This window comes from Peromyscus eremicus, chromosome 7 (assembly GCF_949786415.1).
Source record: "Peromyscus eremicus chromosome 7, PerEre_H2_v1, whole genome shotgun sequence".
In the NCBI taxonomy this organism is placed as follows: Eukaryota; Metazoa; Chordata; class Mammalia; order Rodentia; family Cricetidae; genus Peromyscus; species Peromyscus eremicus.
In genome coordinates this window covers 73,679,797-73,751,885 of record NC_081422.1, presented here as the reverse complement: position 1 = coordinate 73,751,885, position 72,089 = coordinate 73,679,797, and the positions used below count along the sequence as shown (strand labels likewise).

Below are 72,089 nucleotides of genomic sequence, written 5' to 3'. Positions count from 1 at the left end.
AGCAACTAATTGAACTCAGTGGGTCACAACTGATACAGACAAACCCAAAAGGCACGAGAGTAGGAGGGACAGTTGTTGGCGAGAAGGAGCTTGGCATGAGTGTGTGGGGGGTGACAGAGGGTGATTTTGGGTGACAATGACCAAAATACATTTTTTTCATGCATAAAATTATAAAAGAAATAGAAAATAAAATTTAATTTTTATTAACAGGAATTTGTAATTTTGTAATTTTGTCTGGGATGCCCAAGCATAGAGTTTGTTTTTAAAGGTGTATTTTGTAGTATAAGACGCACCATTTATGCAAAAAACATCATGGGTTGAATTAGTGAAAGATTCTCTGCTATTTTGATCACAGTATTCTCAGAGCAGAGCTTTTCAGGGTTGGCACTATTGGTATTTTAGGCTGAATGATACTTTGCTGTGGGAGACTGCCCTGTGCATGATGTTTGACATCACCTGGTGTGCTAGATTCTAGTAGCGCTTAATCCGTCTATGGCATGCATCTCAGCTCTGTGGGGGAAGAAAATAGTTCTTAATGGAGAACAAGTAGTTGTAATAATACATAACTAATTAGCTCTACTGTCATGGAAAAACATGGACATTAAAGTCTTTCTTACCTAGCCATTAGTAAATGGCCATCAGCAACCACATCTGGTACTAACATATTTCCATGTTCATGTTTGCTCACAGTCTATGTAAGTGATTATCTATCTTTTTACTTGGTGTTTCCTTGCAGTTGGAAAAACCTCACAGGTATTTCTTTGCAAAATTTATGAGATATTATTCATTGATTAAGTAAAATTTTTGGCCTCCTACAGTATTGCTAGTAAAATTCTGCACATTAGTTACATCAATACATAAGACACAGAAACCCTACTCTTATAAAACATGTGCGTGTGTGTGTGTGTGTGTGTGTGTGTGTGTGTGTGTGTGTACACAAGCAATTCTGTGCTGGATGTGGGATGAGCAAACAATAAAAACTTTTGAAATATGTATCTTAAGGTACGACAAATTGATGAGTTGCTTGAAGAAAACTAAACACAGAGTAAAGAGAAAATGGGTGCTGTTGCAAACTGCTGGAGACATTGGGCTGTTTGAGGAGATGACATCGCGGGACCACATAGAGGCTGAACTATATTAGCTCTTAGTAAATGACCATTTAAACAGAGGAAAGAACATTGTTTTGGACTGGATTATGGCCTCTCAAGTTCAGGTGAGTGTGCTTGGGTACAAGGTCTTGAAGGGGGTCATTAAGGCAAAGTAAATGAATGTAGATGGTCCCTAATCAAATATGATGACTGTTCTTAATTTTTTAAAGTACACCTGTTACAGACATAGGAGCAGACGACAACTTGAAGATATAAAAAAGCAGCCATCTGCAAACCAAAGAGTCTTTAGAAGAAAGCAAAACTTCAAATCCCTTGATCTTATAATTCTAACCTCACAAACTCATAAATACATTCTTGCTCAGAATTATTCTGTAGTATGTAGATATGATAGCCCCAGAAACTAATAGAAGCATATTTACTGGAAGGATAGTGAGGTAATTTGATGAAGAGAAGGGCCAAAAAGGAGTAGGGGAGAGTGATGGGAATACTGACTGGAAAAAAGAACTGGGGGCAGAGTCTGTGGTGATAGGGAGGCTAGACTTTGCTCTTGGTGTACTGTAAGCAGGTTTTCTGAGCAGCAGTTTGCCATAAATGACTTGTAGTTTAAGAGTGCAATGTAGTTGTGATGCAAAAACTTGGCTTTGGAGAGCTGGAACAAGAGCCACCTGGTGAGCAGTGCATGCAAGAGCCCATGTGATGGTACAGTGATCCAAACCAGACTGATACGGTAGAACAAGTGAGACCTGGCAATCCCAAATTCTGAGGGTAGGGCCAATGGAGTTGGTTGGTGGATTGAAAATACTGTATGAAGCAAGCACATAAAATCCAAGGTTTTCTATCTAATCAAAATAATTAATGGTACTTCTATTTTCTGAACTTTGGAAATTTGAAGAATGAACACTAAATTTCTGGTGCTGTGTATTTTTTAAAATGTTTTGTGCACAACAAGATATCTGTCTTTCATTTAAAACATTATAAATACAATAGTTATATGAAGATGGAATGAATGTAGAAAGTTATAATAACAAGGAAATATTGAATTATTCTCCTATTCACGAGTTATGTATTGTTTAGTTAATGGTTCATCTCTTAATGCCCCTTTTTTTCCTGCATACATTTATCCTTGTCTTAACAAACTCAGAAACTGATTGAATTCTATGATAATGAAAAAATTGGAATTCTCAAAATTCATAGAACTTAATAAAATGCATTATCTTTTTTTCTCCGTTTCAGTTTTAAAGGAGCTTGCTGGACTGACATGCATGAGGTCTGATAGTGGGTGGTCAAACCACCTCTCAGAAGGAGAAAGGTGGCACTCCCACATGGCAGCAGCTGCTGTTATTCTGGGCTTCAGAGTTTGGGTCTTTGTTTTCAACTGGATTTGGTTTTTATGAAGATGAATTTCGTTCAATTGATTCAAAGGTTATTTGTCTAAAATTTTATAACTAGATCTTTTGTTTGAGCTTGGTGAAAAGTATTATATACTCTCCAGTGGAGTGATTTTTAATTTGATTAATTTTTATTATAGATATTTGGTCTTTTTATGCAGTGATCTCTTTTTCCATCTGACTTTTTTATGTAATTAAATGAAATGAGGAGGAGATTCAAGAAACCAAATTTACTTGCTAAATTCACCAACTCTTCAAATGAGAAATCCAGAAATGAACAGATTCCACATAAAACATGCATCAGGAAGGGCAAAACATATTTAAATTCTTCATCTGAAATACTTTAACAGATTAAATATTTTAACACTTAAAGACACTATAAAAATGAGATGAAGTGAAATTCTCTGTGTGATTTTTATAATATTCTACTACATGGAAAACACTGCGCTATGTTATGTATGATTCTGTCTTGTTCTTTTTTGGTCCTTCTTTTCATGTAAGAAATACATTCTGAAATGAATGAGCTATATGATGTTTCCAAAGAGACTGAGCAAAGTTAGATGACTACAGAAATCCAGGAGGTACAAAGCATGGATGACATGATCAACACTGGCACCTTGAGAAAGGCATGGCATACTTATGCTGGTATTAAGATGCCTTTTTTTGGCATTGATATCTCACTGAACCCTATATCAACATGGATGGTCATTATAGTTTCTGAACAAGATAAGGAAAGCAGGCTTTTTTTACTCCACACCTTCTGCTGTGCATATGAACACTGAGCTAGTGTGTCCTAGAGATTTCATAATGACGTGTGCTTCTATATGTCAAGCAAAATTTATGATCATATTCTTTTACTGTATAATTAAATGCTAACACTCATTGTGGCTCCATAATCTTTATATCTTCAGATCTTAGCACCGAGTTTCCTTCTGAGTACAATTGCAGTAGCTATGATTGATGGATTTTATCATTCCAGAAGAACACACACACACACATGCTACTAAATGTAATAAGAATGACAACTATATATGTCATCAATGGCTTTCAGGATAGACTTATTAAATGGGTACTGAGTTAATTTTATTTGGTTTTTAATTTTTCATTGTATGTATCCATTGCACATTGTGCTGTGCTACACAAGGACATTTTTATATAAGCATATACTATACATTGAGTATAACTCCCTCATACACTTCTTACCTTCCATTCCTCATGGTCATGTATTAGATATATTTTTAGTATTTTGAAGACCCTTTAACTGACTTCCACTGTGGTGGGACTAGTTGACATTCCCACCAGCAGTGCAGAATAGTTCCTTTGTTCATGTCTTCTCTAGAATTTGTTCTTTTTCCTTTCTCAATGACTACAGTTCTGACCACGATAAGGTGAAATGTCTGCATTTGAAATTTGCATGTCTCTGATAGTGGGCTTGAATATTTCTTTCATGTTTTTTTTGCCATTTGTATTTCATCTTTTGAGAACCATCTGCTATTTTCATGAATCCATTTGATTTTGTTATTACTGAGTTTTAAATATTCTAGATATCAATCCTCTGTTACTTATAACTAGCAGATATCTCTCTAACAGAATGTGGTTCAGATAGTCCAATAATGGCTGTCTCAAGACAGAAAGGCCTAGAATCCAGTTGTTTTTTGGTCTACAAGGCTCCATGTCTCCATGGTTACTGTCTGGTGCCAGGGTTCTGGAGACTCCTGGGGAGCTGCTGTTTTTTTTTAATCTGTTCTTTCCTTCTTTTTTGACATGAATGAATATTTTTTAAAGCTAACTAAATGGTGAAAAGTATGTATATTAAAATTTTGTGGCTCTGATATTTTTTCCATTTTCTTATTGAAAATAGATTATTCTCTCAACACCCCAACCATATTTTCCTTTCTCTCCACTCATCCTAGCTCCCCCTTCCCCTCTACCCCAGATCCACTCCCCTTCCATATCCCTTCAGAAAAGAGTAGGTCTCCAAGAGACTATTATGGTGATATTTTATTTGTACTGAAATGTGATTTTATTTGTATGTTAATAAATAAAGTTGCCTGGGAGTCAGAGCTATTAGCAAGCCATAGTGAAAGCTGGGCTTTGGTGGTGCATGCCTTTAATCCCAGAACTTGGTAGGCAGAGCTAGGTAGATCTCTGAACGTTCAAAGATACAGCCAGCATGGAGACACATGCCTTTATTCTCAATACCAACCACAGAAGACCTGGAGGTCTGTACAGAAAGGCAGTGACAAGGCAGTCATGTGGTTGGGTTTACAACCAATGAGAAGGCAGAACAGAAAGTCTTTATAAAGACAGACACACAGGAAGTAGGTCTCTTTTGGAGAGGTAGGACCACCACGAGAGGAAGGATAAGGTTTTTAGCTCTTAGCTCTGACCTCTTGGCATTCTTCTTTGCATTGGTTCTGTGTTTTTTATTGAATAAGATGGTTACTTCTACAGACTATAACCAATCATGACAAAACAAGATAAGACAAAAGCCCTCAGGTTGAGGCTGGACAAGGCAACCCAATAGGACAAAAAAGAGTCCCAAGAGCAAGCAAAACAGTTAGAGACACACACACTCTCACTATTAGGAGCCCCACAAAAAGACCAAGCTGACAGCTATAACACATATGTAGAGGACCTCGTACAGACCCATGCAGGCTCCATAGTTGCTGCTTCAGTCTCTATGAGCCCATATGAGCAAGCTTTACTTAGACGATTCAGTGGGCCATGTTCTCCTGGTGTTCTCCATCCCCTCTAATTTCTACAGTCTTTCCTCCCCTTCTTCCAAGGGGTTTCCTGGGCTCTGAGGGGAGAGACCATATGGAGACCTCAATTTAGACTCTCTCTCCACATAATGTCTGTCTGTGGGTCTCTGCACCCACTTCCATCTGCTGCTGGAGGAAGCCTCTCTAATGATGACTAGGCAGGACATCAATCTATGAGTATAGCAGAATATCATTAGGAATCATTCATTGATTTTTTTTATTGTTGTTGCCAGTCATGTTTGGTTCTACCCTGGATCTCTGGGCTATCTAGTCTCCAGTTTCTGGCCATCCAGGCAGTGTAGGGCATGGGTTCCCTCTCTTGGCATGGGCTTCAAGTTAAACCCTGCAAGTTAGTATTGCCAACCTGACAGACTTTAGAGTAACCTGAGACAAACTTCTGGACACTTCTTTAAGAAATTATCTGGATTAAGCTTAGTCACTCCCACAAGTTCTGCACCACCATTGCCCAGCACATCTTTTTAGAAGGACAGATTGTAGGTGGAGAGTTTTGAGGCTGGGTTGGTGTCCAGGTTTCTCTTTCTGCAGCCTGCAAAGAACTTTCCATGCCCCAAAAGACTAGAATGTAGAGGTGATGGCTCCAGCTTGCACCCAGTTGCTGGATTTCAATCTACACTGAAATCTTGAAGAAGTTGAACTTAATCCTAGTCATAGCAACAGGATAGACAAACTTGCCAGCAGGCAAAAAGCAAAGTTTCCTTCTACCATGTCCTACTAGGCTGCCACCAGAAGTGGTGTCCCAGATTGTAGTGGGTAGCCATTCCAGCTTTGTTCTGGAAGTTCCAACCCCCATTGAGACTTCGGCAACTGTCACACCTACAAGGCGGAGCCAAGGGAGGTGCCTGGGGACCTGAGATCTGGATCGGCAGACACTCACTCAGTTCCAGGACCCTGGATGGTGGAGGTGGACAAAACAGAGCTCCAGAGAACACCGCTGGACTGTGATACACCTTCCCCAGACCCCGCGACCTACCTATCCCTTAATTTGTAAGTTACGCCATTAAATAAATCTCCTTTTAACTACGTGGAATGGCCTTAATAATTTCACCAATACCAGATTTAAGGTGGGTCTTCCCGTTTCAAATAGTCTTACTAAGAAAATCCCTCCCGAGAGTGCCTGGCATCTTGGGTTTTAGGCATCACAAAGGGTCTCTCATCAAATAATGTAAGCAAGATAATCCCTCACAGACATATTTGAAGGCTAATCTTAATCTAGATAGTCCCTTACAGGTATGTTCCAGAGGGTTGTCTCAGGTTGTTCTAGAGTCTGTCAGGTTGGCAATCAACACTAACCATTACATAATCCTTGAGACCATTTATGCACACTTGGAGCTGGGAAATCAATTTATGATTTATCCTTTCCCTTTGTTACTTTGGCCAAAGATGCTAGAAGCAACCTTAGCATCATTACAATCCCTAGTTCTCTGGAAGTGTTCAAAAGTATTTTACATAGAATCCCCAGATTTTTCCGCCCCTCATAAGTAGTGACTGAGGTCTCTCAAATACGTTTATTTTGCATAGTTTTCTGAACAATTCACACAGTGAACTACTAGCATTGTCTAGATTACCAAGCGTTTTGACCAATATAGTACTATATAATCCATATAGGCCTTACAGATGTGATGAGCACTGGTAATATTGCAGATTGTCTTGGTTAGTGCAAAGGAATAGGAGAAGGATGGAGAAGGTAAGGCTGGTTAAGCAACCCGAGAAGTGCCACAGTAAGACCACCTGGGATCACTTTTGTGTGTTGCCTAGCATCAGGACAGTTTCTCTGAGACCTCTCTTCTGTTATTAGCTTGATAATTCTTACATCCTTCTTGTATGCTGTTGAGAACAATCTTATAATATGTGCTCCTTTGTCAGCCAGTTTTTCGCCACCTGGAAGGATGACACTGAGAGCCACACTGCACTGTGAACTAATCACGACGGTAAGTTTTTCCACAAAGTTGACAGGGAAAGTATTCTGAGCCACTATAGCATGCTAGACCGCAGCTTCTGGGTTTTATGGGAGGAAAGCCGGCAGCAGCTGCCTAAGATCACACTGTGTGTGGGGGGCACGGGTTGCCAGCTGGTGGTCTTTTCCGCTACATCAGCACTCCCAGAATGGGCTCTGAGGAACACTGAGGAATTAACTGGAGCTCTCTGAACAAAGGGTTCCAGGGAGAAAAACAATCTTGGAAGTACTGGATGTTTAAACCCTTTTCTTTAAGGTCCAAAATTCAACTAACACCTTAAGACAGAAGAGTTGCAATTAGAGTACAGATAACTGGATAAATCAACTTATTTACAGTGGAGGTTTTCTTTGTTCACTTTACTAGGGAATTGTCCTTCAATACCAGTGGGATGATGTCATTACCCTTCATCTCCATTTCCCAAAATTAAGGTGGTACAGCAGGCTTTGCTGAAGGCGGCTGAGTTGAAGAGGATCCAGAATCCTCCTGAGAAGACAGGGCCTCTGCCGTAGGGTTTTAGGACTGCAAGTGGACAAGTGAGTAGTTAAGTCCTCCACGCTATTTTATTGAGTGTCACCAGACAGATGAGGCATCCACAAGGCTGAAATAAGAACTAAATGTAACTCCATTTCAGATTCATTGAGAGCAGTAAGGCTAGCAGTCAAGAGCTTGGTTTTTGCTGTCTTCTAATCTCCTTCTTGTCTCGGTGTGCCATTTAGCATCTGCAACCTTAGAAGGTTATTTTAGCTCAGAGAACTTCCAATTCCTATTTTGTAAAACCAGTTTAATTATCTCTAAATCTCAGAATTTCTGTAAGGACAAAAAGCTGTAGTGAAGGATTTTTAGTATGCTACAGATGCTGTTCACTGTTCACAGAATTGTTGGCATGTGGTATGTCTTATGTCCACTGTTACGTGTGTTGTATGATAGTTTTCATTTACTGAGAACATGTGATGGTCATGAATGGGTGCTTTAGCATATCCACACACATATGCAACATACACACACATACATATGAGCTTCATGTTCTGTACAATAGCTATAATGGCATTTAGTGAAAGTCCATTAGTTCTGGGTAGTCTACTAAAGCTTTTAATGGAATATTGAATCTTTATAATGATCATGAGAAGTTCATGCTATTAGTGTGTGCTGGTTGTTTTTTTTGCCAACTTTGAACAAATTTAAACATATCTGGGAAGAAGGAATCTTAATTTAGAAAATACCTCCTTGGGATTGACCTGTAGGAAAGTCTGTGGAGTACTATCTCGCTTAATGATTGATGTAAGAGGACCCAGTCCATTGTGGGTGGTTCCATCTTTGAGCAGGTCTTGGATGGTGTAAGAAAGCAGGCTAAGGAAGCCATGGGAAGCACCTAGTAACTAGTACTCCTCCATAGCCTCTGTGTCAGTTCTTGCCTCTAGGTTCCATCCTTGAGTTCCTGTCCAATTGCCCCGGATGATGGACTACAAACTGTAATGAAATAAACCCCTTCCTCCTTAAGTTGAGTTTGGTAATGGTGTTTTATCACAGCAAGAAGAAACTAACTAAGACATAGTGTTTTCATCTGATGGAGGAGAGAACCAAGTCACAGAAAGATGAAGTCACTTATGTGAGTTGGACAACTAATTCGTTACTGTATCAGTCTTGAACCTAGCAAAATATTCCCCTTTCTCTTCTTCAGTTACAATAAATGATAATTTCATTCTGATTTTTTCTTTTGGTTATTTTGAAACAGGATCTAATTATGTAGTTCTGCTTCCCTGGAACTCACTATGTAACACTGGCCATGAACTTATAGAGATCAACATGCCTCTGCCTCCTGAGTGCTGGGATTAAAGGTGTGTGCCATTATGCCCAGCTTCATTCTGAATTTTAGATAGATGATCATACAGATAATTTCTGAGAATTCTTTCAATATTTATAGAACAATGTGAAAATCAGTTTTCAGTTTTAAAATAAAAGCCATATGTAATTATGAAACATAATTTTAATGTGATATACTGGCTTTTAGTTGCTTTTGTCCACAGTTTTCTGTAAGTGTAGTAAGTGCTGTGTTCTTATTTAAGAATGAATAAATCATAATGGGTTTAGGATTTATAATTACCATTGATACCTGTATAATATTTCATTAGGACAACATGATTCAGCCAGTTGTTTCTCTATGGTCAGAATTTGATCTTTTCTAACCTTGTGTCTGTTCTTTATATATAATCTAGTAATGTTAATCAAAGTTCATTCCTTCCAGGTATAAACAAACCCAAACAAAACAATATCATCGAAATTGTTTGTTGATTTTGAGCTAATTGTTTCTTTAGTGAACCGTGCTTTAGGATTCTTGTTACAGATATTACTGTCTTTTGGAAAAGCTGCTTATGTCTTGAACTTTTACATCCTGGCTGGTCTTGTAAATGTGACCTGCTCACACAGGCATCCCCACAGGATACTTATCACTAGACACACTAAGAAACATAGGAGGGACCAACTAACCAAGGTGAAAGTACTACAGAAATGCAGAGGAGACCAGCCAAACATGGCCAGATGAGTGCAGGGGAAAAAACATATTTTCTATTATCATCGCTTCTTGAAGTACGTTGTGCAGTGTCAGACACTCTTATTAGAATGAACTTCTGCAGCTGGTTGTATGTTTTCTGTTGTCTTTCTCTTCCATTTGTACTTTTAAGTCCTATTTAGTCTACTGTAATTAATAAGAGAATATTCCTCTTCTATTTCATTCAAAAGATGAAAACTATTCCTTAGAATTTGTGGATCCAGAATATAAATAAATAAATAAATAAATAAATAAATAAACAAACATACATATATCCATATATTTAAATCTGTAATTAAACTACTTGAACTAAAATAACAATTTTCATCCTCCTAACTGCCATCATCACTTCAGGTTTGGGTAGATTGTGAGATATTTATGCTCATTGCGATCACTGAAATTTTTTGGAGGTTTGGGGTACATACAGAAATGGCATGGCGGCAGTTCATTTTGACATCTAGCTTTTAGCCACAGAGCAGGAGAGAGTTATCTATTTTGGAGTCATATTCATATTAGGAATAACAGCTCACGAGGTGTAAGAACTTCTAGTTCTTTCTTCCAAAGGGAGACATACCTTGGATTTGGAGTTAAAGTGTATCTAAACCCTTTACATCTGTGTAGATGTTTTAGCTTTTCACACTGTACTGGAAGATTAATGTTTATATGTCTTTCCTGGAGGGCCAAGCCCTGCTCATTTGCACAAACCTTATATTTTTTTAACATGGAAAAAGCAAGCAATAACTCACCCAACACTCCTTCAAAAAGACCAAGTTACAGAACACATTTTCTCAAACCTTTGGCTTTATGACATATTTACATTAGGAATCCACTGTTTTCCTTGAGCCTTTGAGTCTTTATTTTAAGATGCATATTGTTCTAAAGTGGCAAGTCTTCTGCAAAAGGATGGAATTTTACAGGATGTGTTACGGACCAGATGCGGGTAGAGGAAAGCATATGTTTTCGCACTTGAAGTTGTTAGGAAAAAATGGTATTTGGGCCCAAATTGGCATTAGAAGGCAGGAAAGTCTTGGTTGGTTGAAAAAAAAACCTACTCTGTTGAGCCACAAAGATGGAGCTCTTTTGAGTGATACTAATTTTATTATACTTTACATTTTTAAGTAAACTTATAGGAAAATATGGGAAAGGAAAGGGTTTTGAGACCCTTGTTGGATTTTCATAGACATTTTATCTTGGGTTGTGGTGCAATATTGAGTCCAGTTGAATGAACTATAGCTAGAATCCATGCTCGAAATCACCAGCATCCTCCATCACTTGAAACTAATTGGCAGCAAATAACCATTTGTGCTGCCCTCTAAAATCATCCCCTTTCTTACATTTCTTATGTTAATTTCATCAGCATTTTCTCATCCCTCAGATACGAAATATGTATGCCAACTTTGATTATTTTTGCTTTACCTTCAACAAATCACTAATTTCGGTTGCTTTTTGTTGCGTTTTCTCCAGTTTTTCCCAGAAGCCTATCCCCTTTGCCTTTTCTTCCTTAGGCATGACGCAAAGGCAACACTTGCAAAAGCTAGTTTGAGGTTTTAGTTACACATCCTGGGATTAAGTTTCAACTCTGTTATTTACCAGGTTGGGCAAGTAAAATAGGATTGGTACAACCACCTTATGAAATTGGTGTAATTATGAAAGATACTATACAGAAAATGGAATACTTGGTAAAAATCAGGCCCTGCATGTGAAATTTAGGATTATTAACCATTTTTTTTTCTTGCTGACCCTCCTCTCCTCTAAGTTCAAGACAAACAGGTAATTCTAATTAAACAACTTCCAGCAAGATCCTTCCAGCCACTGGATTCCCTGATGCTCACTGGCACTTCAAAGTCTGGTTCTAAGTGATCCAGTTAGCAATTGCTTCCTCTGTGGGCTTAAAGGCTCAAACAACCAGAGTTTTCTTCCTCCCTCTGTTCTCCACCTGTTTGCCTCATTCCCTCCCTCCCTCCCTCCCTTCCTTTCTTTTTCTGGTACTCAGCCAACTTCCTCATTTTCTCACCTCTTCATTCTTGTTTACTTAAAATATCCACACAGTATTTTGTTTTTGTTTTTGTTTTTTGTTTTTTGTTTTTTTTTGTTTTGTTTGGTTTTTCGAGATAGGGTTTCTCTGTGTAGCTTTTGCGCCTTTCCTGGAACTCACTTGGTAGCCCAGGCTGGCCTCGAACTCACAGAGATCCGCCTGGCTCTGCCTCCCGAGTGCTGGAATTAAAGGCGTGCACCACCACCGCCCGGCTAAAATATCCACACAGTATTTTTAATTATATTCTTCCCTTATCCCAACTACTCCCACCTCCTTACCCACGTGACTTCATGCTTTCTCTCAGAAACAGCAGAAACCCTCACAAAACCGAAGTCAAAACAAACTAGAAACAAAACAAGTAAGACATAAACATAAAAGAAAACAATATAAAAGCTGCATAAAAGTCAACAATATAAAAGCTGCACAAAAGTTGTAGAATTTGTGTATGCTGACCAACTACTTTTATGTGTGGGTTGTGCCCTGGAGTGTGGTTGATATCTCTAGTGACAGTCTATTGTAGAAAAATGATTTTCCATTTTCCACTGTCGGTATCCTATTCAGAAAGTCCTTGGCTCTAATAATGAGTTCAGGTCTAGTGACTACTTTCTCTTCTACCACATTTTGGCTATCTGGTATTATATTGAAGTCCTTGATCAATTTGGAGTTGAGTTTTGTGTAGAATGATACAGATTCACTTTTACTCTTGCATCTTGCACAATTTTCTGAAGATGCAGTCTTTTTTTTTTTATCACTATGTATTTTTGGCCTTTTTCTGACAAAATATCAGGTGTCCAAAGTTATGTGAATTTATGTCTGGGTTTTCAGTTCTATCCCATTGACCAATATGTCTGTTTTTCTGCCATGACATCCTGTTTTTATTATCCTATCTCTATAGTACAACTTGAAATCAGGGATGGCAATATCTTTAGTATTTTTTTTTTAAATTTTCAGGGATGTTATCTATTCTGGTGTCTTCAGGATTACTATTGCTGTGATGAAACACCATGAGCAAAAGCAAGTTGGGGAGGTGTCTTAGTTAGAGTTTCTATTGCTGTGAAGAGACACCATGACCATGGCAACACTTATAAAGGAAAACATTTGATTGGATCAGGCTTAGAGTTTTAGAATTTTAGTCCATTATTGTCATGGTGGAAAACATGGTGGCATGCAGGCAGAAATGGTGCTGGAGAAGGAGCTGAGAGATGTACATTTTGATCTGCTGGCCAGGCAGCAGAAGGAGACTGTGTGCCACAAGGGGCATAGCTTGAGCATATAAGACCTTAAAGCTTGCTTCCAACATGGCCACACCTCTTAATAGTGCCACTCCCTATGGGCCAAGCATTCACACACCCGAGTCTATGGGAGCCATTTCTATTCAAACCATCACAGGAGGAACGTATTTATTTGGCTTCCACTTCCACTTCATAGTTCATCATTGAAGAGAGGCAGGATAAGGAACTCAAACAGAACAGAAACCTGGAGGCAGGAGCTGATGCAAAGGCCATGGAGAAGTGCTGCCTACTGGCTTGCTCCTCATGGCTTGTGGAGCCTTCTTTCTTATATAACCCAGGACCACCTGCTTAAGTGTGTTACCACACACAGTGGGCTGGGCCCTCCCCACATCAGTCACAGACAGGGTGATGGTGGTACATGCCTTTAATTTCAACACTCAGGAGGTAGAGGCAGGTGAATCTCTGTGAGTTCAAGGCCAGCCTGGTCTACAAAAAGAATTCCAGGAAGACCAGGGCTGTTACACAGAGAAATCCTATCTTGAAAATCCATAAAAGAAGCAGAAGAAGGAAAAGGAGACAGAGACGGAAATGGAGATGGAGATTGAGGAGGAGGAGGAGGAGGAAGTGGAGAAAGAGGAGAAGGAGGGGAAGGAGGAGGAGGAGGAAGAGGAGGAGGAGGAGGAGAAGGAAGAAAGTGGCAGAGGCCCTACAGGCCTGCCTGCAGCCCAATCTTACGGAAGCATTTTCTCAACTGAGATTGCCTTTTCTCTGACGACTCTCACTGTGTCTAGTTGACATAAAACTAGCCAGCACACCTGGTTGTCTTTTGTTGTTGTTGTTGTATGTGTATATGTGTTCATGTCCTTATGAAGTTGATTTTTTTTTAAATTTCTGTGAAGAATTCTGTTGGAAGCGTGATGGGAATTACATTGAATCTGTAGATTGTTTTTGGTACGATGGCCATTTTCACAGCATTAGTCCTACTGAACCATGAGCAAGGGAGATCTTTCCTTCTTCTAGTGTCTCCGATTTTTTAAATCAGTGTCTTAAAGTTTTTATTAGACAAGTCTTTTACTTGCTTAGTTAGAGTTATCTGAAGATATTGTTGAGAATTGTGTGAAAGCTACTGTTTCCCTAATTTCTTTCTCAGAATGTCTATTGTTTGTATATAAGAAGGCTGCTGATTTTTGTATTAGGTGAACATATTGTTGAGATTGAATGGGTGTAGCTCCCTGGCATATATAGAAGATACCATCTCACAGCAGGTGGCCTGGTCTTCTGGCTCTTACAATCTGTCTGCCCCTCTTCTGTGAAGTTCCCCAAGCCTTAGGTGCAGGGGTTGTGCTATAAAAGTGTTGGTTGTGGATGGGCATGGTGTGTTCAGTTGTTCTTGGCAATTTGGCCTTTTGTGTATTTCTGTGATGGGCTCTGTCTACTGCCAAAAGAAGACACATTGGTAAGGGGTAAGCTCTACACTTGTATGTGGGTAGAAGGATAAATATTTAGAATATTTATCTGGCAATTATACTGATTTAAGAATATGTAGTAGAAAGTTCTCCTCTAGGGTCTATGACCTGACCAGATACAAGTTGTTGGCTAGGTTTATAGTATTAGGCATGGATTCTTTCCTTTTGAGTGAACCTTAAGTCCAATTAAGTGATTGTTGGCTGTCTCCAAGATACAAGTGCCACTTTTGCACTCTTAGGGATATGTTGCCATGGTGGTCATTGTTGTGATTCAAAGGCTTTACTAGTGGGAAGGACTTTTACTTGTTTTTCTCATTTGGTAGCTGGCATAGTACTGTTGGATGCTATGAGATCCAGTCCTTAGGGAAGATTCTTCCAGGTCAGTACTAGCTCCATTTTTCTAAGTCCTATGTCTGAAGCATGTAGTGTCTTCAGCCACAGGGTTCTGAAAGGCAACAAGAGAAGACAGAATTCCTAAAACACGTAGCATTTGCCAAACACTTATAAACCTTGCTCTGTGATAATCCCTATTACATATAGTCTACGTTAATGCTCATATAACCTGATGGTCACAGCTCTGTTTCAGACGAGCAACTAGAGGCTCAGCAGAGAAAACAGTTCTTCCGAGTCCAGCCCTTTGCTAAATGGGAGAGACCACTTTGTTTTTGGTTACTGGTGCATTCCTTGGATTACAAATGACAGCTCAAGTTTCTTATTCTACCTTTCTCACAGATGTGGATCCAACTGATAAGCTCAAAAGACTTCAAGGCTTCTTACTGACTCCTTGGTTGAGCTATGCTAGTGCCAGTGGTCTGGAACATGCATCGAGAGTCTTTGCCTTATCAGGTCCTGGCTGGATTTAGAAAAGGATGAGAAGCCATTAGAAGTGAAAGTCTGGCAGTGAGAAGACTGAAGAACAGTGGGGAATGCCCAGAAAATAAGATGAACTATTCTCTCTTTACCCAAACGTTTGATATCACAGAATAGACCATGAGAATGAATAACCTTATTTTTATGTAATATCAAAAGAAAAACTTAGGCATGGTAGTGCATACTTTTAATCCCATCACTTGGGAGGCAGAGACAATCAGATTTCCATGAGTTTGAAGTTAGCCTGATCTACATAAAAAATTCAGACTAGCCAAGGCTACACAGTATGACCTTGTGTCAAAAAAAAAGAAAGAAAACAAAATCATACACACACACACACACACACACACACACACACACACACACTACAGGAGTTCCTGAAGAGTGGGAATTTTCAGAATTTTTGGAAATCAGCTTGGAAATTAATATCTTAATGCTTATTCATTGTTATATGATTTTTCCAAGGCTAATTTTTAAGTGTCTAGTTTTCCAAATTGTCAGGCAGACATATTATCAACGTGTTCAGTAACATTAGTACTAACAAAATTAAACAAACGCTCATTTGAGTCTTTTGTTAATGTAAAATTAAAGCATGAGGAGGCCCAGGAGTATGTTAAATATTACATTTCCCCTTGGTTTATATAGATTGAAGCTGGAAAAGAAACAGACACACAAGTTTAGAAACCAAATGCTGTGTTTGACATTTTGATAGATGATCATCTTTCCTTCTAGCTGTAGTGGTCAACACCTCTGATGTGTTCAGTAATGTATATATGAGCAGAGGTGCCATCTTCATTTGGTAACCAGATTCTTATCTCTAATTAGAAAGTTGAGTAAACACAGAAAATTTGAAGAATGTTTATCTGCATCTTTTCTTTTTTCCTTGATTTATCAGGCTACCACATGACAGAAGTAGAATGTGGTTAGTTATGTATTGTTTTGTGTTTTTAATATAATTTTAGGTGCACTTTAAATAAGTTATAATTAAAAATAGAATTATAAAAATTACACTATGTATTCAGTTGTATGTCCTATGAACAGTCATGTAATTTTGTTCAAGTCGTTCCTGAATAAATTATTTTCATAGACTCATTTTAACTTATAGTATACATGTTTATGAATGGATGGATCTCTTTTATCTGATTTTTTTTTTTAAACTTCAAATTTGATCATGCTTTTTGAATTATGTGTTTGTCATGTTTGGCAGTTGTTCCATGTTTGGCCATTCCTAAGCTTCTGTAATTCCTTTGAGGGTTCTGGAAGGTCACTGTGTGGCCTGACCTCCTGCTAGGTGAACTGCTTTTTTCTTTTTCCAGATGTTTTCTTGTTCAAAGTTTTATTGCCAAAGTCTGTATACAAGTCATAAATGAGAAGCATCAAATATTGTTCAATGGTGAAAGTAGGACACTTTCAAACTGGAAGGACATGCTAGGAAGGTGCACCTGGGTCCTGCCAGTGTTTCTCCTGGCACGCCTGCCCTGGGAGGCTCTATGCCCTTAGCCATCTGTGGTTCCATAAACAAACTGCAGTGGTTTCTTCTCCTGATTCAAATCCTAGCAGCTGGATTCCTTTTTAGTTCCTTTGATGTCGTGACACCAGTAGCAGCATGCTCATGAATCTTTGTGGGTCTTTCTACTCTTAGGGGTTGTATCGGGATGTTAAGTAAGTGGTCCACAGGAGTTTCCCATGTGGGGATTCTGCAAGGCATGTGCTGAAGAACATCCACAGGGTCTCCTGAGAAAAGAAAATCATGTTTGATGCCCTCTGCCCAACTTCAAATTTTCCTGTTTCTTCTCTTTTATAAAATAGGCAATCTCCTCTTTACATAATCTTTCTCATTTGTTGAGGAATGTCCTTCTTGTTACAACACTCCAGTACCTACCAATGCTACCCTTTCAACTTTAAGTTAGATTAATTTCAGAGTGTTTCATGAATAAATGTTATTTTATTGGGGATTTGTAGATGTAGACTTGCCTAGTGAACATCTAAATGTGTATAGTTACTGCACATATGTGTATATTTTTATGTTAAAACTATGTAAATAATTATGTCATATATTGGTATATAATTGTGACATATATAATATTCTTAGAACATAATACAACATTTTTGCTCCTGCTTAAACATCTAATGTCTATAAATTTGCTTTGCAATAAACCATCAGTTTTTGACATTATTAATTATTTTCAGAATATAGTGCAATTGATATTTATAATTTACTAATATTTCCTTGGAAAAAGAGTTCTGTATCAAAGCTCAACTTTTGTTTAAAGCAAGGGCAAATGCCAAAGGCTAGGGAGATTGCTCAGCAGGTAAAGTGCCTCTCAGCAAGCATGAGGACCTGAACTCTGTTTGCAGCATACGTGCGAAAAGTCAGGCACCTGCAATGCCAGCACTGAACATGTGGAGACAAGGGGATCCTTGGGGCTTGCTTGCCAGTCAGCTCAGCCAAACTGGTAAGCTCCAGGTTCAGTGAAAGACTGTATCTCAAGAAGAATAAATAAATAAATAAATAAATAAATAAATAAATAGTAACTGTTGAAAAAAAAAACAAGTTTTCGCCGGGCGGTGGTGGCACACGCCTTTAATCCCAGCACTCGGGAGGCAGAGCCAGGCGGATCTCTGTGAGTTCGAGGCCAGCCTGGGCTACCAAGTGAGCTCCAGGAAAGGCGCAAAGCTACACAGAGAAACCCTGTCTCGAATAACCAAAAAAAACCAAACAAACAAACAAAAAAAAAACAAACAAGAAAAAAAAACAAGTTTTACAAAAGTAAGAAGAAACTAAATAGTTGTCTTTCAGAGATATTTATAAACAACTGGAAACCTGATAGTTGACACTGAAGCTGAAGACCAAGAAGAAATATGGGGATAGTATCAAAAAAATCATCACATGATTCTCCAGAACTGAAAAATTGAGAGAAAATTTAAGTCTTTGAAAATAAACATTTTACTATTATATTAAACACAATTTAGCAGAACTTTTAAGTAAGTCATGGACACCCCTGTTTTCACTGACAATTGTCATCAACTTTGCAAGGTGACCTAGCACTGAGGCTGCTGTCAGCCTTCACCTCTTCCTGTTAGGTGCTTTTTCCTCATGTAGGACTATGTCATCACACTCTGGAAAATAGTTTTCTGGGTTTAAAGAGTAAGATAAACTACTTTCCTGGAGGAAACAAGCATCTGAAATCCCAATTATTAATGAATTTTATAAACACTGTTCAGTAACTAATATTTCACCTCAGGAGGTCATTTCCATCAGCTAAAAGCCCCAAGCAATCAGTGCCTTTTGTTGTTTATTGGGCGTCAAAGTCAGCCCTGAGGGAACAGGCAAAGAAAGTTTTGAGTATCAGATTAATGTCTGTGGTGATACTGCAAGAACACTTAATAGTTAAGGATAAAACCTCCCTATCTGCTGGATGGCTTGTTGCATGATTTATAGTGAGGCACCGAAGGTCTATTAATTTCTTTTCCCCCTAAATGCATAGATTGGAATATATAACTTCTAAATTCCGATGCAGCATTATCCTACAAGAGAGGTATCATCTCATAGAACAAATACTTGACGAGTACTCTGTTAACACTACAGTGAAATGGACGGTACAGGAGTCAGAACAAAATGGGAAAATAATATGAATGATCAGACCAAGTCTGGCAAGTGTTGCAGAGGGAATGCACTGGGATCCACAGAGAAGATAGTATTGGTGGAGTTGGTCTAGGTCAGGAAGGACAGGTATCTCTGGACATGAGGAACTTCTTCTGTTATATTAAGTACAAACTAAGAGGATGAAGGGGGAAGTGAAAGGGAAACAGCAAAGAAGAAATTAAAAGAAGAGGTGATGTTGGGGGTGAAGTGGGAACAAACATTGGGGAGTTACTGGAGAGGAAATTCAGATAAGGCAGATGGTCATTGAGCCTAGTGTCTAGAGATAAAGGCAACAGAACTGTTGACAAGTGATAGGATTTGAAATCTATTTTATTGCAGAGGGGGCAATTCTTTGGACAGATACTTTAGGACCAATAAGTGGTAAGATAGTACCAACGGTGATTCCCAGAGTTCCTGCTTAGGAAATGGCTAAGGTATAGAACAGAAGTGGAGATGGAGATTTGCATATGGTGACTCTGATTTGTGAACATCGGGGGGTAATGTTCAGCCAGTCACTGAACGCACGGATATCAGAGTTGTGGCTGAGGCTGAAAATCTTTAGATTCATCAGAAAGTATAAGCATGATACTTCAATGATAGGGTTATGAGTGACAAGACCAATTATTCGCAAATTGATCAGCCACAATAGTATTTATTTGAAGAAGTCTGTTCTTGTTCACCTCTTTTGGTTGACATTGTAAGCCAACTAGTCTAGTTGTTAATGACTAGAATTTTTAGACATAAAATCATGCTGAGATTTTTTTTGGCTCTTTCGTATATACACTTCTAAATGCTACAGAAGTATTTTCATATCAAAGAGCAGCCTCTGATTAGAGACATATTTATGTAATATACATGTTTATGCAGGCTAAAATTTGCTTTGTGAAGCTCAGATACAGACATAGATGGCATCGCTTAGTATTTTGTTTTACTCTAATTTAACTTGGCTTCTAGGCTCCAGGGTCTAGTGGGAGAAAATTCAGCCTTGGTTCTGCTTCTCTGAGAGTAACGCAATCTTCCATGAGCTTTGAAAGTGTGGGCCTGGACCCTCAGAGCTATTTCCTTTGCACTGGTTGACTGCCCATATTGCCTTTAGCTTCATGACATTGTGGGAATTTATCCTTATCCCAAAGGAATTCTTAAAGGATGTAATTCTGTACAAAATTTGGAGCTGACCTTCCAGCCATAATCTCTGAACAGTTTTGTTCACTTTCCCCACAGACACATAATGTCGTTTGTTTCACTGAACCTCCATTTCATGTTGTTAGCCCGTTTCTGTATTTATAGACCTTGTATTCAGGGGCATCCAGGCTGTGAGCCTTGAAGGCATTTCCTATGACCAAGAGAGGCTGATCTTCCAGATCACAGCCAGTCTCTCTTCCATGTATGGTCCATTTCTGGGGAATTCTGAGTTTAACCCCTTCCCTTAGAGGATACAAGACTACTTTCTTGAGGAACCAGTTTATTTCCCTAACTTACTTGTGATTTTCAATGCTCCCTAGGCCTACCTTTCACACATCTGATTTCACATTCATAAGCGCACCCTGCTGCAAACATCCCCATTTTCCTCATGAATAAAGCTTCCTACAGGTGTCTGACTCCTTTTGTTCTGCAGTTTCACTGTGGGCTCAGGATTCTTCCAGCAAATTCTCAAAGTGTTGTGTATTGTCTAACCGGTCATGTGGTAGGCAGCATGCTGGGTGCCCTTTTGTGGATATGAGCTCCCTTGCTCTCATCTTTCCATGTGCATGTGGGGCCTTTGGAAAGGAGTTGACACTAGGTTTTCTGAAAGCTTTTCCAAGAAGCTCGGTGGAAAGCTGACAACGTTGTGCTTCCAGCTGCTCTAACAGTCTTGTCCACTCTAGCTCATAGAGACCTTGGTTTATCTTCATATTCACCCATTTGTCACTGCTCCCTTCAATATGCAATATTTCTTACTCTGCTCTTTCCTTTCTTAGCATCAATAGTTGAAAGATGTAGGAGGAGCCAATGATCAGTCCGGTGATCTGAGAACAAAGCCAATTGCCCGGCTGTACATGTTTTAAAGAGACATTATAAAGGTCAGTTTGTGCTGCTATAACAAACAATCTTTGAGTGGTACGTAAACAACAGGGATTTATTTCTCGCGGTCTGGTGCCAGGGAAGTCTAAGATCAAGTGGCTGGCAGATTCAGTGTCTGGTGAGGTCATGTTTCCTGGTTCAGAGACAGCTGTGTTCACAAAGCATCTTCATATAGTAGAGGAAGAACTCTGGTCTCTTTAGCTTCTTGTGAAGGCATTGATCCAATTCATGAGAACATGCTCTTGTCACACATGCTGTGTGTTCCATGTATGTCATGGTCTGCCCCACCCCCCAGGTGAGTCCATTGTTACAGTCTACAGATACAAAGCTCTTTTCCATTGGCTTCTTGGTAATTATTCTGGTAGCTGCCATACTCTTTAATGTTCAGCCACATCCAGAAGGCTATTTTGATCATTTGAGGTTTTTATTTAAAGTTACAAACACACTAATGGCTCGGAGAACATAAAGACTTTGAAGATTTGGGTCTGAGCCACACTGTGAGCCACACTCCACCTTCCTAAGCCTTTTAGTAGTGTCTCTAAGCCACAATTCCAATGTCTCCTTTTTAAGATGTAAATGTTATTCTTAGAAAATAAACTCATTTATCGATCATTTATTTTTATATCTAAAGGAGCACAGCTTTTTACCACTGCCTACTGGTGCCTTGAGTAGTGTGTTTAGGTGTTGGATCAATGAAGTGTTTTCGCACTCCAGGACTTTGGCATCCTATTCTCTGTGCATGCTTCTTATTTAAAAAGAGGTTTTCCTTTGGGAAATTCAAGGTCAAGGGTAGGAAGTTTAAAAGTCAACTGCTGTGAGTCTCCATTTTCGATGTTGCTTTAGTAAAGATAGAGAATGGGCAAACTAAGACTGCCTGCCTTTTCTTCATTTTCCCCAAAATTTGAGCCTTATTGAATGCTTTCACAAGATATTTAATACCTACTGTGTATTCTTTCAAACCTCGTTTTGTCACATTCGTTGAATTTCTCACATTTATCTTTACAGAGTTTGCATTCATCTTTGTAAACAGTTTTCTAACAGGGTCACAGCTGTAACTAGTTTCTTGAACAGTTGGAACTCGGTGGGAGTGAATACGAAACCATTCTGTTTTTCCCCAGCCATGGGCTGAAAGCATGCTCCAATAAATTCTTCTTTCTTGTATCTTAACATCTTGGATGGATTAAAATTCTGTTCACTTTTGATTATTTAAAGTGAGTTCATTTCGAGACTAATCTTGCCAATTAAAGTCTCAGCCCCTACCTTCCCCAGTGACTCTGGAATGAGGAATGGGTGCTATCTGCTCCTGTATGGCTTTTAATCCTACATAGGTGCCTGGACAGTCCTCCAGGATAACTCCATTCCTCCTTCGTATTGTGATATTGTCCCTTCAGTGAGATGAGACATGGAGCAGAAGAGGGAGAACACTTCAGTTTCATTGCTAGTTACCATTGTCAATCGTCATCTTTTCTGTAATTTGGCTTTGCAGCTCTTACAGCAATGATGATGTACAGGGGCAGGTGTGTCCTTCAGAGAGCCATCTGGGTCTCTTCAGTCCCACATTTTCTGACATGAGAGATCTGGCTGAAGCTCCAGCTCTTTCAAATGTTTGTAGATTTCCATACAGTGTCATCAGTCAGCAGTCAGCCTTCCTGCATTCCAAATCTGCTCAAGCAATAAGACTGTGTGTTGTTCTTGTTGTCAGTGACTTGATGTAGAGTGTAGATCTGGTACTTTGTACCTCTTCATGCCAAGTACCATGCCCTACTAGCTTTTGGGGCTTATGAGAGAATTCCACTTACTAATAATTGTACCATGAATCAGGATAAGAGAAGTTATATGGAATGTACAACTATGTAATCTCAGAGAAACAGGAAGCATTTGCTTTTTGCTCACTTCATGTATTCAACACAGTTGAGAGGAGGAGAGAGAGAAAGAGAGAGAGAGAGAGAGAGAGAGAGAGAGAGAGAGAGAGAGAGAGAGAGAGATCTGCACATCACAGTGAGAATCAAGGGCAGTAGGGGATCCATTTTGTCATGTAGTTTCATAATGATGGGGTGACAGCAAAGAGGTGTGGGAAATAACTTTTCTAAACTGTCATCTAAAGTGGCACTAGTCATCTTTGTTTCTTGGCACAAATGTGCAATATATCCAGTTGCCCTCAGATGGATTGGGGAAGTATGCTTCCTTTATTGTTGTGAAGGAGAATTAGGATACTTGAGAGCAGCCCTAAAGAAAACTTGACCCATTCTAATCCCCAAATTCCTTTTTAAAAAAAGTTCTGCTCAGTCATTTTATGTATGTAATCCCAAGTCCAGCGTCTTTCCAGGGAAACTCTACAGTCATGTATTCACATCTGGGCATGGCTCTTCTTAGTCTGCAGTTCTCATAACATAAAAGACAAATAATCTAATCTAAAGCAGAAACTAGAAAATTGGTCTGCTCCTGAGTGCTAAGCAATTTTATCATTCTTTACAGCTGTGGAAAGTTGGATCACTAAGACAAGTCTATGCCATTGACCTTTTACAGTTCAGGTATGCACTTGCTTAAGCAATCAGATGTTTAAAATAGCAAGGTATAGTATCTGCTACACTACATTCAGTTGTGTGCCCCAAGAACTACACATGTTTCATTTTTAGACATACGAATTAAATATCTGTATTTGACCTGTCTCCACCTTGTGATAATTAAGAATTGACCAGGCTTTTTTCCCCCTCCTAAATCACTGTTTTTCAATGGAAAGAAATAAATGGGCATTAAGGCTTTAGTTGAATCTGCTCCATTCTCTTTAATCCAATTGGAACTATTAAATTTGGGTTTGAAATTTATACTCTTAACTTTATCCTTGTTGAGTTAAAATTGGCCTCTCTCATTGTGGGGCACCTTTGGTGTTTTCTTTTACAGGATGAAAAAAGAAAATTAGTGGAATTTTGAAGTGGAGGAGTCACTATTTCATTTTATTTGCTTTTATGTCTGGCTGAATCTAGACATTTTCTCAAATCCACCTTTCTCAAAATGTCTTATAAATTAAGCAAATAAGATCAAGGAAACAGTGGTCACAAGGATTTCTGATTTTATACATGTAACCTAAAAATTATTTATTATCTTCCTTCCAAGTCACTCCAAGCAACGGTTCTTCAAATTGTCATTCGTTCTCAACATCAATCACAGTCTTCCTAGTTGTTCCTGAATTCAGTTGACAGGGCTTGAGATAATAGGAGTTACTGGTAACTAACACACTGGCTACAGAGAACAACTTGGCCACACCTAACTTCAACTGAATGTGGAAGCATTATCCTACCAGATGCTTGGAAAGGACACTGGAATGCTTGTAATAATCTTAATGAATATCATAGTCATTGCAGCAAAAATAGTTCTAACTTTTAATTTGTCCATTTGTGGTACAGATGTGGAATAGACAACATTCTTAGCAATCTTGACATTTTCCTCCAAACCTGCCTTTTCTGTAATCTCAGTCCACTTAATAGTAATTCTTTTTGCTCAGTTAGTGGATCAAATATAGCACAATAACCCATGCTCCCCTCCCCCGCCCTGGGCCCCGTTACAACCATATGGCTGACCCCATTGATTTGCTTTCAAATCTATTCTTAATATGTCTATCACTTCTTACTGTCTTCATCTCTATTGTCCAGGTCTAAAAGGTGGGAGATAGGACCAGTTTTATTGTTATAAAAGAAAAAGGATTTCAGAGGGATAGAAGAGTATGAAAGGCAGTGGATCATGCAGGGAGAAGAGAGTCTGGAAGGCAATTAATGTATTAAAATAAGAGCCGTACAGAAACAGCTTTTACTGCTGTATCTTAATTCTGTGTAACTATTCTTAACGTATTTATCATGGTAGTCTTAAATATATAGATCCACTTGTCTAATTTTGTTCTTTAAAGCCTTCTGGAGGCTTCCTGCCACAATGAGTCAGTTCCTTTTGCACTCTTCTAACCTCAGACCCTTTCCTCTTGGGTCCCCCTGCTCCCTTGTCTCTGGCCATGTTGTTTTCTTTACAGTCCCTCAAACATGCAATCACTTGTGGCTTGTTTTTTCTCCCCAAAATAGCCAAGGATTTGCTCCCTCATCTTCTTTGGATATTTGTTTTATTGATGCTCCTTTGTGAGTATAGCCTTTGTTAACCGGCCAATTAAAAAGGTCATGCCTGAAGTGCATCTACCACTTGGCTTTGCTTTTCCTTTACAGTGATTACCATTCACCATATTTTATTTATCTCCTTGGCTGCAATAGAATGTTAAATTAAGGAAACATGTCAGGCTGACTTCCTTTCCTTTCTCTTCTTCCTCTGCCTTCTTAATTACTATTATGCTTATTTAAAAGCAGTTCACAGTGATGTATCTCCAGGTCTGAAAATGGAACAATAGCAATTAGCACAGAGTGGGCACTCAGGAAAGTTTATCAAATCTATTAATAGAATGATGTTGTCACATAAAAGAAAGACTGAGCTGTAAGACCAAATTGAGTAGTCATAACAGAAATTTTATGTGGTAATGATGGCATTTTGTACTTTTAAAAGATAAATTATTGTGTATATGTATTTATGTTCATGGTATATATATATATATATATATGTGTGTGTGTGTGTGTGTGTGTGTGTGTGTGTGTTTATGCCATGGTGCACCTGTAGAGGGCTGAGAGTAATTTTATGGGGTCCTTACATCTTCACATTTAGAAGATCAAACTCAGGTGACTGAGTTTGTAGCTTTACCCACTTAGCCATTAAGCCATCATTCCCAGCAGCCCACATTTCATATTTCACATGAGAACAAAAAGGTTTTACTATACCTAGGTTATAATAATAATAGAAATAATAGAATATTATTATGCTAGAAATTTATAGAAAATAATAGAAAATTAAAGTTACATTCTTTATAAAATTGAACTTCATTCCAGATAGATTTTACACACACACACACACACACACACACACACACACACACACACACAAATATTTGAAAAATTTTGCAAAAAGTAATACAAATAATTAGAACATGAATTTCTGAGCATGATATAAAATTTCAGAAATGAGGCCACACTTACCCTGATACCCAAACTACATAAAGATCCAACAAAAAAAGAGATTTACAGACCATTTTCCAGTATGAACATAGATACAGAAACACTAAAAAATCAACAACAACAACAACAACAAAAACCAAAACCTGACAAACCAAGTATTTTATTCTGGCAAATCCAAGAACACATCAAAAAATTCATCTACCATGATTAAGTAGGCTTCATCTCAGAGATTCAAGATGATTCAACATACAAAAATATGTCAATGTAATACACCATATAAACAAACTGAAAGGAAGAAGCCACACAATCATCTCATTAGATGCTGAAAAAGCCTTTGACAAAATCCAACAGCTCTTCATGATAAAGGTCTTGGAAAGATCAGGAATACAAGGAACATACCTAAACATAATAAAAGCAATATACAGCAAGCCAACAGCCAACATCAAATTTTTTTTAAAATTATTTTATTTTGCAATACAATTCAGTTCCACATATCAGCCACAGATTCCCTTGTTCTCCCCCCTCCCGCCCCCCTCACCCTACCCCCAGCCTGCCCCCGATTCCAATCTCCTCCAGGGCAAAGCCATCCCCACAGACTGAGATCAACCTGGTGGACTCAGTCCAGGCAGGTCCAGTCCCCTCCTCCCAGGCCGAGCCAAGGGACCCTGCATAGGCCCCAGGTTTCAAACAGCCAACTCATGCAATGAGCACCGGACCCGGTGCCACTGCCTGGATGCCTCCCAAACAGATCAGGCCAATCAACTGTCTCACCCACTCAGAGGGCCTGATCCAGTTGGTGACCCCTCAGCCATTGGTTCATATTTCATGTGTTTCCGTTCGTTCGGCTATTTGTCTCTGTGCTTAATCCGACCTTGGTCACAACAATTCTCGCTCATATAAACCCTCCTCATTCTCACTAATTGGACTCCCAGAGATCCACCTGGGGCCTAGTCATGGGTCTCTGCATCCAGATCCCTCAGTAGTTGGATGAGGTTTCTAGCACGACAATTAGGGTGTTTGGCCATCCCATCACCAGAGTAGGTCAGTTCGGACTGTCTCTCGACCATTGCCAGCAGTCTATTGTGGGGGTGTCTTTGTGGATTTCTGTGGGCCTCTCTAGCACTTTGTTTCTTCCTATTCTCATGTGGTCTTCATTTACCATGGTCTCCTATTCTTTGTTCTCCCTCTCTGTTGTTGATCCAGCTGGGATCTCCCACTCACCCAAGCTCTCTTTCCCTCGACCCTCGCCCTTCACTACCCCCACTCATGTCCAGGCTGTTCATGTAGATCTCAATCCATTTCTCTGTCATTGGGCGATCCCTGTGTCTTTCTTGGGGTCCTGTTTTCCAGGCAGCCTGCCTGGTGAATGAAGAGAAACTCAAAGGGATTCCACTAAAATCAGAACAAGACAAGGCTGTCCACTCTCTCCATATCTATTCAATATAGTACTCGAAGTTCTAGCTAGAGCAATAAGACAACATAAGGAGATCAAGGGGATACAAATTGGAAAGGAAGAAGTCAATGTATCTTTATTGCAGTTTTTATGACAGTATACATAAGGACCCTAAAAATTCCACCAGGGAACTCCCACAGCTGAAGAACACACTCATTAGAGTAGTTGGATACAAAATTAACTCACAAAAATCAGTATATACAAACCATATACAAACAACAAATGGTCTAAAAAAGAAATCAGGGAAATTATAAAGGATTTTAAATATGTCTTCCTGATTAGAATGTATGCAATTTACTATATATTTTTAAAACGTGTATGGCAAACAAATGTACCATAGAACGTGGAAATGTAACATGAAAAGACAATCCCAAAGTCATGAGACAGTCACATAATTTATTTGCTTTGTGACATGAACAGCTCTTCCAAATCAGTATTTCAAGGGGGCAAAAACAAAGAAAAAGGGTAGTAATAGTTCACAAAACCTAAGAGAAAATCTGCTAATTCTGTTAAAAATCAAGGTGGTTAGATACAGTTTTATAACCATGATATTGGCAGGTATATTTCTCTTCTTAGTATCTGGTGTTTGACAAGTGGAGACAAGTTACAGTTGTAGAAAAAACAAAGTCAAACACTGGATTGAAAGAAAATCTATATCATTAGCTACAAAAGAAAATAAAATTCCATTATAAGTTTATTAGACAGTTTCTGTTAATACTTGCTTTTCCTGAAATGTTTTGAAATACCTTGCATTTGGGGACAACACGGTGATGTCGATGTCATTGCTTTGTCTGGTTTTGTCAATGCATGGCTGTGCCTAGATTCTGGAAATTCCCAGAGACCAAAGAGTACATTTTGTTTCATTCCTTACAGAGAGGAAAACTTTTCTCTCTTTGCTCTTGACAGGTATGTACAATGTAGCAATTATCAGGATAGAACGATTCCGGAAATCATAACGTAACTGTAATGGCACCAGTGCATCCAGTGCTGGGGTCGCAGGAGAGGACTACAGTTCCTCCATGCAGGCCTGGCTGTGGCATTCACTTCCTATTTCCAACCTTCTCTAGCAGTGCCTGTTTGCTGGCAGTCTTCCAGACTGATTTATCTTACCATTTGCAACATCTGAGCTACAAGCACCGGCTCAAAAGAAATGGCAACTAATTAACCTATTACGTCCGCCTTATGTTAATCTAGGACGTCCTCTTTGAGATTTAGAAAAAAGACATTTAGAATGGCTAGGCAGGCCACTTAACTGTTTGGCACCCGGTTTTAAGTTCACTAACCCCTCCCTCCCCCTCTTTCCCTTTCTGATTCCTCCATGGTTTCCCTCAGCTTCTCCATACCTGGCCAAATTTTCCCCAGGCAGTAGTAGCATTGAAGGACTTTCCATTAGGGAGGGCAGGGTTTCATGAGGGCAAGAAAGAGGAATGGAGACAGAACAAATTTTTGGGACAGTGACAAGTGATGCTCTCTGGCCTCAAGGTCCCAAATGTGAACCCAAATTACTAGGAGGAAGCTATAAATCCTTTATTTCTGTTCAAGAATTGCTACGTGCTTTCGACAGCATGTAAGGTCAACAGAAAAGACATTAATCTTTTTCTTAGTTTTACTTTTCTTTCAAATTTTTCAGGATTTTTTAAAATTCATCTTACATACTTATCACAGCCCCCCTCTCCTCCCTCCTGTCTCGCCTCCTCCCCCCCAACCCCCTGCCCCCATTCCCTCCTTCAACAAGGCAAGGTCTCCCACAGGGAGTCCACAGAGCCTAGTGCATTCAGTAGAGGCAGGTCCAAGCCCCTCCCCCTGCATCAAGGCTGTTTGTGGTGCCCTACCACAGGTAGTGGGGTCCAAAAAGCCAGCTCATGCACTGGGGATGGATCCTGATCCTACTGCCAGGCGGCCCCTTAAGCAGATCAAGCTACACAACTGCCTCGCTTATGCAGAGGGCCTAGTCCAGTCCCATGGAGTCTCCACAGCTGTTGGTCTAAAGTTCATGAGTTCCCACTAGTTTGGTTTGGTTGTCCCTGTAGGTTTCCCCATCATGATTTTAATGTCCTTTGCTCATAGGATTCCGCTTCTCTCTCTTCAACTGGACTCTATCAATGTCTTTCGTACTAGCAATAAGCACCAGGCTGAAAGACATTAATCTTGTGTGAGCTTGCAGTGTTGCTCCAGACACATACTGTAAAAGGGGCAGACAGCAATGATGGGGAAAGCCCAGAGTCAGTTGGTACAGACAGTTCTTTGCAGGAGGAAGCTACGTATCCACATAGAAATGCTTTGCAGTCTGCCTTCATTTCTTCTGCCTGGACAGGAGGTCTTTCTGGTTCATGGGCTTCTTCCAGTGAGATGCACTTGTGATTGCAGTTATCATGGGTCCTGCTTCTCTGCAGTTGCATTTTTCTGTCTGTGTTAACATTGACCCATAAATACACTCAACTTCTTTGTTGCAACCCAGAAGTGAATAACACTCTATGATGCAAAGAGAATTAGAACAAAATTGGCTCAGTGTGGTCTTTGCGACATCTAGGATTCCATTCCTTTCTTCAAACTTAAAGGTCGTTGTTTCCTTACACAATTATTTTATGACTTGCAGGGTGATTCATAATTTTTAAAATGAAACATTTACTAATTAGTGTCTAATGAGGTAGTTGAAATGCAGAGGGGTTTTCCTTTGGCTCTTCTTGGAATAAACAGCTTTAAGATTTGTGAGATGAAAGGATGCTAACACTCCTAGGCTTAAATGTGTTGAAAATCTTGAATCATGGGAATGGGAAGTATTTACTGGTGACCTGGCTGTATTACGGCAAGTGATGTGCAGGATACTGAGCCTGGGAGGCCTTAGCATTGCTCAGAGCATTCCAGGATGTTTTTATTGCTAATGTAACCACAGACGTCCATAGAACATCAGCTGCAGTGCAAAAGGAAATCACATTTTTGGAATCTTAATGAGCTTCTGAAAAGAGAGAGAAAAACAATGTGTCAGTCAAGATGGCCTCCTTCCCTCCTTCCTCTTCAGTTTTCCAGTGTGTCCTGGCTTTTTATGTCAACTTCACATAAGTTAGAGTCATAAGTGAGAAAGGAGCATCAATTAAGAAAATGCCTTCTTAAGATTGGGCTGTAGCCGGTTGTGGTGGCGCGCACCGGTAGGATTTGCTGAAGGAGGCAGAGGCAGGAGGATCATGAGTTCGAGGCCAGCCTGGACTACACATTTTGGCCAGGCGGTGGTGGCGCACGCCTTTAATCCCAGCACTCGGGAGGCAGAGGCAGGTGGATCTCTGTGAGTTCGAGGCCAGCCTGGTCCAAAGTGAGTTCCAGGAAAGGCGCAAAGCTACACAGAGAAACCCTGTCTCGAAAAACCAAAAAAAAAAAAAAAAAAAAAAAAAAAAAGACTTAAGATTGGGCTGTAGGCAAGTCTGTAGGCCCTACATTGTAGGGCAGTTTCTTAATTGGTGATTGATTAGGGAGTGCTTAGCCCATTGTGGGTGCCACACCTGGGCTAGTGATCCTGGGTTCTATAAGAAAGCAGGTTGAGCAAGCCTTGGAGAGGAAGCCAGTAAGCAGCACTCCTCCATGGCCTCTGCATCAGCTCCTGCCTCTAGATTCCTGCCCTGTTTGGGCTCTTGTCCTGACTTCCTTCTATGATAAGCAGTGGTGTGGAAATGTAAGCCAAACAAATCCTTTTTTCCTCAAGTTGCTTTTGGTCATGGTGTTTTATTACAATAGAAATACTAATTGGGACATAGTATAATAGAACTAAAAAAGTGAAAGTAAGGCATAAAAATCTGTTAAATTTAATAACATAGTTATAGTCAGGGTTGAGGAAAAAGATAAGTTAATCTGATTTTGTACTTTAGAAAATTATTATTCTATCAATTACTGATTTAAATAATAATATAATTATGACAAACACATAATATAGAATGCCTATAAAATAGAAAAGACATGGGCGTTTTAATTATTGACGTCTATATGCTATTTGAAGCATCAAGCCTGTAGTTTTCAACAAGGATATTTGCTCTGTAGATGTGTTTGACAGTTTCTGGAGACATTGCTGGTTACATCTAGGGGGTAAAAACCAATTCTGGTAATGAATAAACATCCTATAGGTGAACAGCTTTTAACATAACAAGAATCAGTTGTCCCACAACATTGATAGTGCTGATGTTGAGAGTTGGTTTAATTGAGTTCATTATTACTTAAAAACGAAAGCCTTAGATAAATAAACATGCACACTAAGTCCATGTCTTGTCATTTCAGCCATTCCTTCCGTGGTCTGGTCTGTGACTTAGCATTGCTAAGCTATGTAGGATCCCAGACACAGAATTCTACAGATCTGTACTTTGGTACTTTCCTCATTTTTCTCCTCTACTTTTGTTGTTATTGTTTACTTTTGAGATTGTAATTTAATTGCAACATTTTTCTGTTCTCTCTTCTGTCTCCAAAACCTCCCATAGACCCCTCCCTGATCTCCTTCAAATTCATGGCCTCTTTTTCATTAATTGTCATTGCATGCATATACTATTTGTATATACATATTTATTCCTAAATACAACCTGCTGAGTCCATATAATGTTACCTGTATGTATCTTTTCAGGGCTGACCATTTGGCCCTGGGCAAACAATTGGTGTGCTCTTCCCCTGGGAATTCTTGCCTTTTTTCACTCCCAGCTTTCCTCAGCTGCCTGTGGTTCTTTGTGTAATGTTGAGACCTCATGAACTTTTCTTCCTCTATTTTGCTTTCACGTTACCTTTCCTCTGCAGAGCTTTCTGTGGCATTCTTTCTTTTAAATAATTCTGTGTCCCTTCTGCATTAGTGTTTCCTATGGAACACAAACTATGATGTAAATAACCACCAGCTGAGTCTTTGCAACTTAGATTGTTCACATGCAACCGTCCTCCTAGACTGAGTCCGTGAGGGCGGAGTGTGCTTTATTCCTCTTTGGAAGACCATAGTCTGGTTGAGTATGCTCCTGGGTTTCTCTATTAAATAAGCTTGAGCAATTCCCTTCTTCAGTAAAGGTCCCAGGGAAGTGTCTGTGGGTTAGCTTTCGTCATACTTGAGCTCTCTTCACCTTTTGAATATTTAGGTGACATCTGAGCCTTGTTTGGGAACTATTTCCTGGTGTAAAGATCTTTCCCACACTACATTACTACTATACGACCATACAATCATTATCACTTTTTCCTGGGTATAGCTTAGGTAAAGGAGGAACACTTTCACCAAAACAAAATTTATTTCTCTTTCTTCACCGTACATCTCTCTCAGACCATTCAACACTTAATGTCCTTCAAATCCCCCCTTTTCATTTTCATGACTGCTGCTCTAGATAAGAGCTCTGATTTATCAGCCTACTGCTCCTTGAGACTCCTCCTGTAGATTCATTTCTCCCTCTGCTCTGCTTAAATCATGCACTGGCTGGATGGCATCGTTAGCCTGTTGATTAAACCCACACTCTAAAGAATGAGAAGACCCTGCATGACATTGTTCCATATTATATTCCCAGGCCCATCTAGTACCTTGATTTTATTTGTTTCCATTCATTGTTGTTACTGATACTGTTAATCTGTTCCCACTAGGCTTTGCCCAGTGCCTTTATACTGTTTCTTTTACCTGAAATCACCATTTTTATTCCCTATCCTTTTTGTCATCAGCAGCTACACAGCATCTCTCTCTTGAAAATGTCAGTTTAATTTTCAGGTTAGAATATCACGCCTTCTGGGTTTCCAGATTACTTTGAATGTGTTCCCAGCCCAACCTCTTTCTCCTTCTATTGGTATGTATGTCATCCACACAAAACCGTGATCCCTTTAAAGAAGGAAGGCACAAGGCCACCTTTCCAATCTTTTTATTGATCACAGGACCTTAGATAGGAAAGGTGGTGAACACAAAGCTTTCCTGAGGGAGTTCTTCAGTGAAAACATGTACCACCAAGCTGAAACCCAAGTGAAAGGGCCTGTAGGGAATGCAGCTGGAGCAAGGATGGTTATAAAATGTTGAGGTTATACTTCATGTATGAAAGACATTCAGAAGACTCCTCAAGCATGAGGCTGAAAGTTCTCCTGACCCAGGGGAGCCTGCCAATCTTCTTTTCTAGTCTATCTTTTAGGCTTTCTTCAAATTTACAAAAATACTATTCCATTACTTTGAATTTAAAGACACAAATTTACATTAATCTATTATTAGTAAGTGATTTAAATATCCCACTTTCTCCAATAGACAGGCCATCTGGACAAAAATAAATAGAGAAACATGAGAATTAAGAGACATCATACATCGAATGGACTTAATAGATTTTGACAGTATATTTTCACCCAAACTCCTAAGAATATACACTGTACTCATCAGCACACTGAAGCTTCTCTAAAATAGATCACATCCTGGAACACAAAACACACCTTCACAAATTTTAAAAGACTGAGGTAATTCCATATATCCCATCTAACTACAATGCAATGTAACTTAAAATTGACAACAAACAAATCTCTAGTAGATACATGAATTCAAGGCATTCAAACAACTCATTATTGAATGATGAATGGGTTAAAGAAGAAATCAAGAAAGGAAAAAATTTCTTCAACTAAGTGAAAATGAAAACACAATACAGGAAAACCTCTGGAACACACTGAAAGAAGTCCTAACACAGAAATTTATAACTGTAAATGCTACATTAATATATCAGAAAGAACACAAATAAATGGCTTAAAAACTTAGAAAAACAATAAGATACCAAACCCAAGCCCAGTTAATGATAAGAAATAATAAAATGCAGAGTGGAAATTAATGAGATAGAAACTAATCAAACAATATAAAGAAATAACTAATCCAAGAGCTGGTTTTTTTTGAGAAGATAAACAAGATTCATAGGCCCTTGGTCCAACAAACTAGAAGAAAGAAAGAGGGCACTAATTAACAGAATCAGAAACAAATAGGGAAACATTAAAACAGACACAAAAGAAATTTAGAATATTATCAAAGAATATTTTAAAAACCTGTACTCCATTAAGTTGGAAAACATAAAAGAAATGAATGAATTTATAGATTCAGCCAAATCACAAAAATTAAACAAAGAAAATTTTAACATCTTAATCAGACCCATAACAAATGAGTGATTGGAAAGGAATGAAAAGCCTTCCAACTAAAAAGTCCACGGTCAGATGGATTCACAGCAGAATTCTATCAGACCTTCTGAGATGATCTAAACAGAATACATAGTACATCAAAAAGATTATCCACCATGACCAAGTTGGCTGTATCCAAAATGCAGGGATGTTCCAACATATGCACATCAGTACATGTAATAGACAATGAATGGACTTAGAGAGAAAAATCACATAATCATATTGATAGATGTAGAAAAAGTCTCTGAAAAAAATTCAACATGCCTTCATGATAAAAAAAAGTCCTAGAGAATGTAGGATTAGAGGGAACATACTAAACATAATAAAATCTATACCTTAGAAATCCACAGTCAGTATCATCTTGGGTGCAGAATAATGAAGCAATCCCACTGGAATTAGGAATGAGAAAACGCTGTCCACTGCCCCAATTCCCTTTCATTATTTTGCTCAAAGCATGAGCTGGAGCAATAAAGCAAGAGAAGGAAATGAAAGGGATGCAAATAAAGAAGGAAGAAGTAAAAAAAAAAATCTCTATTTGTAGATGATATGATATTGCACATTAGAGATCTCAAAAATTCTACCAGAAAACTTCTGAAATGATAAACTCAGCAATGTGACAGGATACAGAGTCAATTTCCCAAATCAATAACTTTTCTATACACCATCAACAAACACACAAAGAGACCATGGACACACTCCCATTCACAACAGCCTCAAAGAAATAAATAAAGTAAGTGAAGGCTTTATGAAAAGAAAACTTTAAGCCTCTGAAGAAAGAGCTAGAGGAAAATACTAGAAAATGGAAAGACATCCCATACTCATGGATTGTTAGAATCAATATTGTGAAAACGACAATTTTGCCAAAAGCTATGTACATATTCAAAGCAATCTCAATCAAAATTTCTACCTCATTCTTCACAGAAAAACAAAACCATCTTAAAATTAATAAGGAACCACAAAAGACCCCATATAGCTTAAATAATTTTGAGCAAAAAAAGAACAATGCTGAAGAAATTACCATTCCAAATCTCAAGATATATTACAGAGCCATAGTAGTGGAAATAATATACTGGCACAAAACAGACGTTCAGACCAATGGAACAAAATTGAATACTCAAACATGAGTATGCATAACAAGCCATTTAACATACTTCAGAAAAAAGAAAGCATCCTGGGAAAACTGGATATCCACTCGCAGAAGAATGAAACCAGTCTCTGTCTATCACCCTGTACAAAAACTACCTCAAAGTAGACCATTGACTTAAATGTGAATCCTGAAACACTGAAGAAAACCTAAGCAGTACACTATGATAAAAGTGTAAGAAAATACTTTCTGAACAGGTCTCCATTTGCCCAAGAATTAAAGCCAACAACTTACTAGTGGAATTTAATAAAACTTGAAAAGCTTCTCCACAGCTGAAGAATCAATTGAGTGTAGAGGAAGCCCACAGAATGGGAGAGAATCTGTCAGTCATACATCTGGCAGAGGATTATTATCCAGAATATATAAAGAACTAAAAAACAAAACAACGAGTTGATAAAACAAACGATCAATTCAAAAAAATGGGCCTGAGACTTAAAAAGAGAGTTCTCAAAGGAAAAAAATCGCTAAGAAATATGTAAAAACTGTTCAGCATCCTTAGCATTAGGGAAACATAAATCAAAACAACTGTGGGATTTCATTTTATCCTAGTCAGAATGGCAAAGATCAGGAAAACTGGCAATAAATACTGGAGGGAATGTAGGGAAAAGAGAAGCCTCATTAACTCTTGGTGGGATTGCAAATTGGTCCAGCCACTCTGGAAATCAGGATGGAAAATTCCTGGAAAAGCCACTGAAAAATAAGGCTATCATATGGCCCAGCTATACCATTCTTTTGCATATTACCAAAAGACTCCATATCCTACTACAGAGATACTTGCTCAGACATGTTCACTGCTGTTGTTTTCACAAATTCTAGGTAATAGAAACAGCTTAAATGTCCTTCAAATGATGGATGGCTAATGAAAATGTAGCACACATACATTATGACATACTACTAGGTGTAAGAAAACATGAAGTCACGAACTTTGCAGACAAATGGGTGGAACTAGTAAGATCATAGCAAGTAAGCTAACCAAGACCCAGAACAACACATGTTGCATGTTCTCTCTCATCTGATGCTCCATCCAAATCTCCTTATGTATCCTGAAGCAACTTCAGAAACCAGGAAAGTAAAAAGAGGCCATTGCCAGGGTGAGGGATTGGGAGAGCAATAGAGGTAGAATAGTATGATAAAAGAAATTAGTTGGGTTAAATGGAAAACTCCAGGGGAGCTTATTAGGTTTGAAGAGGGGAATAAACACAGAAGGAGACAAAGGGATAAAATAACAAAAAAAATGTTTGAAAAAGACATAACAAATCATACTATTAACTCTCTACCTAAAAATACCTATTATACATGTAAGTTGCTGTACAAAAATACACATATAGTTTAAACAAAAATTTCCCATCTGGGCTGCCAATGCTTCCTCAAAGAACATGCAACAAACTGTGACACCATGCATGAGAAACCATCTTTTATCTTGTTGGTCAGGATTGTCCAAGAGACTCCAAAAGCAAGGCTATTGCTATTGCTCTTCAGAGGTGGAGGGTAAATTCCTATTGTTGAAGAAACTATTTAGATAAGGGCCCGGGATTCCTGAGCTAGCTAGAACTCACCTAAAAGCCTCTCCCTGAGAACTAGCTTTCATGATACCAGAAGGCAGCACTCAAACTTATAAAGGAGAGAAGAAACCAATAGTTCTACCCAGCTATGCACAATTCACAATAATGATCAGTATGGTGTGATAACCCTAAGAATGCAGTAGTGGTATGTATATCTTGGCAGTAACCAACTTTTCTCTAATTGGACTTAAAACCAGCTCAACGAGAGGTTAATAATGCCTAGTACTGGAAACCTAGCCAATTACCCAGGGCCAGTGAAGTCAGGAATCTTGGAGGAGATCTACAGCTGCCTCTTTACTATTCCATCACAATCCCTAACTACATCTGAATATCTGTCCTCGTACCCACAGTAAATGTAGACTTTGCTACTCATCAAGGAAACGTTTCTTTATAACAGACAGAAACCATTACAGGAAACCACAATAAAATACAATTCAGATTTGTGGTGTCCAGTCCCAAAGGATACATCAACAATACAATACAACTTTCACACATAAGGCTCAGGGATCATTGTGGAAGAGAGGCAGAAGAAGTTGTAAGAATCAGAGGATCAGGAAATTTATTGTGAGATTGTGTTTTCCTAGAAAACCTGCCTTAGCAAACCAGTGGTCTTGAGTTTTGCCTATGGAGCTTCACCCATTAAGTTTCACCAGTGTAACTGCCTAAACATGAGCTGAACAAGGGCGGCAATAACAGCCATGCTAAAGTGAACAATGGGAAGCCCAGGAGGTCTCAGTCCCACACAAATCTACAGCAACTAAGGAATACTGAGAGATGGAGAAACAGTCTTCTCTAGGGAAAGGCACACTAGTTGATTACCCAATACCAGATGGTCAGCCATGAAAATACATTCATACAAGTAACATTATATAGACTGTTTAGGTTGTATCTATGTATTTAGGAATACATACACTCGCACATGAGCGTGCACACGTGCACACACACACACACACACAAGCATATATACGTATGTAATAACAATTTAAAAAAGGAAGCCATGGATTTGAAAGACAGCAAGAGTAGGGCATGGCAGGCTCTTGAGGGAGGATACAGAAGGGGAAAATGATGTAATTATAATCCCATGAAACAAAATTTAAGATCTGTTTAAATGAACAAAACCATTCTGCTTCCTTCCTGCTACTAGGCTGTCATTTAGTTCAGATTCTGTGGCAGGGAGTGGTTGCAGAATGAATGTGGAGGTGATTGTGGTCTATGACAGTATCGTAGGAGCAGGGTCCAAGAAAACAACATGAGGAGAGAGTAATCTTCGTTAGGTGATGTCCAACAGTGAGATAATTTAAGTACGGTTTCCAGCTTTCAGCTATTACAAGAATTTTGAAGATTTAAAAATAGATATAATATGTTCTACGTTACATTCCCAGACGTGGAAGGGCTCCTGTGTAACATTCTCAGACTCTGTGGGTCCTGCAAGACATATAAAACAGAGAAGGGTGTTTAAGTCTGGACAAAACTGAAGCATAACCTAATGTTCCACATTCCAAAAGGAAAAAGAAAATCCTTGAAATAAAATCACATTATGTTATATCCTTGCAGACATAGCTGAGGTTAATATGAAAAGTATTAGGTCTATTTTTTCCTCTCTTTCTGAAGTAGTGAGCAAAGGAGGAAACAGATTTTAGGAAGTGGATACATTACTTATAATTTATTATCAGAGTGTAGAAATATTTCTGAAAGAATGCTGAAGTATAGACTAATTGAAGCTTTGAATGCAGGCACATTTTGTTAAAATGAGGGTCAAGTAGTATGTTCACCTCCTAAAGAGCGTGACATGGGGTGTTAGGCATGGTGGCTTGGAAACGTGATTAACTGAGATCTGACAAACATCACGCAAATGTCATTTGGTTTGTTTTTAGATTTCTACTGCAACATGTAAGATTCAAACTATATAAATAAACTTTTACCAACTCATTTTAGAAAACAGTGTTTCATGTTATCTTGTTTGCATTTTCAACATTAAGTATTTTATCTAGCTCTTATTTCTGTAACCATTACATAGCAAAGTCAATGATACCACCTGAGAAATCACTTTGTTACCAGGAAACCCATGCAGATTACTAACAATTATTTTATTTAAGAGATGTTAGAAATCTGTTATTGAACTAAAGCGATGAACATTTTTTTTTCATGTTCAGAAACACACAGCTTCTACCCTCTGTAGAGAAAGGAGTTTATCTGACTCACTTTAAATGAATTCATTGAGAAAAATGAAGTGTGAAAGCTGTCAATCACACTAGCAGAAACCTGCCTTAGCAAACCAGTAGCCTTGAGTGTTGCCTATGGATAAAGTCAGGCTGGATTAACTATGTAAAATATCTCTACATTTTAAAATTTAATGATTCTTTTTTAGTTGATCGAAAAATACTGTACAATATTATAATATGGGATTTTAACACGAGTCTTTGGGGAAAATATTAATAAATTTATTCTGCTTTTGTAGTTAAGAGAATTTCTTAATAAATGATTTTAATATTAAATCATTGCCCCTCTTCTTTATTATCACACACATACACACACTCACATATAGACATATATTCATGTGCATACATAAATACAACTTTCTGAGTCTGTTTGGTATTGCTTGTGTGCGTATGTGATTTTAGAGCTGATCACTTGGTATTAGAAAACCAGTTACTGGTCTTCTAGGAGAGATTAATTCTCCCTCTCTCAGCAGTTACTAGTTTCCTGACATTCTTTCTCTAGGGGTAGGACCCCCCCGGTGAGATTTCCCACTTCCAAATTAGCATATCTACTCATAGTGTCACTGTTTAGGTCTTGTTTAGACAGCCATACAATTGTTATTGTACATATAGCTTCCTGCCATTTTTAGCAGCCACAATCTATCTCACTTTCTGGTCCACTAGCTCTTACAATCTTTCTGTTTCCTCTTTTATGATGTTCCCTGAGCCTTACGGTCAGGAGTGGTGTTGTTGATGTTTCCACTGGGGCTAGACCACCTACAATCAGTTTATCTCTGCATTATGACCAGTTGTAATTTTCTGTAATGGTTTCTTTCTCCTGCAAAGGGAAGCTTCTTTGATGAAGGACGAAAGCTATACTTCTCTGCAGGCATGAGGGTAAAATTTAGAAAGCAGTTAGGAATTATGCACATCAAGTGAATAAAGTGTTGGTAGTGTGTTCTCCTATAGTATCCATGACTTCACTAGCCATGGGAAGCTGACTAGGTTTCTAGTGCTAGGTATGATTTTCCTCTTGTTGACTGGATCTTAAGTCTAATTAGACAGTTGTTGACTACAGCCAAGATACAAGTGCCATTATTGCCCCCTTAGATGTGTCTTGCCTTGCTGATCATTGTTGTGGTTCATAGGTATCACAGCTGGATGGTACTATTGAATGCTTCCCTTCCCTGGCAGCTTGTACAGCACCTTTTGATGCTATGAAAGTTAGATTGCAGGAATAAGGCTTTCAGGTCAGATTTTGTTCAAATCTTCAGACTCCTATGTCCAAAGTGTGTGAGTGTGTGAGTGTGTGTGTGTGTGTGTGTGTGTGTGTGTGTGTGTGCCTTCAGCAATAAGGACTCACCTTCAACCTCTGAGAGGCAACCAAGGGCAACAGAAATAGACTACATTGTTTTGGGAAGTCACTTATACTACCTTGACCAAGAGCTCTTTGGGAAACACTGTTAGTCCAATTGACATTATATATATGTATGTATATATACATATATATGTATGTACATATAATACTATGATTCCTTGAGGCTTTATCAAAGATCCTTAGTGTTATTTGTCTCTTCTCCCAGTCACTTCTTTGTAATTTTTTTTACTTTACTCAGCATTTAATTTGCTAATTAGTGTTGTTTTTCTGAGTTTCCTTAGAAGTTTGCAGAGGAAACATTGCACATACTGTACTATCTGTCCAAAATCAAGAAATTTGAATGCTGAAATATATGCAGCCTCAAGGATTCCAGATAAATTTCTAGTTCTAATATACTGCAAAATATGTTTTTCAAGATGTCCTTACCAACATTCCCAATGTCATCCTGCCCTCAAGAGGTAAAGCTTTGTTCCTTTTTCTAGCATGCATTATATACTATCAGAGTACAACATGACTTACAAGATTGGGGAAAAAAAAGACACAAAATTCTCTGCTTAAAAGACACTAGTTCTTAGATGCTAGACATATGACATTACCGTGTTACCAGGAAGCCTAAGAACACCATGAAAAGGCTGGCATACAGACCCAGATCCCACAGTTCTGAGTTTTGCATTCCATGCTAATATATCATCTACATATGCATCCACCTTAAAGGGAAATTCTCCAGGCCAACTCTGTTTGAAGTAAATATCACACAACTTAAAATCAGTCATGAACAAAAGAACGATTTTCCTTGTTAGATGCCACTTGGTGAAGTTTGTTACATAGAGTGTGGACACAATTAACTCCCTGTGAAAAGTTTAGTTTTCTTAGGGCCATGCAGATGGAAAGCTCGAGCTACCCAATGTGGACACTTTATGCGTAATCCTGAGACTCTGTTTATAAACTACCTAGGCAGTCATCTGAACCAGGTCCAAACAGCATCATCCTGTGACTGTATAAGAGGTTGGTAAAGAACCTCTTATGCAAATTCTTCCTGAATTCCTGATCCACAGAAACTGAGAAAAAAAAATGAAATGATTGTTGTTCTTTTTAGCCACTATTTCTTGGAATAATTGCTGACATACCAGTAGATAACCAGAACATCTGCACATAATTTTCAAACACCAGAAAGGAGCAAGAATTATGAACTCATAAAAAGTGGAAAGGCAGTGGTTTGGAAGCCATTTATACAAGAGATGAACTGCACGTCCCTGTGGTCATGGATTTTGAGGCCCTTGCTTCTCTCTAATGATAGAGGTGTTCAAATATGTCTCTCTGGGAGCACAGAGAGAGGGAGGTGGATTCTGCACTGTTGCACTTGGGTGGATTCTTCTCTGCTGAGCTTGCCTTTGCCTGCTGTTTCTAAGACTCTTTCAGTTGGCAAGATGATGCATACAGCTTTCAAAGTGTATGCTGTGGCCATGTGACTAGACAGAAAGAGACGAACACTGTTAGAATAACTACTTAAAGCACCAGTAGCTTAGTTCTTGGTGTCTGTGCTCGCTGATGCCAAAATAAACTTCAAGATTCTTTTTTTTTTTTTTTGAGAAACGTCCATTAAAAAATGTCAAATTGTGGTTTTTAAAAATTGATTCTGAAACTTACTGCTGAGAAAGATTTGAACAAGTTACTTTCTTCTCTTTAGTGCCCTGTTTTACAGATTACAATATCCTCCATGTATGGGTAAATACTGTTCATTCTTACAACTGTTTCTGGTACCCTGTACTTCATTTAAAAAATACAGAAGATGAGGCTGTATGACATGGTACAGTCACAGCAATACGCTGGATAGCCTGAATTCTGAATACCGACTTGTGTCCTTTGCTATACAGCGGCTCCTGGGCTTTATCTTACTCTCTTTGTACTATGTCTCTTGAATATTTATTACATCTGCACTTTTATGTTTGAATATGTTTCATTGCCACATGTGCAGAAGGCAAGACAGTTCTCTTTGGCCTTGAAGCTCGCACTGTCTTTTTCTATGGTGAAGGCTCTGCTAATGTTGGGCTCAGCTAATGAGGAAAAACAATCAGGAAATGAAAGTTTTAGTTCACCATTTGGGTTTTGTGGGAGACTGGGAGGCAGACCTGTCTCTCTGGTTCCCTCTCTTGGGAGGGAGGAGAAAGCTCTGGCTCTTTGGTGTTTTGAACTTCACAGGCTATCTTCTAAGCTAGAGTTCTGGAAGGCTCTGCTGGAAAAGCTTTGTTGTCTTTGAGAAATGTTTTAAAAGACAAAATAGACATTTGCAAACAATCCGTGAGTTCTTCATACATGACTGCTCAGTATTATTTTCTGTAAAAGACTCTTGCTTTTGTACAGTAAGATTTTCTTTAAAAACTACAAAATATTTTTGTCCCTTCACTGGTGGTGTTTACATGTCGATTAGTATTTTTCTTTGTCTCAAATACTGTTTTGACTTTTAGTCTTTAGGATAAAAAGATGTTTTTAAAAGGCATGAAAGTAAGAAAGGGCTTTTTGGAAGAAGGACTTGGGCAGGAGAGAGTGGAACAAGAGGTGGTGAGGGGCTGGATATGACCACAGTTCACTATATATGTATGTGAAGCTGTCAAAGAATAAATTAAAATATTTTAAAAACAAATCTGTTATTTAGCCTATTTATGGCATTTGAAATATAGATCAATTAGATCATATATGTTATTATATATCTTCAGTTCAGTTTCTTTTTCTCTTTGGTACTATGGATTGAACCCCAGGTCTTGTGACCGCTGAGTACATTTCTACCCGTGACCTATATCCAGCTCCAATCCAATTTAGAAATAACTTTTGCTGCTGTGCTGTATGTCAGTATAGGCTTGAGAGTCACAAAACGCTGCAAGTTCAGCTGTGGAGTAGGAAACTTTAACACTTGACAGAGAAAAAACAAGTCTGTAGCCTGGTGTCTGCACAAATGAAAAACCTCTCCATTTGGTCCCCAGTGCCAAATTAGGAACTGTAAACAACGTCTAACTTCTTTACTTATTCTCATCATTGCTGTTGTTGTTGCCATAGATACAGTTTCTTACTATGTAGTCCAGGATGGCTTGGATTTTACAGTGCCCCTGCCTCAGTCTCCTGAGTACTGAGATTACAGGTATGATCCATTAATTTGGTTTTAATGCCTTTATTTTTACAAATGAAAAATTTAAGCTAGAGAATAAGTGGAATATCTCTTAGGTTATAGAATTTGCCCCCAAGATTAAGGAAAGTTGCCGAGGGCAGGCATGTGTCAAGGGTGTCCCTGAATGAAGGCCTAGTAGACAGGCCATTTTGTAAAGCTGTGAGGTTGAAGCCTGGATTGCCTTGGAGAACCCAAGATGTTAGAGATGCCAGAGTTGTGGGATACCTCCCAACAAGAGCTGCTAACAGGAGTGGAACCAGCCGAAGAGAAAGAAGTTTGTTGCAGTCATAAAAGTTGAATGGAGTTGGAGAGCATTTTGACATCAGACATGAAGGTACAGAGTTTGGAATTTTCCCAGCTGGTTTTCTGTCTTGCTTTGGTCCAGTATTCCCTTGCTCTGCTCCCTTCCCTGTGTTTTGGAAGGATAATGTATATCCTATGCCGTTATATGTTGGAAGTATGTGAGCTGCTTTTTGATTTTGAATTTACAAGTGATTACAGTTAAGAGACTACATGAATATGAGAAAAAAACTTTGAACTTTGGACTTCAAAACATTGTTGAGACTGTGATAGACTATGGGGACTTTTAAAGTTGGACTACGTGCATTTTACACAATGAAATTGTTATAATCTTATGGGAGCTACGGAGTGGAATGTGGTAGTTTGCAATTGGCTCCCATAATCTCATAGGGAGTGGCACTATTAGGAGGTGTGGCTTTGTTGGAGTGGTATGGCTTTGTTGGAGAAAGTGTGTCACTGTGGTGGCTGGCTTTGAAGTTTCCAATGCTCAAGCTACCACCCAGTGTTTCAGTAGACTTCCTGAAACCTGCAAGATATAGCACTCTCTGCTGCTCCAGCACCACATCTACCTGCATGCTACCATGCTCTCTGTCATGATGACAATGGACTGAACCTCTGAACTGTAAGTGAGTCATCCCAATTAAATATTTTTGTATAATAAAAAAGAAGGGAACACAAATAGCTAAAAATAAAACTCAAAGTATATGCAATAGAAATGATTTGTTTTCATAATATGTTTAGAAATTATCCACATTTTGAAATTACTGAAAGTCACTGTAAAATGCTATAAGAACAAAGGAGAGGATGTAGATAGGGCTCAGTGGCTAAGAACATGTACTGCTCTTGTAGAGGACTAGGGTTCAGTTTTTAGCACCCACACGAGTTGGCTCACACCTGCCTGTAACTTTAGTTTCAGAGTATTTGACTCCTTCTTCAGGCCTTTGTAGTTACCAGCCAACTTGTAGTGCCCATAAATACACTCAGGCCCCCACAAATCTAAATAAAATAAGATAATAAAAATAAATCTATAAAAGCTTACAAAATATGTTTTTATGTATGTACATACACACACACACACACACACACACACACACACACACACAGGTTTCCATATGACATTTTCAATGGTCTTCAGTCTTTTTTTCCCCTTCAGTATGCCCTCCTCTATCCTTCCTTAGCTCATCAAACCATTTTAACCCTTCATATTTCATTATACTTTTAATACCATTGTGTTATAACTATTCTTTAGAAAGACCCTAATGGCTTATCCCCACATCTCTTAAACCCCTCCTCCGCGGAGTTTCTACTTGTAGTGGGTGGTGATTTACCGCAGTAACCCACAACTGGACAAAGTACAGAGAAGAAGATACTAAAGAATGCTCAGTCCCAAATGGAACATACCCCACACCCTCTCTCCAGGCTGAGAGATCATTGCAGTAGAAGCGGCAGAAAGAGCGCAACAGCCAGAAGTGACAGATGGCGACACGGAAACATACGGATAGAGCAGGCCAGTTGCACCTATGAACTCCCAGTGACAAGGATGTTGTCACATCCATATAACTAGGACAACTCCAAGACAAACCAGACCCCATCATGGGAAAGGATATCAGCTCCAGCTGAGGAGCTGGAGAAGGACATCAGCTCAAGCTGAGAGCTGGGAAGGACATCAACTCAGGCTGAGCAGCCATTGGCAATTGTTAACTGCTGGAAGAGGGAAAGATCATTTTCTCTAGGAGCGACTCCCCTGAGAAGCTGACTCTGCTCCAGTAGAAAGCACACATCCAATAATATTTGACAACATAAATTGTTTTGAAGGTTTTAAAAACAGGACACAAAGTTGGTTGGGTAGGGAAGTGCGGATTGATCTTGGAGAGTTGGAGAGAGGGTGAATATGATCAGAACACATTGTACATCATTTGAAACTCTCAAAGAACTCATAAAAATAATGTTTGTGGAAAGAAAAAAATTTAAAGTGAGCAAAAGAAAATAGATTACTTTCAAAATTTGTGAAAATACTGAATTTTTATGAATTACCGAAAATGAAAAGGGCAAGCTTGCAACTGGGCTAGGCCACATTTCATACCAAGTGCTGGATTCACATAACACCATTTTTTTCTGTTGTTGATCTTTCTTTTACTTCTTTGCAAAACTAATTAATCCACAGCACACACCTGTTGGCTGCCAATGATTCCAACTTTTATACCTTATCACCCATGACACCAGGAAGAGAATGACCTCAAGTTTCCCTTAGAACTGAGTGAAAATATTCTAGAAAAATGATTTAACTTGAGAAGGCATAACACCAAAATCAAACTATATCAGGGGGACAGTTTACACTGAATTTATAGAGACATTTCCCCATAAATGTTTTAGTGGAGGAAAAAAAAACAGATTTGCTTTCTAAAATATTTTAATTTTATTTGTATGTGTATATGTATGTCTCTGTGTGATTACATGCATGGGTTTGGGGGTGTCTAGGGGGATCAGAAAAGGGTGTCAGATCTCCTAGAGCTGTAAAAACAGGCAGTTGTGAACTGTCCAACATGAGTGTTAGGAACTGAACTTGAGCCCTCTGCAGGAGCAGAAGGTGTGTAACTGCTGAGCCATCTCTCCAGCCACAAGGCAGGTTTTATACAGGGGATATCTACCTATCTACCATGCTTTCTTGTACACACACTGATGATTTAATCCATTATTTAATTTATAGAAACGTATTACACATACTTAGAACATTGTCAATGAAAAAAAGAAGACTATTTTTGAATGTAAAGTTTGGAGTGGAACTGAAGTGTAATGTACTGAGGTAGGGCGAAGGCTACCATCTTTAGAAGGGCTTGCTTACAGAGTTGACCCCTGGCTGGTACAGGTTAACGTAGCTTTTGTCACTAAATGGTGAGGATGTTTTGCTATGTTAGTGCTGCTTATTCCAACACTGTCAGTTATTGAGAACACTTCTTTCTGTTTGGAGTCTAGAGTTGTATTTTTTAGTGAATTGTGCTTATGTGAACATTCCCAGTAATGGTCCTGACCTATCAGTCTCAAGCCGGCATTTTTGGACATAATGTTTCACATGCTGCTGCATTTTCCCAGGGCACATATGTGTTCTGCATGCCAGAGGAGAGAACAGGTATAGAAATCCCTCCCATTAACAGCTCCAGAACCCACAGGTGCTTTTCTGCCGTTAAACCTCATTCTGTCCCTGTGGTAAGTCTTTGCTGCAGTGGGATGATATTAAGAGTCCTAAATTTTTTTCTTGTGAGTCACTGGAGTAAGTAGATTTAGAACATTCCAAAAAGGAACATTTTAGGTTTATTGTATGGCTAGAACTTTCTGTAACATCCCCTACCATCTTTCCGTCTTGGTGCGTGTAGACTAGTACATTTTTTTCATCGCTGTGATAAAACATTAGCGCACGTTTGTAACAAATGTGATGTAAACAAACATAGCAAACCCACAAAATCCTGTCTTCATGTTAATCACATTTGTCATCCTCCACAGTTTGGCTGTCCTCTTATTATTCCAATATTTTTATTGCTGTCCATTTTTCATAGAATTTTTTGAAGTTGTTTTTCCACAGAACTACTAGAATATCTTGTATAGCACTCAGGAGGCAGAGGCAGGTGAATCTCTGTGAGTTCGAGGCCAGCCTGGTCTACAAAGTGAGTTCCAGGACAGGCTCCAAAGTTACACAGAGAAACCTTGTCTAGAACAACCAAAAAGAAAAGAATATCTTGTGTATTAATGGCTCTGACAGATTACAAATGATCTACTGGTCTTATTTTTCTCCATATATTTTCTTTGATTGTGTTTGGTATGTAAAATTCATACATCTTTTGACTTGTTTCATACTGTTAATGACTTTTCAATATTTGGTGAAGGTACGCAGACATTCTAATTTTTTCTGTTTTATATAGCTATTTACTCAAAGTGTCATCTTCTAATATTCAGTTTCTTTTTAATTTTTTGTATACCTATTGTTCTTGTCAAAGTTTTAGATTGCAGTATTTTCTCTCCATTCATCTTGAGTGAATGGTTTCCATACCTGGCCCTTACTGCAGAATGTGATTGCAAGTGTATTTTTAAACTTTATTGTGTGCATATAAGTGCAGGATAACACATAGTCATAGAGCTTCAGAGTTAGAAGTTGATGCTTTGCATTTTCTTCAGCAGTTAACAGTGCTAATATGATACTGTGGTTAGCTTCAAGCTCAGTTTTTGTTAAGTCATGTTTCATTTCTTTGCCTACATTTTCTCTAAGTCGATTCAGACTATTGTGTTAAGGTCCAGTGTCAGCAAGCTGTGCCCTTCAGTTTTTCCTTTGTCGCTTTGCTTCTGGGTAAGCCAGTGCCCTATTAAAAAGCCAGTTTAGAGCTGGATAGGCTAGGTGCCTTGGTAGATAAAGGAGTTTGTTGTCAGCAATGACAACCAATGTTGGGTCTACTGGACTTACTGGAGAAAACTGATTCTCATAAGTTATTGTCCCTAAAACAAATAAGTGTGATACAAAATTTAAAAGAAGGATCAGTTTAGAAAAAAGGTTATGTTTTGTATCATATTTTTTGTTTGTGTTTTACTCTCCCCTTAAAACTATCTTTGATCTGAAATTGCAGATTTGTCTTGGGGAATTGTCTTGTACTTTTCTGTGACTGTGATAAGACACCAATTTATCAGACAATGGGTTTCCTCGGGATCTACGGTTTTGAAGGGTTAGAGTCCATGAAAATCTTGGCAGGGAGCATTGAAGCAGGCATGCAGGCATGACAATGGAACAGTAGCTGAAGGTTTATATCTTGATCTCTAAACATGAGAGAGAGAGACAGAGAGACAGTGCTGGGATTAAAGGCGTTAAAATACCACCACAAGACAGAGAGACAGAGAGAGAGACAGAGACAGAGACAGAGAGACAGAGAGAGAGACACAGAGAGAGAGAGAGAGAGAGAGAGAGACAGAGAGAGAGAGGCAGAGAGAGAGAGAGAGAGAGAGAGAGAGAGAGAGAGAGAGAGAGAGAGAGAATGGGAATGATAGGATTCTTTTGAAACATCAGACTCCATCCCTAGTGTTACACTATCTCCAATAAGACCACACCTCCTAATCCTTCCCAAACACTTCTACCAACTAAGGACCAAGCATTCAAATATATGAGCCTATGGGGGGTATTCTCGTCCAAACCATATGGCTACGTCTTTCTCACTTCTACAAAGATCCACCCTCACCTTTTAGTTAATGTGGTAGTTTGAATAATAATGGCCCTGTAGGCCTATAAGGGTTCATACTTACACACCTTCTTGTAGAAAATGTGTTGACTGGGGTGGGCTTTGATATCTCAGATGCTCAAGCCAGCCATGCTCAGTGTAGCATTTACTTCCTGCTGCCTATTGATCCTGATGTAGAACTCTCAGCCCCTTCTCCAACACCATGTTTACCTACATACCGCCATGCTTCCCTCCATGATGATAATGGACTAAACCTCTAAAAGTATAAGTCAGTCTCAATTAAATGTTTTCTTTTATAAGAGTTGCCATAGTCATGGCTTCTCTTCACAGCAATAGAAACCCTAACTAAGACAATTAGTAAGTTAAGATCAGAAGAAATGTGGTACTATGTAGCCTGTTGGAATCTCTTACAACCCTCAGTAATGATCAGTGAGTAGAAGAAATATCCTGTAGGTTATTAATATTCCATCATTTTATCACTATCTAGTCTCCAAAGCTTGTGCCTAAAATATTTAGAATCATTTGTGGGACATTTCAACACTTTTTCTTGGATTCTCAGATTCCAAGATCTTCCTGCAATTTGAATCAAATTATATTTCTCATATTCTTCAGTACATCTTGTGTGAATTGTGAGATCTTCTTCAACCTGAGTATAAGCACACATTCCTGTCTATATTTTCTTATTTCATTATTTGCTTCTAATATTGGGGCTTCTTCATTACCACATACATGATTAGAAAAATCACCTATTCCTTACTAGCGATTAGAAAAATAGTCTGTTTTTGTATCGATACAATATAAATTAAAGAGCAGTTGAGGGAAGCAAAAAAGATTTTGGTCATAACTCAAGTTTTTTTGGCTGAGCATGAACCACACAGCCACAGCAAGCAGTCATGCATCAAAGTATGATAGATACATAGCAAAATCAGCAGTGCTTAATTTCCATGCAAAAGAAATCAATCTTCTGTCATAGTAGATTGTAATTTTACTTATCTGTTTAGTTATATTTCATTATTATCTCATTGCTTTTTAAATGAACTAGATCTAATGGAAAAATACATTCCAGTGACCATTTTTCTTCTTCTTTTTTTTTCCACAAAAAAAGAGCTGTGGGCAAAACTAAAATTTGCTGATCTCAGGATTGTGATACTATTTTAGGATAATTTCATCCAGATGCTAAACTTAAAACTTAACAAATTTAGGGTGTTGGACAAATGAAACGTTAACCACAGAGAAGTTTAGTATGTTATTTACCTAATGACAATTTTTACATTCAATTTTTAAATCTGCACTTTAAATCTGAATTTTAATAACAGAGATATTTACTAGGTAAATTTACAGCAGACTGTTTTCTATACATCATCATACTGGAGACACAGTAGTCTAGAGACATAGTTGTCTGGACAGTGTTCCACATGTCCACTCATGACTGATTTACAACTTCTAATGCAAATACATACAAACTTGTTCTTACATTTCTTTGGAGATTAGATATGATATTCTGGATCAACAAAAGATTAAGTACCTAAGAAAAATATATCTGTCTCTTAACAATGTTTCCTGTTAGTGTCTGGAGATGTAGATGATCTTGTCACCAAATATATGTACAATACATCTTATGGAATTATGAGGTTGATTTTTTTAACAGCTGTGACAATGTTTTCTGTTTGCTCCTACTCAATATTTAAAGACTATCCTCTTGATTTTCTGAGCACATTAGTTCTAGAATCATGAGATTTAAAAGGCTTTGTAGTGGCTAGACAGAGAGAGAGAGAGAGAGAGAGAGAGAGAGAGAGAGAGAGAGAGAGAGAGAGAGAGAGACAGACAGGCAGACAGAGAGACAGACACACACACACACACACAGAGACAGACAGACAGACAGAGAGAGACAGACAGACAGAGGGAGAGAGACAGAGACAGAGACAGAGACAGAGAGAATGGAATTTTGAAAATCATTTAAAAAATCTTAGCTGGAAAGAATATTAAGTCATCATTCTTTGTCAACATATCTATTGATATAAATTGTAGAATATACTTAAAATATAGCTGTAGATAACCTCATATTTTTGGTTTGAAGATACTTGCTCCATGAAAAAGCTTATGTATATATGTATACAATGGTATGAATATTCAGAATATTAATTATATCAAGTACATAAATATGTAATAATGTATATACTATAGCAAAACAATTATTGTGTGGACTAAAGTTTACATCATCAACCATCAAGCTCTTTTCAATTTTGGTAAGATAAAACTGAGAAGAATGCAATATATTTAACTTTAAATATTTCACATATTTAATTCATATGTATATATTATTTCTTCCTTATATTTTGATAGGGATCTGTTTGGTCTTGAAGTTATTTGAAGTTCACTAGCATATTTCACTGTAGTAAAAACTCTTGTTATGATGCCATCTTCTTGTGAATCGTTTGGGAAAATATGTGACCCTATAACTTAAGAAGTGGAAAATTTCACACCCTGATTTGGAATTTCAGACTTTCTACCGAGACGTAGAATATGACTTACCTATTTTTAGAAAAGAACATTGTGGAATACACATTGAATTTATTAATGCTTTTTTGGTCAAAATATGAGTAGCCTATCCCTGTGTACACCCATCAACCTAGTTTCCAGGCATCACAGCCCCATGGATGGTTCCATTTGGATCAGGACTCTGAGGCTGTCCCCAGCACAGCAGCAGATGATCAGTAAGTAGGAATCAAGCAGAAGTCTGACACCACATCATACCAGAAGATGGGAAATACACATATCACCATAAATGGGAAATGCTGGTGAATTAACAAGCACTGCTGTGTGAGCCCAGCAGATAGGATTGTGTGAGCCCAGCAGATAGGTCAACTGGAGGTCAACTGGTGACATGGGGGATTGTGTTATGGGACTGTCTTGTGACCCAATTGAGTTTAAGTAAGGACTTTGGACTTATACCTTTTGGTAGGTAAAATTCTTATAGACAAGACAGAAAGTAGTAATTGGTCTAAAAATTTTAAATGCTAAAATTGTGTCTGAATTGATGCTATAAGCTTGCATAAGAAAAATGAAAATATAATATTCCAGATATGAAATATTTTCCTGAGCAGAGTTAGGAGATGAGAGCTTTGTTATTATCTGCTTGAGGATTTAATATCTGATTCACGGTCCATCGAAGAGAAGCGACTTTATCTTCACTTACCAACAATTTAAACTATGATATAAATTTATTGTGATATGATTTGGGAAATTGTGAGAGTTGGGTAAATTAAGGAATTTTTTCAAGTGTTATTCAACTCATGAATGCATGCAAATAGATGCTTTTAAGTCTCAAATATTTATCAAATTCTTAAATTACACTATGAAACAAAAGAAAAAATATGCTGCCTCTGAACTTGTATCTAGGTTTGTCAGAAAATTCCTTTGTAGCTTCGAGCAATTGAAAGGAGAATGTGTGCAGGCGTTGAGGGCCAACTCCACTTTTATGTGATGAAAACACATTCATCTAACTGAATGTCCTTAAGTAGTGTTTCTGAAATGGGTGGCTTTTAATTGTGCAGTGCCAGGTGCCTATTAAGAGTACAACCATGACATTTGCTCAAACCATTCAACACTTGTCTATCAACCATGTGATGCATTTGAAACAGTAGATATTTGTAGTCTCTAAAAACCGTACAACTTATAGACAGATATGACTAGCTCAATAACCTCTCGTTATTGAGCATAGTGGAGTCATCATAGGTTTGGGTGTGGACTAACAGAAAATATGAGGAACAAATTTGTAGTTTGATTAGTTCCCAGTAATATTAAATTTCAAGTCACCAAGTCAGTTCCCTCAAGTACTTTCAAACTGTTTCTGAGGAACCTGCCTAAAGAAATAACGCAATATATAGTCTGGAGTAAATACAGAAACCAGGAAAGTAAAAGAGACATTGCAGGGGTGGTGAGGGGGGATAATAAAGTGGGAAATAGTAGGGTACAGGTGATCTGAAGGGGGAAATGGAAAAAAATGGGAGCTCTCTGATTAGAGAGGGATATAAGTGCAAAAGAAAGAGGATAAAATACCAGCAAGGACGTCCGAACGATTCATAAGGAATCACACTATTAACTATCTACCTAAAACTACCCAAAACACACATAGGTGAGTGCATAAATCCCCCATCTGGACCAACAATGCTCCCTCCAGGAGCAAAGACTCCCTAAGATGTTGCAATATCAGGCACAAGAAGCCCTCTTTTGAGTTGTTTGGCCAGTGCTGTCCAACAGACTCTCAAAACATTAGTCTAGGTATCACCCGTGCTTGCCCCTAGAGGTAGAAGGTAGGTCTCTATTGCTGAAGACACCATGCACTTCATACAAGGGTCCAGCCCTCCCTCCCCACACCCCCCTCCGATGGGGTGTTACTGACCTGAAAGCTTCCTCCATAAGGACTAACTTCCATGATATGAGAAGGTACCACTCAGGTTTTCAAAAGAGAGAAGCAATCAACGGTCCTACCCAGCTATGCTGCCTATGAATCACAACAGTGACCATGATGCCATAATGTTAAGAGTGCAGTAGTGGCATGCATACCTTGGTGGTAACCAATAGCTCTTTAATTAGATTTAAGACTTGCTCATTAAGAGGGAAATCGTGCCTCCTACTTGAAACCTAGCCAACTCCCTAGGACTAGTGAAGTCCTGGATCTTGGAGGAGAACCTACACTCATCACTTTACTAAACCAGCATAATCCCTAACTACATCCTAAATATTTGTCCTCATATCCACAGATAAGTGTAGTTCTCATCTCTCATCAAGGAAATTTTGTTTGCAGAAGACAGAGACCTTTACAAAAAAAATCACAACCAATAGAAATGCAAGGTGGTAGAACCCAGTCCCAACTAATACATCTAGAATACAGCTTCTGCACTTGAGGCTCAGGGATCATCAAGGGAGAGGAGATAGAAAGATTATAAGAACCAGCAGAGTAAGGAATTTTCTTTAAGATTTTGTCTCCTAGGAATGTCAGAAGGTACACCTAAAAAGTCTCACCAACATGACTGCCTATACATGGCTTCGACAAGGTCAACAGTAATAGATCTGTTAATATGGATGGATTTCGAAGGTGGGAGAAGCTCATGAGGCTTCAACCCTACACAAAGAACTACAGGCAACCAAGGAAGGCTGAGAGCGGGAGAAATAGCCCTCTCAGGGAAGAGCACACCAAATGGTTGTCCAATACCAAATGGCCAACCCGGAAAACATATACATACAAGTACCATACAGACTGAGCAGGTTGTATTTATGTTCTTAGACATATATAACAATATATACATATATATATATATATATATATATGTGACAATAATTACAGAAAAAAAGAGGTTATGAATTTGAAAGAAGTAAGGTGGCAGAATGAGGGGTTTGAGGAAAGACAGGGAAGGGGAAATGATGAAATTATATGATGATATAAAAAGATTAAAAAAATTAAGAAAGGTCAATGATTAATTTTAGTGTTTGCAAGAAACAAAAACAACAAACAAACAAACAAACAAAAAAGCACCTCGTTGTTATGAATCACCAAGGCATTGTGGAGGGAATTAAAATCAACATGACTGTCAATTGCATTTGAAATAAGCAAATGAATGGTAGCTCTAAAAACCAAATTCCCATTCCATATCTTCAGATGGGCTTTTTAGAAACATCTTTGACCGGTTCATCAAACTGAAGGAATTTCTCATGTTGGTCAGACACACGGGGTGATCTCCATCTCTGATGAGTTACTCTTTTATTTCCTATATGTTATACATTCAAAACACACTATCACTTTTCTTCCTGAGTTTTTGAAACAGTTTGGCTGTCCTGGAACTAGCTCTGTAGACCAGGATGGTCTTGAACTCATAGAGATCTGCCTGTCTTTGTCTCCCCAGTGCTGGGATTAAAGGCATGGGTCACCATTACTGGGCTACCCTTCTGCCTCTTAAGGCCCAATATACTTCATTTTCATCATGGAAAAAAAGAAAAAAAGGCTTGTGTCCAATGGAACAGTAAGAATATCATACTGTGTGTGTGTGTGTGTGTGTGTGTGTGTGTGTGTGTGTGTATACATATAATTTTGTTGGAAGTAAATTTTATAGGACTGTTTTTTGCTGTTGTTGGTCACAGTTAAATAAGACTAGATCTCTAACTTCTCTACCATTTCTGAAAGTTAGGCACGTATGCAGGAGAAAAGTATCAGCTTGATTAACTGCAGGTTTCTCCCTTTTCCCTCCCATGTCTTCTGACTTTATTCTCAGTTCCTCATACAGAATTGCTGTCTGATTGTACTTTGATGGTTTGCTATGGAAATACTGCACTGGTGGACTATCACTGACTTTCTGCACAGTGAGCATAGCAGCCTCTGTGGTCCACCCCCAAAACAAGTACAGACTCACAAACACACACACACACACACACACACACACACACACACACACACACACACACACACACAATTCTTTCTGTATCTGTGTCTCTGTCTCTGTATTCCTCTCTCTCTCTCTTCTCTCTCTCTCTCTCTCTCTCTCTCTCTCTCTCTCTCTCTCTCTCTCTCTCTCTCTGTGTGTGTGTGTGTGTGTTTACAGGATAGTTTAGTTGGCCATCAAAAAAATCGACTCCATGTTTGTTTATTCATTTTGTATGTCTGTGTGTGCATCTGTGTGTTTGTGTGTGTGTGTGTGTGTGTCTGTGTGTGAGTGCATCTGTGTGTGTCTGTGTGGGTGTGCATCTGTGTGTGTGTCTGTGTGGGTGTGCATCTGTGTGTGTCTGTATGTGTGTGTGTCATCTGTGTGCGTGTGCATCTGTGTGTGTCTGTGTGGGTGTGCATCTATGTGTGTGTGTGTCTGTGTGTGTGTGTCTGTGTGTGTGCCTGTGTCTGTGTGGGTATGCATCTGTGTGTGTTTGTGAGTGTGTGTCTGTATGGGTGTGCATCTGTGTGTGTCTGTGTGGGTGTGCATCTATGTGTGTGTGTGTCTGTGTGTGTGTGCCTGTGTGTGGGTGGGTATGCATCTGTGTGTGTTTGTGAGTGTGTGTCTGTATGGGTGTGCATCTGTGTGTGTCTGTGTGGATGTGCTTTTTGTTTCATTTTAGCATTTTTAAATTATGTCTCATTCTGGATGCAGATATCTTATACCACTTGTTGGAAAGATGTGCTGCTTCTAAAAAAGGTAGGGAAAAATGGCCTAGGCTGTATTTGCCACTTAAGCATATACTCCAACATTTGTTCTCATGATTATTGAGTTTTCTGATGGCTATGGGTTGAATCTTGTCCTTAGAGCCAGAAGCTCTGAGCATCTAGAGCCCAGTACCTCAGAATTAACACTATTTGCAAATGAGGTCTTTGTCAAGGTTTTTTTGTTTTGTTTTGTTTTGTTTTTTTGAGACAGGGTTTCTCTGTGTAGCTTTGCACCTTTCCTGGAACTCACGCTGTAGCCTAGGCTGGGCTTGAACTCACAGAGATCCGCCTGCCTCTGCCTCCCGAGTGCTGGGATCAAAGGCGAGTGCCACCACCACCCAGCCAAATGGGGTCTTTGTCAAGTTAAAATAACATAATTCAGGTGGGCCCCAACACAATATTATTAGAATACTTAAAAGAGAAGATCAACTTGTAGATATGATGATATGCAAGGAGAATACCACACAAATGCAAAGAGAGTAACAAATGTTAAAAAAAAAAAAAAGGTAATACTAACACTCCAGCTCAGACTTTTAGCCCCAGAATTGTGACATAATAAATGAGTTGTTTGAGTCAAATGTACATACGATTCTGTTTTAGAAGCCTGGTGGCATACCTCTAATCCCAACACTTGGGAAGCTGAGGCAGGAGGATCTCTGTGAGTTTGAAGCCAACTTGTTCTACATGGTAAATTCATAGTGAGACCTTGTTTCAAAAACAAAAACTAAACCCACAAAACAATGTCCCCAAACAAAAAACAAAGAACCTGTACCTTTTTTCTATGGGCTTCTGTTTAGTTACCATCCTTTACTGTGTAGTATAAACTCCTACAGATGTCTAAGAGACTAACCAGTCTCAAATCCTTACATTTTAAAAATGACTTTTTTATTAATTCTTTGAGAATTCGTACAATGGTTTTGGTCATATTCATCCCCTCAACTTTTCTCCCATATCCCTCCAACCTTCACCTGCCTACCCACCCTGGTGTCACCCCCACCACCTCCGCTCCCACCACCAAGCCGGCCATGGTGTGTACTAGATCTAACAGATGTTCAGTCATTTAAGAAAGGTGACTCCCCTGCTTCCCAGAAGCTAACAAATGCCAATACCTCCTCAGACAGCGGTGGGATTCCAGGCCCTACCTCCTGGCTCCCATGCTGGGATTTTGTCTGGCCTGAGTTTGCACAAGTCTTGTACAAGTTGTCACAATCACTTTGAGTTTATTTGTGCAACTGCCCTGTTGTGTTGAGGAATTTTGTTTTCTTGAAGAAGTGGCAGAAAGATTCAAATCCTTACCTGTTTAAAAACCATCATCCAATGCCCTTTAAGAAATTTATAAAAAAGTTTATGTTCATCACTAAGCATTTACTGAATGGAAGGAGCTGGTTTTTAATGTGACTTTTGTAGTGATATGTGATGACTTGTATAGTAGCATGTGATGGTTTCCAACCATCCTCTTTTTCCTTTTGCATCTGCTCCTTTTTTTTTTTTTCTGGTTGAAATATGTTGTTTACCAAAATGACTCAGTTGCTGGGGTGTTTTATGTTGTCACAGGGTTTCTGAAACATGTTCACACTTTTACTCTGGTTTATTTGGAATTTTTCAAATACTGAACAACCGGAGTTTAATGAAGTTCAAATCTTTTATCAGTGAGCAAAACATTTGTTAATAGAAATACCTAAGTGGGGGAAGGGGCTAGGCCCTCCCTCAACTTGGTATGCTAGACTTTGTTGACTACTCAAGGGAGGCCTCACATGCTCTGAGGAGTGAATAGAGGATGGGATGGGGGTGAGAGGTGAGGTGGGTAGGAGAAAGGGAGGTAGGGGGAACTGGGAATGGTATGTAAAATGAAAAATATGTTTAAATAAAAAGTATTAAAAAAAAGAAGTTTAAAGTTTTTCATAGACCCAAATCAATATTCCTAGACTGAGCTAAAATAATATAATAAATTTGTTTTACTTCAGACTGTATCTGTGATAATATAGTTATGGACAGATGGAACACAAAATTTTTATTGAACTTATTACTTTTATAAAACAATCTGAAATTTGGAACCAAAATCAAATCTGTCTTTCTCTCTCCTTTTCTCCCTCCCTCCCTCTCTCTCTTTTCCCCTCCTTCCCTTCATCACTCCTTCCCTCTACCCCTTTCTTCCCTCTCCTTCTTTCCTAGCAAATCTGCTTTCTATTGCTGTTTATCAGCTTGTGCTCCTGTATTCACAGCAGACCCTATAAACTAAATTCATTTTGAAAGCAAAATTCTACATAGATAGCATGAACTCCCAGCTCCTCTGTTACTTCTTTCTGTGGAGGAGGAAAGGGCTGCTTTCCGTTTACCAGCTCTCTTCCCACTCCAGACACTGGTTTTCTGGCTCTGGTAACATTTACTGCTAACATCTCATCCACTTTGTTCAGTTGAGATACTGACTATAGGCAGGAGCGGGCTTTAAACCCGCCTGACTTGTAACCCTTATTTGAATTATTTTTACCTACAGAAACTAGTACACATCTTCCTTTAACATAATCCTCCCATACACTTGTGGTTTTTAGAATGCATATAAACTCTTCCATTTGTCATTTAAGTGAAAACTGAGTGGTTTTACCAAATGACGTTTTTTAGGTTTATGTAGTTTAATGACCCAATAATTAGTGGTACTAGTAAGAAAGCCAAATATGCAAATGCCAGCATCCTATTTTTAACTGTATGGACTCCCTCCTCAACTTGGTTTCTGTATATTCACTGGCTTTTCATCTACTGGTGACTCATTTTCTTAGGCAACAGAAATCCTTAAGCCAAGATTGCACAGGGAAACACTTCATAGGAAAAGCCTCTCAGAAGACATGGGTAAGACCCTGAATCTAAGAGCTGACAGTTTCTTCTCAAAATCCATTCCTATGTGGCATTTTCTAAATTAAGGGCCTTTGGTTCATTAGTAAGGTAGACTGAACTGGTAAATGCTGTGTCCTGTTCAGCTTGGTGCCAGAAACTTGACTAGGGTGAAATGGGAACAAAGAAAGGACAGGTATTGTAGAAACACATGCAGAGAAGCTGCAGTCTGGTAGGTGAGCTGACTGTGGAGGAGAGCACCTATTGGTGAAATTATTAAGGCCACTCCATGTAGTTAAAAGGGAGGTTTATTTAGTGGTATAACTTACAAATGAAGGGATAGGTAAGTTGCAAGGTGTAGGGAAGACAGCACAGTCCGGCGGTGTTCTCTGGAGAACTCTGCTCAGTCTACCTCTAGCGTCCAGGGTCTAGGAACCAAGAGAGCTGCCTATCTGGATCTCAGGTCTTCAGGGTCCTGTCTCTGCCCCACCTTGTAGGCGTGACAGTTACCAAAGCCTCAAAGGGGGTGGCACTTCCAGGTCAAAGCTGGAACAGCTACCCGCTACACCTCCCCCTTTTGTCTAAATAAGAAGGTTCTATCCTAATACAAGACTATATACAATAGGAATGATTATCAAATATTGTCCAGGAGTAATAAGGGATAATGACCTAGATAAGATGGAACTATAACCAACTCGAACAATATCAAACAAGAGACACATACTAAAATCCAGAGAAGTCTGGAGCATAGGTAAATGGCATGTTACAAAGATCATTCCAAAAGGTGTCCTATCCTAAAGAACCTAAATCTAATACTTAATAAGTTCTATCTAAGATATTATATATATATATATATATATATACTAAGTTGTAACTATAACTGCTAGTCTTCAATCTCATCAAAGACCTGAGAAAGAATATATTGATACCTGAGAAATTGAAGATGGATGCAAGCAACTTTCAGGAGTCTTACAAGAATAGACAGAGACAGCTGGCAGCCTGGACAGTCACCTAATGTTTCTCAGCATTGTTGGTGCATTCAAATTGGCTACAGGCCTAGAGTATTGGACAGACCATTTTCAGAAGCAGGAATTCTGAGAGACCATCTTACCCTGTCTCGGCAGAGTTCAGAAGTCACTTTTCCTTGTGTCCCGCTTGTCCAGAAGGACAGCACTCATACTATCAGCAGTCGAGGCAAGGGCAGTTCTTTGCCCAATAGGCCATTTTGTGCCAAGAAGACAAACTTCCAAATGGAAATGTCTTAGAAGCCCAACATTCTCTCGGGATCAAATTGGTGCTGCCAGGAGCAATTGTGTCTCACGTCAATAGAATTCTAAGTTATTTAAATGCCATATTCTCTAGGTCTATGAAGTGTTTGAAGATTACCTGTCCATCCGACCTATTTGTAAATCTGGATAACCTAACTAACGTAACTATAGAGATGACAAGCATAGGTGACTATAAATCTATAAGTCTTATCTACCGAAATAACCTAAGGACTAAGGCTTCATGTAAACAAGGTAAACAGTCTATAAGCAAGTGTATGGTAAAGAACGATGACTTCAAAATTGTGACAAATACACAAGATATTTATAACAGAGGTAGGAATGTATAGTGCAAAATGCAATATGACAATAATCTTAAATATATATCAATATACAGAATATCCTAAATAGTAGAACATACATAAAGTATGACAGATATAAATTTACATTTGTATTAATATAAAAATATTTCAAATAAGAATGGAAAAATATGTACATTATAACAAATATAGTTCTGTATTTGTATCAATATACAAATTATCTTAAACACGAATATAAAAATAGTTTACATTTGTATCAACATATAAGAATCCATAACAGTGCAAATTACAGTGCAAATTATCTAAGGTTGCTATTTTACTACATTTGTTTACTAGTATATACAATAATCTACCATAATATTTTATACCTATCCATTCCATTTCTTCTTTTCTTTTTTTTGAGACACTTTTTCTTTTCTTAAGGAGAATACTGAGTTTAATATTTTCTTCCACCCCCAACCCTATAACCATCATCCATAACCCTGAGAAATATGAAACCTTAGGGAGAAGGGGCATCATTTTCTTAGAATTGCTTCCTGCTGTATCGGGGGTGATGGTATCTCTGTTGGGTACTGTGAGAAAGCTCAGATAGTTAAAGCTCAGTTAGACTAACTGTAGGTTCTGCAGCAAGTCTTAGAGTAATGGGTAAGATTGTCTGAAATTCTGGTAAGAAGTGTAGTATGATGATGATTACCAACCAGGGCATCATTCTGGATTGGGGAGAGTTGTTGTCATTGGGGCCCCATCTTCCTTCTGGAGACTTCAGAGATTGCTATTGGAAAAACTTATTTGTTATCAAAATGGAAAGTTTGGACTTAAAGATGACATAACATGTAAGAAAGAATTCCGAGAGATCAAGAGTAAGCATGGAGAGAATTAGAATCTTGAAGACAATGGTTCCTTTTTATTGGTTTCCTTCTGTCCCACACCAGAGGGCTCTTCTGATATGGGACTGAAGAATCTCTCAACCTTTTCTTTTATCAATATGCTTGGGTTTAGAGAAGGAGTGAGCCAATTCCATCTCCAAAGCCAGCTTGGTTTATAATTGAATTGGAACCACAACTATTCTAGATTGATAGAGATATAGATGTTAGACAGTGAGATTTTACCCTGTGTAGATTGGTACTAATAGATTCTTTCTTTCTGCTGTAAACATCCGGATATCCAAGGCCTTATGATTTCTGGAAGATGGATATTTCCATTACCTTGGAAAGACAAAAACAGAACCCTACCCCATCCTTTGATTGTTAAATTTTTCTTACAACTTATAGAGATGTCATACTGGTGGATGAGCTTTTACTTCTCCTCATCAAGGGGTTTCTCCTGTTCTAATCAAATTTTTATTAATTTTGTTGATATCCATAGCTTTTCTTCTCCTGCAGAAACAAAAGCAAAACCCCTTCCCCAACGTAGAACATATCCAGGTTTCCATTTTGAGGTCAGCACATCCTTGAAATAAACTGGTTGGTTTAGCTCAGGAGTTTTGTCTGTCGTCCAATGTCTCCCCACAGCTGTTGTTCCTTTCTCATCAGCACTGAGAAAATTCAAGGTTAATAAAGCATTATGCAATCTGTTTCTAGGAGTCATTGTTACCTGTTGCTGTTTATTTACCATATCCTTTAAAGTTCGATTGGATTTTTCTATGACTGCTTGGCCTGTAGGTTTGTGTGGTATACCTGTAACATGCTTTATATTGTAATAAGCAAAGAACTGTCTCATTTTATTGGAGACATATGCTGGGGCATTGTCTGTCTTAATTTGTACAGGTATTCCCATGATGGCCATAACTTCTAATAGGTGTATAATCACAGAATCAGCCTTTTCAGAACTCATAGGAGTTGCCCACTGAAATCCTGAATAGGTGTCAATGGTATGGTGTACATACTTTAATCTTCCAAATTCTGCAAAATAAAACACATCCATCTGCCAAATTTCATTTCTTTGTATACCTTTTGGCTTGCTCCCTGCAGGTAATAGAGTTTGGTTATAGACGGAACAAGTAGGACATTTTTTTCACAATATCCTTAGCTTGTTCCCAAGTGATGGAGAAATCCTTCTTCAAACCTTTGCTATGTAACCCAGAGACTCAGTGTATTCTTTATGAAGGAGGAGGAGTTAGCAGGCATTGGTCAGAGACCTCTGTATGGGAGTAGTCTCAGGTTGTAGTCATCCTGAAGGAGAAAGTTGTGATTGCTAGGTTTTACACACAGTGTCAACAACCCCACTCTAATCAGAGGAAGGCTTTGCCCATTCCTTGAGCCTGACCCAGGGACCAATTTGCCATCTCATAGGTCTGAGACACTGATGTCTTTGACATGTCCATTTCCATGTCTGTAACAGACATTTGTTTGGAACTTCATCCACTCCCCACTGGTAACACGAAGAAAGAAGACAAGGGCATCAGTGACAGGGGCACAAATGGCAGAGGTTGCAGCTGTAGAGGAGGAGACATCATCTGTGAACCCAGCAGCAGTGATGACGATAAGGAGCTAAATTGCTCCAGATAGTGGCCAGGGCCAAATCAGGGGATAAAAGAGTACCAGACACATTAGAGGCAACAGAATTAAGTGGTGAGAGAAGAAGAAGATGGAGGCTACAAAGAGCTAGGGGAGAAGTTCAAGCCCTGGTCACTAGAAGGGTTCCAAGAACTCTAAGCTCCAGCAGCTGTGGATCCTAACACCTTATGCCCCAAAGCTATAGAATTAACCACTGTCAAAGGCTGAGGATACTAACCTCCTAGGCCTGAGAGCTGTTGCATTTGTTACTGTAGGGCTAAGGGTTATACAAGAGCCTGCTATTGCTTCTTGCAATCTGCTGCTGCCATGGCTACTACCAGAAGCCAAGGATTATAAAACCTGCCAAGATCTGGGGTCACTGACTGCTAAGGCTCAGAACGCTAAGACTCCAATCTAAGTACATGTTATGGTATAAACAATCAATCAAAACAAGGCACTGGCCAGCCAGGATGGGACAGACTTGTGGGTCCTGGCTGATGATCAGACACAGAAGTGTCTCTAGATGGTGATACCCAACTGCAAAGGTGATGCCAACTCATTCCCTCTCTGATCTAGAACCAAAGCCAGACCCTAACCATATGATTGATGCAGATTTCTGAATGAATCCTTGGCACCAAGCTTTTAAACATTAGAAATCAAGGTAAAATTTGTTTCCATGATGGACACACGTGTATATTTATGAAGAAGGGGAAAACTAAGAGGTGCCCAGAACAAAAAACCAGTGACGGGCACCTCAGAGACGATTTCTCTCTATGCTGTTGTCTTCTGAATTTTGACATTCTGACAAACTTCGGTATTCACCAAAACAGCATCACATGCTGATGCTGAGGTTCTGTTGTGAAATTAGAGGTAAAGTAGATCTGTACCTGGGGACTTTGATTAACAAATAAATTGATAAGGGGTATATGCTGGTTTCTTCTGAGCAGGCTCCCTCATCTCCATTCCTGGCACTTACTCATGTACTCTCCAGGTCCCCTCCCTGTCTGTGAGACACACTCCTCACTTTTATGTAATATAATTATCTCATGAGACTATTTTGTAATTTCCAGGGAAATATTTTTTTCATAATATTTATACACTGGGCTTTAGTCCTTAAGTTTTCCAAACATAATGACAAATTGGTATTTTGTGTGACCAGACTTCTATCGCTGAAAGCAAACCCATAGAGTGGCCTGTTAACTAATGTTACACTTTAAATAAAATGGAAACTCATGCAAATCAGAAAGCATAGTTGTAAATTGAGGCAGAATTTAAAAGAAATCCATGGTCATGTAGATGGTTGAGATGATTCTGTGCAATTTGTTAATATTTTCTCTGAAAAATATGGAAGACACATGTAAGTTAATTTTTAAGTTTTCTAAACAGAGGAAACTATTTACATAGTGTAGCTGAAAGTTTTCCTGGTCCCACAGCCACTCAGACTGAAGTAAACACACCCAGGCTTATATTATTTTTAAACTATAGCCATGGTAGGCTTCTTGCTAACTAGCTCTTATATCTTAAATTAACCCATTTCTATAAATCTAAACTTTGGCATGTGGCTTGTGACCAGTATGTTTGCATCTTGCTTCTCATGGCGACAGCTAGCAGCATCTCCTCTGCTGTCTGACTTTCTCTCTCATCTGTTTGGATTTCCTGCCTGCCTCTAAGCTGCCTTGCCATAAGCCAAACGGCTTTATTTGTCAACCAATCAGAGTAACACATCTTCACAGCATACAGAAAGACTTCCACAGCACTTCCTCTTTTCTTTTTTTCAAAAAGAAATGTTTTAAACTTTCACAAAGTAAAATTACATATAATAAAACAATTATCAAGCAAGAATCACAGTTACAATATCTAGTCCACTTATATTTGGCAAATTCAAAGAAAATATTTTATTTATCCTATATTTGTGAATCCAAGGTTTCATATCTAACTTATCACTTATCATAACCAAGGAAAACTATAATTATAACTATCTAGTCTTCAACTACATCAAAGACCTCAGAAGGATATAATATTAGCTAAGTAAACAGGAAGAGCACTGTAAGCAACTTCCAAAAAGCTAGAATGACAGAGACAGCTGTCTGCCTGGACAATCATCCAAAGTTCCTCTATAATGTTGGGACATCCATCTTCAGCCCACAGGCCTAGAATCTCTCAGTTGCTTCTTCGAATGTCTGGCAGTTTCTTCTGCGAAGCAGGAACCTAAAGGACCATCTCACTTTGCAAAGTTCAGTGGTCATCTTCCTGTGGGTCCTACATGTCCAGTCAATACAACATTTTGTCTAGCATTCCAGGCAAGAACAGTTTCTTGCTCAAATGGCTATTTTTGTCAAGAAGAAGATAAACTCCATATGGAGAGTCTTCAATGCCCGTCTGTCTTTCTCTTTGAAGTAAATCAGTGCTGCCAGGAGCAGACATGTCTCATTGTTCAGAAAGTCTAGGTTTTTACAACATTTTAAATGCTATAGTCTGTAGGTCTTTGATGTGTTTGAAGATTACCTACCTAATTGAAATATATCTATGTATACCTAGAAAACTTACCTTACATGACTATAAGTTTGGCTAACATAGAAGACTAATTATTAATCTGTATTTCTTAATTATCCATAGCAATTTCAAGTGAACTGCAAAAACATAATACCTTAAACAAGAGTAGAAATATATATACAGTATGACAAAATTAACTTTAAATTTATATCAATAAACTAAAATCTATAGCAATGTAAAACATTTTAAACAAGTTGCTCTTTAAAAGTAGATTCAATAATCTACCCTTTTATCCTATCATATCTATATCCTATATTTCCATATCAACATAGTTTCTAGTAATATAGCAAATTCCTAGGGAAAGTGTGCTTACTGTTAAGATAGTTTATGCACATTTCTCACAGAGATAATCTCTTATAATCTGTGGGAAGGGGCTGAGGTTACACCTTCCTCAGATGCAACTGATTTTTCTGAACTGTTTTTAGTGTCTCATTAAAAAAAACATTGCAACAGACAAGGTTACCTCTTCTTAGAAAGGACATTTCTTAAGTGTGAGGCATTCAGAGAGTCAGTATACAGGTACATTGCAATAATATCTCTTTTTAAAAATTATGTTCACTCTTTTTCCTTTCTGCTCCTTCCTTCCATCTGTCCTCTCTCTCTCCCCCTCTCTCCTTCTCCCCCCTCTCTCTCTCTTTCTCTCTCTCTCTCTCCTAATAAAGCTCTAAAAAGGTAAAAAAAAAATGTTCATTTATTTGCTTATTTTTGGTCAAGCAAAGTTGAATAAAAATTAAGACTTTATGTTCTTGTCTAACTCCAGCTTTAATTCTTTCAGAACTTCCCCCTGGGGAATTAAATATGCGTCACAGATATACAGCCACTGGGTATTAGCTAGATGATTTTTTTTCTGATATGGGCTGACATATATCTCCACAAATTCTTATGTTGATATCTTAATCATGAGGACTGTATTTGGAAATAGGGCCTTTAAAGACTCAGTGAGGTTGCTCAAGGTCATAAAAAGGAACCCCTCCTGTGATAGGATTAGTGTCCTCAAAACAATAAGGAAAAGCACCAGAAACTGCTGTATGCACATTTGAGGATGAAAGACCATGTGAAGAAGAAAAATTCAGAAAATGACTGTTTCACAGTAGGAATGCACGTCTCACACTTTGGTGCTCTCTCTCTCTCTCTCTCTCTCTCTCTCTCTCTCTCTCTCTCTGTGTATCTGTTTGTATCTATGGATGTGTCTATAGATACTTATAGTATAGACCTGCTGCAAGGGTACAATGAACAGAATGCCATTGGACTAAATCAAGCACAGTAGAAAATGATGCAGTTAAGAGTCTTGATGAACAGAGACACGAACCCATTGTCATAGAGCATGGCATCTTGTTTTGGGGTGAGGAAGCTTTTTGTAAGCAAAAGGATCATGCTCTAAAATAAAGAGTAAAAATGTGATAGTAAATGCACAAACTTGCTGCCCAGTTATTTACTGTCATTATCAATTATTCTTTTCTGTACACAACTATATTAACTGCATTTAATACAATTATCAGTCCTGCACATGAATAATGTATCTTGCTCTGTGATGTTATTATTGCTACAGTGTTACCAGGCAATTCGACCTTTCCAGCTCCATTACAGTCTCATGGGATCAGCATCATGCATGGAGTCTGCCACTATGTAGTGTTATGTGGCATATGACTGTATTTAATATCTGTTGAGAAAATAAGTAATAATTACTTATTGGCTTTCAAAACTAGTAAAGTACAAATGTTTACGTGAGTAACTTTATAGATTGAATAAGAGGTTTTGTTGAGCATATGTAGAATTATCTATTTAATAATGAAAATGATTTATAATTTTAAAACAAGATAGCCATTTGATTATTTGAAAAATACCTTTTGGTAAGTAAGAACTGTCCCAAAGCAGGCATTTAAACAACATTTCATGCTGCTATGTCTCTAAATCTGCCAATAATTAAAAGGAAGTTATAATTCCTTACCATGAAAAGGCCCATCAGGAAAAATCCTGAATATTTTTCTAATTAAGAAAGTAGATCAAAAATACATACTTGATTTCACTGCATAGTACAGCAGAGAGACCTTACTTTGAAAAATCTGCAGCTGCCACTAGTTCACACACATGGGCTTGGTCTTCTTGTGGGCTTGAGATGTACAAGCAATTTGGACTGTTTGTTCACACATGGTTTAAAGAGCTACAAGGACACAGAACGCACTGGATCCAGACCACAGGTATTTGGTAATCACTTAAAACAGACTTACCAATGGGTATTTCTCAATTTCTTTTTGTTTTTCCAGAGCAACTATTTGCCTCTATGTGCTCAATAACATTTAATTTTGCTTACTAATTTGTCCTTTTGGGGAGATCACAATGTTAGCCACCGTGAAGAATTACAAAGAAAATCAGACTTCCAAATTTCATATTGAAGACACGCACACATTTTCAGAAAACCTTCCACAAACTCCACTGAATGAATGTGGAAGAACAGAAAAGGTCCGAAAAAGAGTAACTGACGAAGGGAATATATCAATAAAATCTGGGGAGTAGGACCTGGGTATAAGGTAGTGGACTGCTCATAATGTATTCTTGTAAGACTTTAGGACAAGTATGGATTTATTCTTTAACTGTAAATCTACAACTTGAATACGATATTAGGGTATTGGGACACCAACCCAGTCACATAACCTTTGACCTACAGTCTGTCCTGCCTATAGAATGTGCTGATAAGGTTGACACAGAGATTGTGGGAGTGGCCAACCAATGACTGGTCCAGACTGAGACCCATGTCATGAGAGTGAGACCACCCCTGACACTGCCTGGAGTGTCAAGATCCAGAGGCTGAATGTCCCAGAGACCTAGGATAGAACCAAACATGACTGAAGAAAAAAAATGTCATTGTAATGATGCCTAACAATATTCTGCTATACTCAGATATTGATGCCTAGCTCAATAGTTATCAGAGAGGCTTCATCTAGCAACTGGTGGAAATAGATGCAAAGATCCAAAGTCAAACATTAGGCAAGATCAGGGAATCCTGCATTGTGTTTCAGAAATATATGTTTCAGAAATGTTTCAGTGTCATTATTTGATTATGAATCATATTCCATGTTTATTAAATCTGAACATCTGGGTTCAGTATCCCTGAATACTTTGGTAATCATGTGGTAAACACTGAATTCTGGTTTCTAGTAAACATCGATCTTTCCAGCCACTTGGACTAGTATTACCTAGAGGAATTCCTCCGTGTAACAATAAGATCTTCTAAATCTCACTGCCTTCACAATGCACTTTCTGACTCTCAAACATACTGTTTTCTTTACTCTCAAGTTGCTTAATTTTACATTTCCTTTAAAAAAAAAGGAGGTATGTAGGTCACTTTGGTCATGTGACATCCCTGCGAACCTCCATATGGAGCAGAGGATTTGAATTTTTGAAATTCACACACAAATTTTACACCAGATTTTCATAAATTCATGCCTATACTCATTGACTTACATATTATGTTAAATGTGAAAATAGCAAAAGGCACTATTTATCCTTATTTCATTAGACTTATTATAGTTGTTCCTATTCTATTCCATTTTATCCTATATATTTCATTTAAAAACACTTGAAGAGATACACTCCAAAACCATCATGTAAAGCTGATGTGAGCAGGGCAGCCATTAGGGCTCCATTGCTCCCACTAAAGCAGGATGCAGGTTTCCTCAGTGTTTACTTCCTGGAAAAGTCCCTAGGATTGGAAATGGAAGAACATATTATTTTGAAATAGCTAAACTGTGAAGTGAAAAATATTGGATATTCAAGTACAATGGGATTATATAATTTACTTTGAGCTGAGTTTTGAGAGAAATAATTGCCTGGGCAAAAAATTTAAAAGTTTAAAGTACTTTAAATGGTTAATTAAAAGCTTATGTTCAGAAAACTCAGCTATTGCATGCATCTCTTAGAGTCTGTGTAGCTAGAGTTTTCCTGCCTGGCCCACAGTCAGGGCAAATCTCTCTCACCTGCCAGTCCCACAGCCGCTCAGACCCAACCAAGTAACACAGAGACTTATATTGGTTACAAACTGTATGGCCATGGCAGGCTTCTTGCTAACTATTCTTACAGCTTAAATTAATCCATTTCTATAAATCTATACCTTGCCACATGGCTCGTGGCTTACCAGGATCTTCACATGCTGTTTGTCATCGTGGCGGCTGGCAGTGTCTCTCTGACTCAGCCTTCCACTTCCCAGCTTTATTCTCCTCCTTATCCTGCCTATACTTCCTGTCTGGCCACTGGCCAACCAGTGATTTATTTATTGACCAATCAGCAACACATTTGCCATACAGAACATCCCACAGCAAGTCCATATATTTGTTATGTTCTTATAAAATTTATAGTCCCTTTCTGCTATGTATAGCTATACTTTGAGTCTATCCATTGTGGGTATAACAAGATGGTTGTCTTTTTTTTTTTTCAAGAACCTAGCACAACATTCTTCACATACTGAATGCTCTAAACTATAAGCAAGCAAGTAACTTACAGAAATGGCTCATATCGCATGGTGGTACTCGCCTATAATCTCAGCTACCAATAATGAGAGGTTGAAGCGGGAGAATTTCCAGTTCAAGATCCGAATAGATATTTGCCCAACTCAAATTTAAGAGGGAAAAGAGACATGAGCTACAGTTTTGTGCCTGCAAGAGGCCCTAGTTCAGTACCCAGTACTCTAACACAATCGCAAGCTGGTGACTCAATATCTTGGAAAGTCCATTGCCAGGATCAATACAACAAAATACCATATATATTAATAATTAAAATATATTATATCTTAAATCATTTAAACAGCCAGGCAGTAGTGGCACATACCTTTAATCCCAGCACTTAGGAGGCAGAGACAGGTAGATCTTTTTGTGTTCAAGTCCAGCCTGGTGTACAAAACGAATTCCAGGACATAGGACAGCCAGAGACACACAGAGAAACTCTGTTTTGACAAACCTCCCCCACAAAAAAATTAGTTAAAGCATAATACATTTTAAAGTATTTTTAACAAATAATTTGGGTACAAAGGAAATCGATGAGAAAGTCAGTTTCTATCATATGAAGGAGTTTACAACAGTGCTATTATAAACACCAGCACAAACATTTCTGTCTGTTTCTCACTAACGCCCACAGCCCTTTTCACCACATCCCATTCACTGTGGGATGATGTGTCCTTATCCTCCGGTTTGCCGCAGTTTCTAAGTCTGCTTTTTGAGACCTTGACATTTTGACACGTATTAGCTGCTTTGGAGACAATGTCCCAAGTTAGTTTTGCCTGGTGTTTTTGTTGTTTGTTTGTTTGTTTTTTCTCTCAATATTTGACTGGGTTTGTGAGCTTTGGGAGAAAATTACAAAAGAAAAATCTCTTTCTCACACACAGAGCAGGGACGATATCCAGAAAAATATTTATGATATTGGTCTTGATCACTTGGTTAGAGGAGTGTTTGCCTATGTACTCCTTTGCTATGTTACTAATTTCTCATTCTTTGTTCCCAGGAATTAAGCCAGCTAGTCCATTTCGCTAGAGGACATGGATGTTTAGCTCCACTCCTGAAGAAAATAGTCCATATTTACAGTATCTGGAGGTTTTCTGTAAGAAAAAAAATGTGTGTTTTATTTTTTCTATTTATTCCTATTTATTAATTGAAATAAAATTTGTATCAATGCAGTTCAATGTATTTTTTTATGCCTTGGCTTATAGTTCTATTGTTCATTTGGGTACTCAAACTACCTCATGTTTAGACTATTTGAATTGTTGATTTATCCCTATTCCTATTTGACAGATAAC

General features: G+C 38.5%; 1 long non-coding RNA gene across 1 annotated transcript; it reads right to left on the bottom strand.

Annotated features, from left to right (window-relative positions):
• Nucleotides 1-29,311: 29,311 nt before the first annotated feature.
• Nucleotides 29,312-60,970, bottom strand: LOC131914410 (uncharacterized). The gene is made up of 3 exons (XR_009380125.1): nucleotides 60,786-60,970; nucleotides 38,788-38,838; nucleotides 29,312-30,541 (listed from the first exon to the last, which is right to left on the bottom strand). It is a non-coding gene; the product is annotated as an uncharacterized LOC131914410 (long non-coding RNA).
• Between the last annotated feature and the right edge of the window lie 11,119 nt (nucleotides 60,971-72,089).